This window comes from Rana temporaria, chromosome 3 (genome assembly GCF_905171775.1).
Source record: "Rana temporaria chromosome 3, aRanTem1.1, whole genome shotgun sequence".
Classification (NCBI taxonomy): domain Eukaryota; kingdom Metazoa; phylum Chordata; class Amphibia; order Anura; family Ranidae; genus Rana; species Rana temporaria.
Genome location: NC_053491.1, coordinates 438228930 through 438301018, shown reverse-complemented (window position 1 = coordinate 438301018; position 72089 = coordinate 438228930). Strand labels below are relative to the sequence as shown.

Genomic DNA, 72089 nt, shown 5'->3' with positions numbered 1-72089 from the left:
CTAAATGACGTCGCAAGGACGTCATTGGTTTCGACGTGAACGTAAATGGCGTCCAGCCCCATTCACGGACCACTTACGCAAACAACGTAAATTTTTAAATTTTGACGCGGGAACGACGGCCATACTTAACATTGGTTGCCCCTCATATAGCAGGGGCAACGTTACGCCGCGCAAATCTAATGTAAACGTCGTAACTTCACTGCGTCGACCGCGCGTACGTTCGGGAATTTGCGTATTTTGCTAATTTGCATACACGACGGGGAAAACGACAGGCGACACCTAGCGGCAAAAAAAAAATTGCATTTAAGATCCGACAGCGTAAGAGCCTTACGCGTGTCGGATCTAATGGATATCTATGCGTAACTGATTCTAATCAGTCGCATAGATACGACGGCCCAGATTAGGATTTACGACGGCGTACATTGCGTTGCGCCGTGGTAAGCCCTTTGAAAATCTGAGCCTATATTTTTTACTTTTTACTATAATAAAATTCCCCAAAAATGATATATAAAAAAACACATTTCTTTCTCAGTTTAGGCCGATATGTATTCTTCTACATATTTTTGGTTAAAAAAAATCCCAATAAGCGTATATTGATTGGTTTGCGCAAAAGTTATAGCGTCTACAAAATAGGGGATCGTTTTATGGCATTTCTATTATAATTTTTTTTATTAGTAATGGCGGCTATCAGCGATTTTTATCGTGACTGTGACATTATGGCGGACACATCGGACACTTTTGACACTATTTTGGGACCATTGTCATTTATACAGCGATCAGTGCTATAAAAATGCACTGATTACTGTGTAAATGACACTGGCAGGGAAGGGGTTAACCACTAGGGGGCGAGGAAGGGGTTAAAAAAGGGGTTGTAAAGGTTTGTTTTTTATTTTCTAAATAGGTTCCTTTAAGCTTGTGCATTTTTGGTTCACTTACCTTTTCCTTAGATTTCCTTTCTAAATGTTTTTTTTCTTTGTCTCAATTTCTCACTTCCTCCTCAGTAAGCTTGCCCCCATCATCCGAGCGGTGGTCAGTCAGCCAGAACAGCTTACTGAACAGCTTACTGAGGAGGAACAGGAAGTGTGAAATTCAGACAAAGAAAACAACATTTAGAAGGCAAATCAAAGGAAAAGGTAAGTGAACCAACAATGCACTAGCTTAACCACTTAATCACCAGGCCTATTTTGGCACTTCTCTCCTTCATGTAAAAATCACAATTTTTTTGCTAGAAAATTAATCAGAACCCCCAAACATTATATATACATTTTTTTTAGCAGACACCCTAGGGAATAAAATGGCGGTCATTGCAACTTTTTTTCTTGCACGGTATTTACGCAATCATTTTTCAAACGCCTTTTTTTAGGGGAAAAAAACAGTTTCATGAATTAAAAAATAACAAAACAGTAAAGTTAGCCCAATTTTTTTGTATAATATGAAAGACGATGTTACGCCGAGTAAATAGATACCTAACATGTCACTCTTTAAAATTGCGCACACTCATGAAATGGCGCCAAACTTCGGTACTTAAAAATCTCCATAGGTGACGCTTTAATTTTTTTTACAGGTTACTATTTTTGAGTTACAGAGGAGGTCTAGTGCTAGAATTGGTGCACACGCTCTAACGCACGCGATGATACCTCACATGTGGGGTTCGAACAGTGTTTACCTATGTGGGCGGGACTTGCATGCGTGTTCGCTTCTGCACGCAAGCGACCGGGACAGGGGCGTTTAAATTTTTTTTTATTATTATTATTATTTTTTACTTAATTTTTTTACTTTTACACTTTAAAAAAAAAATAAAAAATTTGGATCACTTTTATTCCTATTACTAGGAATGTAAACATGCCTTGTAATAGGAATCACTGTGACAGGTCCTCTTTATGGAGAGATGTGGGGTCAGTCAATAAGACCCCACATCTCTCCTCCAGGCTGGAAAGCATTAGATCGTGAAAAAAAATTCACCGATCTAATTCTTTCAGCCGCGATTGCGGCTGTGTTTACATTCCGGGTACCAGGCGTGACGTCATAATGTCGCGCCCGGTCCTCCGACGGTCATAGAGATGACTGTGACCATCTGGTCACTAGTCATCTCTATGGTTCTGCAGGGAACGCCGGCCGATTCGCTCACTGGGCCCCCGATGGCACGGGAGAGCCCGGAGAAGCACCAGATGGCGGCGGGAGGGGGGACGTCCCCTCCCGCCGCCTATAAGAACGATCAAGTGGCGGAACCGCTGCTTTGATCATTCTTATGGTGCACAGAATCTCCGGCTGAAGACGGCGATATCTGAATGATGCCTGTGGCTGCAGGCATCATCCAGATATCACTGCGCAAAGTCGAGGACGTCCTAAGGTGAGCAAGTGGTTAAAGGAACCTATTTAGAAAATAAAGAACAAACCTTTACAACCCCTTTAAGTGTGTCCTAGGGAGTGATTCTAACTGTAGGGGGGCTGGGCTACGAGTGACACGACAGTGATCACTGCTTACGATGACAGGTAGCAGTAGATCTCTGTCCTATCACTAGGCAGAACAAGGAAATTCCTTGTTTACATAGGCATCTCCCCGTTCTGCAGCTCCGTGACACAACCGCAGGACACTGGCGTACATCGAGTTTGTGTGTCCCGCGGGCACGGTCACAATACACGCAGCGGGTGCACCCGCATGGCAGAAAATTCAAAGCAATGTACAGGTACGTTGCTTTGTGCAGCTGAGCCATTCTGCTGACGTATATCGGCGTTAGCCAGTCTGCAAGTGGTTACGATATGATCCAGAATTTCAAAAGGGATGGACAGCCGCACTCCAAAGGAATGACTGAGCACTGAACTAGTGTGAAACGCATCGGCTGTCCCTTTCTTTGGCTGTATTCTGTGATGCATGTCCAGGGCAGGACTTAGGGTGGTGGGGGCCCCTGGGCTTGAGTGTTGAAGGGGCCCCCTGGAGCCGAGAATTGGGGGGGATCGAAGTTGTTGAGCGGGGGGGGGGGGGGGCGAATTGAAGTTGTTGAGCGGGGGGGAGCGCATTAAAGTTGTTAAGCGGGGGGGATTTTGCAGTTGTTGAGGGGGGGAGTGCCTCTCACCTGTGCCAACAGCCGGGGCCACAGACTGTCATTAGCCCGGCTGTCGGCTTTCTTCCCTTCAGCAGCCACAGTCCTCCACACACCACTCCGGTTCCTCCTGCTTCCGTGCTGCCTCCTCTTGCAGTGCGGGAAAATTAACCCTTTTTTCGGGACTGTGGGAAGAAGCTGTCTGTGCGGGAAAGTCCCGCAGAATCCGTGCGTGTTGGGAGGTATGCGCAGGGCCGCCATCAGGAATTTTGGGGCCCCTTGCACAGCTTAAGGCATGGGCCCCCTGAAGCAGAGAACCTAGGGGGGGTGGGGGTGCTGCCGCCTGAAATTGAGAAGCGTGGGGGCTGCCGCAAATTGAGAAGCGGGGGGCGCCTTTACAAAAAAAAGAAGAAATAAAGAAGAAAACAAATATATATAAATATATGTAGCCATCCGGGGCCCTGGGGACCTCTGGGCCTTTTAATAAAAAGAAAAAATAAACCTCTGGGCCCTTTAATAATAAAAAAAAAAAAACATTTATAAAAAATACATAAAAAAAGGGAGGTTGCCAAACCCGGGGGCCCTGGGGACCTCTGGGCCCCTGGGCCATTTAATAAAAAATAAACAAAAATAAAATAAAAAAAGGGGGGGTTGCCACATGGGGCCCTGGGGACCTCTGAGCCCTTTAATAAAAAAAAAAATATATATATATATATATATATAAAAAAAAATGTAATTTTTTTTATAAAAAAATAAAAAAGGTGGGTTGCCATCCAGGGGCCCTGGAGACCCCTGGGCCCTTTAATAATAATAATAATAATAATAAATATATATATATATATATATATATATTATATAATATATATATAAAAATAAAAAATATATAAAAAAAAACATTTTTTTACAAAAAATAAATAAAAAAAGGGGGGTTGCCGTCCGGGGCCCTGGGGGCCTCCGGGCCCCTGTGGACCTCCGGACCCCTAAAAAAAAAATAAAAAAAAAAAAATTTTTTTTTTTTTTTTTTTTTTTTTTTTTAAGGGGGCCCCCTATTGGGTGGGGCCCCTGGGCTTGAGCCCAGTCAAGGCCAATGGTAAGTCCGGCCCTGTGCATGTCCATTTTTACCAATAAACACAACTTTTTAAGTTCCTTTGGAGTGCAGCTATCCATCCCTTTTGAAATTCCACATTTGCCTAGTGCATTGCCAGCACCTTGGTTTCCTGAGAAGTTCCTAAATTGCTTACAAGACCCACCTGGAGCGGGTGACTCCCTTCCCCTATGATATAATCCAGCTGGCATCCAGCATAGAAACTGTGCAGATTGGCGCACGTGATGACGTCACTGCATTAGCCCTTGTCCCTACATGTTTTGTCAGAAACTGATGTCTGCCGATTTCCCCACTAAGCTATTATATTCTGACAGCAGGGAGACTTCCCCGCCGTCAGAATTCACTGATCAGTGCTGCCGACTGGAGCAGGGAAAATCTGACAGGGTGGTTGTACAGAAGTCGATGTTGTCACCCTAACGCTCCCAAGTGTAACCACGAGAAGCCATGCCGATGCGGTGTGATGACTTCTGGTGTTGTAGTCACTGCAGTAAAACTGTGATAATCAGCCACCACTGGAGTGCAAATACATTCACAAGAACGTTCCTGCAAAGAGGTTATTGAATATGCAAAAAAAATAACCCCCCCCCCCCCAAAAAATAATATATTGTCATCCCATAGTGTCCTACAAAACAAAGTACCCGTATTTATCGGCGTATACCGCGCACTTTTTTCCCCTTAAAATCGGGGGAAAATCGTGGGTGCGCGATATACGCCGATCCCCGCTGTCTCCGAGCCGCTAGCCTAGAGCCAAGCCGAGTGTACTGCGCACTCGGCTAGGCTCGGCCACGCACGGCTTCGCCCCGCCGCAGCCTAGGGTCGAGCCGAGTGTACTACGCACTCAGCTAGGCTCGGCCACTCGAGAGGAGCCGCAGCCACGCGAGAGGAGCCGAGACAAGCCAAGAGGAACCGAACACACAGGAAATCCGGCTCCTCGCGGCTCACGCCAAATCCAAAAAACAAACACTGCTGCAACCCCGGGCAAGGTGCGGATGGACTCGCAGACGGACACGCTGGACGGAGACGGACACCTGGATGGAGGCCGCAGACGGACACCTCCAAAGCCGCAGACGGACCCCGCGCAAGGAAGCCGCAGACGGACACCCACAAGGCTGGACGGACCCCGTGCAAGGCCGCAGACGGACGCCGGACAAGGCCGCCGATGGACGCAGGGCAAAAATGTAAGTTTTATTTTTTTTCCTTTTTTACCTTTCTAAGCTTGGGGTGCGCGTTATACGCCGGCGCGCGGTATACCCCGATAAATACGGTATTCTTTTGTAAAGTTTACTTTAAATTATCAGCACAAAACTGATAGAGAGAAGATGCAAGACGACAAGAGCATCACGTGACGCGCTATCTGGCTGAGAGATACATTTTCGTTGCAGCCGTGATGCACATAATAAAGCAGACATTGTGTAAAGATCTCACGGATAGGGACTGAGTAATAGATCTTCTGCACTAATCTAAGGAGAAAACATGTCCTTTCCAGCCGCATGTACAAAGTAATGACACCGCTGTCATTCCGGCAGTGCAATAAACACAATATAGGGTGATGGGTCATTTTCCTGCTTTTAAATGCAATCAGCTTAAGTGTAGAGAAAGAGGCTTACTCGGAAATGGAAAAGTCTGACAAAGAAGAATTCCGGCCTTATTAAAAAGCATGGTTTTTACTTAAAAATGAAGAGCTGCTCTAAATTTAAAGTATAACCCAATGCAGAGGCTGTAATTATGCCCCACTCACAAACAAAAGATGCCACTCCATCCTGCCCAGACAAAGAGTTCCCCGTTCCAACCTCACGTTATACTTGTCCTGCTCAGTGGCTCTGGTTCCTCTCCTCTCTTCCTCTAAATTCCAGGCAAAAATGATATTCTTAAAGGGGAGTTCCACCCACAATTTCACTTTTTAAATATAAATACCCCTGTAATACACAAGCTTAATGTATTCTAGTAAAGTTAGTCTGTAAACTAAGGTCCGTTTTGTTAGGTTGTTAGAGCATTTAGTTAGTTTATAATCTAGAAATAGACCGTGGCCATCTTAAGTGTGGGCATCATGAAGCCAGACTGTATGACTTCCTGGATTTCAGCCTTGCAGATCTCGAACATGCTCAGTGCTGCACAAGCGATGTAATAGGTTTCAGTCAGTTTTCCATAACAACGGGAGTGTCAGAGGAAGTTGCCGCCCCTTCTCTATGCAAATAGGCTATTTGCAAAGACTACTGGGATACATGATGCCTATCCCAGAAACCCTTGCGAATAGCCTTGTGACTTAATAGCCTAGGCTAATAAGGAGGAGGAAGTAATGAAGGACTACAAAATAAAGGTATTTACAAGCAACAAAATAAATACAAATTGTCCATTCTGAACACTATAAGATTAGGGCATGCAGCACAGACAAACATAAAAAAATGGGTGGAACTCCACTTTAATTTAAATATAGTCATCATCAATAGATACTGTAAGTGAACTACCAGAGTCGCAACGGTCCCACTTGCAACTGGGCCCTGGTGTTCTGCCACAATGGAGGGACCAGTGCGGGACCGTAAAGGCGGTTACCACTGCTGCAACCCCAAAGTCCTGCAACTTGCTTGCAATTTCCTTGCGACTTTTGTGATTTAACATTGCAGTTTATGCCACTCAAATTGTGCCAAAGTCACAGAAAAGTAGTACAGGAGCCTGCAACTTGAGTTGGTTGATTAACTGCTTGCCGACCAGCGCATGACTATTTACGTCGACAGCATGGCACGGACAAGCAGAAGGACGCATATATAAGTCCCCTTTAAGAAGCCGGCATTGTGGGAGCTCCGTGACTCCGACCGCGGCCTAAACTGAGGAAAAATATTTTTTTATATATTTTTTGGGGATATTTATTATAGCAAAAAGTTAAAAATATTGGGCCAGATCCAGAGAGAGAGTACGCCGGCGTATCTACTGATACGCCGGCGTACTTTCAAATTTCCCGTGTCGTATCTTTAGTTTGAATCCTCAAACCAAGATACGACGGCTTCTGGCTTCGATCCGACAGGCGTACGGCTTCGTACGCCTTCGGATCGTAGGTGCAATACTTCGGCGCCCGCTGGGTGGAGTTTGCGTTGTTTTCCGCGTCGGGTATGCAAATTAGCTTTTTACGACAATCCACGAAGGTACGCGCAGCCGTCGCATTCTCTTACGTCGTCGCTAGTCGGCTTTTCCCGGCGTATAGTTAAAGCTGGTATTATCCGGCGTATAGATAGACTTGCCATGTTAAGTATGGCCGTCGTTCCCGCGTCGAAATTTAAATTTTTTTTTTTTGCGTAAGTCGTCCGTGAATAGGGATGGACGTAACTCACGTCTAAGTTCAAAAAATGATGTTGTTGCGATGTCATTTCGTGCAAAGCGCAGCGGGAAATTTCTAAACGGAGCATGCGCAGTTCATTCGGCGTGGGGACACGCTTCATTTAAATTAATCACGCCCCCTACCCGCCGATTTGAATTACGCCGCCAGAAATACACTAAGCCGCCGTAACTTACGGCAAAATCTTCCTGGATTTGACTTAAAGCCAGGTAAGATACGGCGGCGTAGCGTATCTCTTGATACGCTGCGCCTATCCATTTGTATGTGGATCTGGCCCATTGTTTTTTTTTCAAAAATTTCGCTCTATTGTTGTTTATAGCGCAAAAAAAAAAAAAGGGAACAGAGGTGATAAAATACCACCAAAAGAAAGCTCTATTTGTGGGGGGGGAAAAGGATGTAAATTTTGTTTGGGAGCCACAACGCACGACCGCGCAATTGTCAGTTAAATCGACGCAGTGCTGGATCGCAAAAAGTGGCCTGGTCTTTGACCAGCAAAATGGTCCGGGGCTTAAGTGGTTACGACGGCACTTATTGAAATGAATGTGTTTTGACTTGTTATGCAACTTAATGTGTGTGTAGCGGGGTCAAACTATCACAGACTATTTGATAGTTATGCATACCTGGATTCCCCGGGATTTCCAGTCAAGTTGTACATATGTGTTTATTTTTCCTAAAGCGATGCATTGTGGGGTTTGAGAAATTAGGAGAGAAGGACTCCGTTGACATTAGTAGAAATAGACTACGGTACCCATAATGCATTGGCTTCCCAGAAAACATTGCACCCCCGCACAGCTTTATGGGGGAGGTTACTTAAAGGCGGGGAGGGTTTGAGCCTATTAGAGGGGTGAATAGGGGTGAGTAGACCCAAAACTAATCAGCAGCTCCTTCGGGGGTAGTGCTACATGTCACATTGTGAACCAGGGCTTATATAGGGCCGTGGGATCAGTGGTAAGGGCCCCGGGCCTGTAAGGACTGACAGAAAGGGTCTCAGCGGTCAGAGGAGCCCTTCGTGGTTTCTTGCACCGGGGACCTGAAGGTTAAAGTGGTTGTAAACCTCAGTCATGGAATTTCAGCAAATCACATCTTACAAAAGTGAGTACACCCCTCATATTTGTGTAAATATTTCATTCTATCTTTTCATGTGACAACACTGAAGAAATGACACTTTGCTACAATGTTGTGTAGTGAGTGTACAGCTTGCATAACAGTGTACATTTGCTGTCCCCCTCAAAATAACTCAACACACAGCCATTAATGTCTAAACCGCTGGCAACAAAAGTGAGTGCACCCCTAAGTTAAAATGTCCAAATTGGGCCCAAAGTGTTAAAGCGGGAGTTCACCCATTTATTTTTTTCTCTTTTCCCCTTAGATTCGTGCTCGTTTTGTCTAGGGGAATCGGCTAGTTGTTTTAAAATATGAGCTGTACTTACCCGTTTTCGAGATGCATCCTCTCCGTCGCTTCCGGGTATGGGTCTTCGGGAGCGGGCGTTCCTTCTTGATTGACAGTCTTCCGAGAGGCTTCCGACGGTCGCATCCATCGCGTCACTAGTAGCCGAAAGAAGCCGAACGTCGGTGCGGCTCTATACTGCGCCTGCGCACCGACGTTCGGCTTCTTTCGGAAAACCGTGACGCGATGGATGCGACCGTCGGAAGCCTCTCGGAAGCCTGTCAATCAAGAAGGAACGCCCAGTCCCGCAGCCCATACCCGGAAGCGACGGAGAGGATGCATCTCGTAAACCGTAAGTACAGCTCATATTTTAAAACAACTAGCAGATTCCCCTAGACAAAACGAGCAGGAATCTAAGGGGAAAAAGTATATTGTAGGGGTGAACCTCCGCTTTAATATTTGACCTTATATATTATGGGAGAAAGAGGGTTAGGGCCTTAGATAGTTGCAAACTCAATTGGCAGACTCAGAGACTTCAATAGGAGGACAGCCGTACAGGAAAAGCCCCAGCAAGGCGCCACTTCTGCACATGCAGGATTGCTGTCTCCTATGGTAACAGTCCTGTAACAGGTCCTAACTGAAACATATCGGTTCTTTCAGCTCCACTACAACTGCTCCTTCAATACTGAGCTCCCGATCTCTCACTAGACCCACTGACTATGAATCCCTTGAGCTCCTCTGAAGTTGGCGGTGGTATCCCCTCAAGAGTCACCCCTGCTTCTCTGCTGGGCACTCCAGATACTTCTCAAGCTTCACCCCTGCTAACCGGCTTGGTCCCTAGCTTGACACACAAGGCTGCTCTGCAACCGCCTCCTCCGCTGGTTGGTTCCCTGACTCAATCACCGCCTAAAGTTTGCCAATTCTCCACCGTGCCCGTTCGGTGAGAATATGATTCCGGTACTTGCTTCAGTTACTCACTGTGGTCCCTGGTAAAGGCGATTGAACCCTTTGTGGCAAAAGCTTCCCTTCTACCTCCAACCACTGACAGGTTCTCCGGCCGACAGTACCGTCACTTTTGGTTGGACTGCAAGCCACTTTCCCAACCCTGCACTGCCCTCTTACTTCTGGATAAGACCTCACACAGCCTGGCAGCCAGATGCCCCCGTGATAGACCCAATCTCCGGCCTAGCAGTTCAGGGCAGACGACACACGTCCACCCAGACGGCAGTCCGGTAGCACAGAACAAAGATCACCTGACCTCGTCCGAATATATAGGCTCTGCCTGCAGGCCAAGGGATTAAAGAAAACCCCTGCCTATTGGCTGGGACACCCACATACCCATAACCTGACCTTGGGTCAGAGGCGTTGCTAGGGGGGTGCGGTCCGCACCGGGTGACACCCGCTAGAGGGGTGACACCATCCCGTTTTTTTTTGGTTTTTTTTAGCTGACATGCCCAGCCTGCCCTGTGCAATCCCAGCCTGCCCTGTACCACCCCAGCCTGCTCTGTGCCACCCCAGCCTGCCCTGTACCACCCCAAACAGCCCTATACCACCCCAGCCTGCCCTGTACCACCCCAAACAGCCCTGTACCACCCCAGCCTGCCCTGTACCACCCCAAACTTTCCCATGCCACCCCAACTTGCCCTGTGCCACCCTAACTTGCCCTGTACCACCCCAATCTGCCCTATGCCACCATAACTTGCCCTATACCACCCCAACCTGCCCAATGCCACCCTAACTTGCCCTGTACCACCCCAACCTGCCCTGTACCACCCTAACTTGCCCTATACCACCCCAACCTGCCCTATGCAACCCTAACTTGCCCTATACCACCTTAACCTGTCCTATACCACCCCACTACACCAACCTGCCACTATACCACTATATACTACCCTAACCTGCCACTATACTGCCCTATACTATCATTTACAGGGGCTGGTTTGGGGTGCGCCCCGTGCCCATGCGCTGCCTGCTTGGTGCTGGGCAGCCTAGACAGAGGGGGGGGTGACACCATGTTTTACCGCACCGGTTGACACCAACCCTAGTGACGCCACTGCCTTGGGTTGCCCTTCTCATATCTAGTACCACCAAGTACCGGGCCACCTAGTGGTAGAAGATAAGAGTGCAACAAGGCCAAGCGTAGGGAGAAATCAATAGATCCCTATCAATCGACCAAGATAACTACTCTTGGCAAGTAAATTTGTGAGGAGCTCCCGGACTAAACTCCAGAGTGCTACATGTACACCAAATGCCAGTGGAAATCAGCTATTACCCTGGAAAAGTAGCAGTATTATAAGTAGGGTTGTCCAGATACCGATACCAGTATCGGTATCTGGACCGATACCGAGTATTTGCAGGAGTACTCGTACTCGCGCAAATACCCCCGATACCTAAATAGAATACTTCCCCCCCCCCCCTGCCGCCCCTGCCGCATCGTGCCGCCGCATCGAGGGACATGGCTAGAGGGACATTGCTGCATATGTGAGGGACATGGCTAGAGGGACATTGCTGCATATGTGAGGGACATTGCTGCATATGTGAGGGACATTGCTGCATATGTGAGGGACATGGCTGCATGTGTGAGGGACATGGCTAGAGGGACATTGCTGCATATGTGAGGGACATGGCTAGAGGGACATTGCTGCATATGTGAGGGACATGGCTAGAGGGACATGGCTGCATATGTGAGGGACATGGCTAGAGGGACATGGCTGCATATGTGGGGGACATGGCTGCATTTGGGGACACATTTAAAAAAAGTATCGGTATTCGGTATCGGCGACTACTTGAAAAAAAGTATCGGTACTTGTACTCGGTCCTAAAAAAGTGGTATCGGGACAACCCTAATTTATAAGCATAGCCCATGCAAAGAGCAAAACTGTGGGAGGGGCCCAGCAGGTCCACCCACTACAGACTGTATGAGAAAACTACAGGAGGGAACAGATACAAGACCAATCACCCTGCACAAAGAGAAAAGGAAACCGTGACTGGTCTTTGTTACACAAAGGACATCATGATTCAAGTAAGAATATAAATGGTTCTTATATTTGTTTACCTTTCAATTGGAACCCAAGCTAAACATGGCGTGTGCTATGTACAGAATGCAGGGTTTAGGGAATCATGCTGCATGCCAAAATAAAGCATGTGTAATTCTATTGGACTCATGACTCATACTCCTGCTACACTCCATAGCCAGTATGACATCACCACTCTTTGTTATAGTAGCCTGGATTTATCTGTTTGTTACATGGTGGGTGCAAAGGTCAAAACCCAGGAGGAGAGGTGGAAATGAGATGTTGCACACTGTGCATAGAGCACTCCTGAACCCTGCACAATGTACGTAGTTCACCCCTAAACCCTGCACTCTGTACGCAGCGCACCCCTAAACTCTGTATTCTGTACATAGCGCACCCTGAACTTTGCACTCTGTACGTAGCGCACCCCTAAACTCTGCATTCTGTACATAGCGCACCCTGAACTCTGCAATCTTTATGTAGCGCACCCCTGAACCCTGCACTCTGTATGTAGTCCACCCCTAAAAATTGCAATCTGTACGTAGCGCACCCCTAAACCCTGCACACTGTATGTAGTGCACCCCTGAACCCTGCACGCTGTACATAGCGCACACACTTAAATTCTGCACTCTGTACGAAACGCACTCCTGAACCCTGCACTCTGTATGTAGTCCACCCCTAAAAACTGCAATCTGTACGTAGCGCACCCCTAAACCTTGCACACTGTATGTAGTGCACCCCTGAACCCTGCACGCTGTAGATAGCGCACCCTTGAACTCTGTGTGTAGCGCACTCTTGATCTCTGCACTCTGTACATAGCCCACCCCTAAACACTGCACTCTGTATGTAGTGCACCCCCTGACCCTGCATTCTGTATGCAGAGAACCCTTGAACCCTGCACTCAGTAGCGCACCCGGAAACCCAGGACTCTGTAGCGCACCCCTGAACCCTGCACATAACACACTCCTGGTAGATTTAGGTTAATGACCTGGGACAATCATTCAATTGAAAAAAAAAATTCAATTGAAGTCATCTGATTTTCATACCTGATCTGGGTTGGCTACTTAGTAAGGCTTGATTTTAGAAAAGATCTGCATGACTGCCAGGCAAGTAAGTCAAAATGGCAGCCTGTTCCTGGCATTGATTTCCTTCCCAGGCTGCTGCATTGTTCAGACCATTTTTAGGAGCTCCACCATGCACATTGGGCTAGATTCAGAGAGAATTTACGCCGGCGTATCTAAAGATACGCCGCGTAAATTCAAATCTGCGCCGGCGTATTCAGAAAGCAAGATACGCCGACATTAGCCTAAGATACGACTGGCATAAGTCTCTTACGCCGTCGTATCTTAGGGTGCATTCTCACGCTGGCCGCTAGGTGGCGATCCCGTCGTTTTCGGCGTAGAGTATGCAAATTACCTAGTTACGCCGATTCACAAACGTACGTGCGCCCGGCGGTAGCTTTTTACGTCGTTTGCATAAGGCTTTTTCGGCGTATCGTTGCTCCTGCTATTAGGTGGCGCAGCCAATGTTAAGTATGGACGTCGTTCAAGCTTCGAAATTCAAATTTTTTGCGTTATTTGCGCGTTCGCGAATAGGGCTGGTCGTAATTTACGTTCACGTCGAAACCAATGACATCCTTGCGACGTCATTTGAAGCAATGCACACTGGGATATGTACACGGACGGCGCATGCGCCGTTCGTAAATCATGTCAACCACGTCAGGTCATCACATATTAGCATAAAACACGCCCCCCCTCCACATTTGAATTACGCGGGCTTACGCCGGCCCCATTTACGCTACGCCGACGCAACTTACGGAGCAAGTGCTTTGTGAATACAGCACTTGCTCCTGTAAGTTGCAGCGGCGTAGCGTAAATACGATACGCTGCGCCGCCGTAAGAAGGGGCGCAGCTACTAGCCCATTGCTTTTAATAATTGCACCTCTGAAAAGGAAAAGTGGTCACAGTGATAACAATTTCAATGACCAACTTGTACCTGAAAGCTGGACACCGAAGCTTCGTACACACAATCGGACTTCCAGCGGACTTTTTCGTGGATTTTGGTTCGAAGGGCGTTGGCCGTGAACTTGTTCTGCATACACACGGCACAACATTTTCAGCCAACATTCACCAAACCACGTGTTTTTTTAGCTCTTTACCGCCACCCTTTGGGCAACTTCTGCTATTGTTGTCTGATGTTTATTTTCTGCAGAAAAATGTATACTTTTTCTAAAACCATAACAGTACAACATGAGGAGTCCATAGGTGACACAAAGAGTGCTGTGTGGAGTTTTCCTTTAAGAATTTTCTATTGAAAAAGTCCAAGTCATACACATTGGCTATTCTTGCTAAAAGCAAAAGTCAGAATGCTTGACCTTTATGATTGCTATCAGCGGTCGGCACTCTAAATTTCCCATCAGGATAGATTATGATTACCCTGCAACCGCTGCGGAGAATGGAGGAGGCTATCCATTTTCTGTGTGGGGCCATCCGTGTTATCTGGCAAGGATACAAGTAGTTTGTCAGTATCTTCAGGAACACCTTGAACTCTCGCCGGTCAGCGTAATAGAAAGGTTTTGTCGGAAATGAAATTTTTCTGAAGTATTCAACAGCAATTTACCACAACAGCCATTCCTTCACACTGTTAATCGATGGCAAGCCCCACACCATAAATAACAAAGCCTAATGCTTATCGGCCAGGGTCAGGATTCATTTTTCTTCATTTGGCTTTTTCACAAATAAAAATAATATTTCCAATATGCAGCCAATTGCAAGCTAAACTTATTGTGATTTTAGAAGTTATTGTGATCTCATGCCTTTCGGACACAAATGCGCTGTAATAAGTATTGTTCTCTAAGATTTTTCCTCATACGCTCCTTGGTGGACGATTTATGATGTTTACCTAGCCGGCAGCCTTTCCCAGTCTTTTCGCCATGGAGGAACCCTTGAAATAATGTTCAGCTGTCAAGGAACGCCCACTGAAAATGATTTTATTTATAGCTTTGGTACATTAGCATGATCAATGGTTTATTCAAAGCGGGAGTTCACCCGAAAAAAAAAATTTAACATTAGATTGAGGCTCATTTTGTCAAGGGGAATCGGGTGTTTTTTTTTTTTAAATCGAAGCAGTACTTCGTTTTAGAGATAGATCTTCTCCGCCGATTCTGGGTATGGGTCTTCGGGACTGGGCGTTCCTATTTGATTGAAAAGGCTTCCGACAGGCTTCCGACAGTCGCATACATCGCGTCACGAGTAGCCGAATAAAGCCGAATGACGGTGCGGCTCTATACGGCGCCTGCGCACCGACGTTCGGCTACTTTCGGAAAATCGTGACGCGATGTATGCGACCGTCGGAAGCCTGTCAATCAAATAGGAACGCCCAGTCCCGCAGCCCATTCGGAGAAGATCTATCTCTAAAACGGTAAGTACTGCTTCGATTTTAAAAAAAACACCCGATTCCCCTTGACAAAATGAGCCTCAATCTAATGTTAAAAATTAACTTTTTGGGTGAACCTCCACTTTAAGTATACTAATAAATAAAAGGAAGAAAGTTATATGCCATACCTCCCAACTTTTTAAGCTGGGAATGAGGGACACCTATCAGCAAAGCAAAAGTAGGCAGGCATAGGACACACCCTTTACCACGCCCCCTTAACCACTAGCTTACCGCCCACCGTTAAATGACGGCGGGACGATAAGCCTCTCGTTCTGGGAGGACGTCATATGCACCCGCCACGTCACTGGGAACCCGATGCGCGTGCCCGGTGGCCGCGATTGCCCAGTAACTGAGAAGGACCGTGAATCTCTGTGTGTAAACAGAGATCCACGTCCTGTCAGGGAGAGAAGACCGATAGTGTGTCCCTTGTACATAGGGACACCAATCGGTCACCTTCCCCAGTCAGTCCCCTACAGTTAGAATCACTCACTAGGGTACACATTTAACCCCTTGATCGCCCCTAGTGTTAACCCCTTCCCTGCCAGTCACATTTACACAGTAATCAGTGCATATTTATAGCATTGTTCACTGTATAAATGTGAATGGTCCCAAAATAGTATCAAAAGGATCCGTCACAATATCGCAGTCACGATAAAAATCACTGATCGCCGCCATTACTAGTAATAAAAAAAAATATGCTAGAAATCTATCCCCTATTTTGTAGCTGCTATAACTTTTGCGCAAACCAATCAATAAATGCTTATTGCGATTTTTTTAAACAAAAATATGTAGAATACGTATCGGCCAAAACTGAGGTTTTTTTATACATTTTTGGGGGATATTTATTATAGCAAAAAGTTTAAAATATTGCATTTTTTTCCCCAAAATTTACGCTTTTGTTTATAGCGCAAAAAATAAAAACCGCAGAGGTGATCAAATACCACCAAAAGAAAGCTCTATTTGTGGGGGGGGGGAAATGATTAAAATGTTATTTGGGTACTGTTCTGCATGACCTGCGCAATTGTCATTAAAAGTGTGACAGCGCTGAAAACTGAAAAATGGCTTGGGCAGGAAGGGGGCGAAAGTGCCCAGTATTGAGGTGGTTAAGGGAGAATTGTACAAAAAAACAAGATTGGCTAAACCCACAAGTGTTTTTTTTTTGTTTTTTTTTCCTTTATATTGGCTTTTGGAATTTACAAATGCAACAAATTAGAAATCAGATAAAAGGTTGAACACTGGAAAACACTTTTTAAAAGATAAAAAGTGCATTTTATATACAACTATATAGATCAGACCAAAATGAGGGACAAATGAAGAGGAAAGAGGGACATTGCTTCAAATCAGGGACAGTTGGGAGCTATGGATATACCTAGCATATCTGAGACCTAGAGCACATCATTATTTAACACCACCCGCACTAGATGAAAAATTCATAATAGTATTAATTATGAAAGAACAAAAAATAAAAATTGTAATGTTCCCTTTCCTTAGTGGTCAGCGGAGATATTCCCCATAACACTGGTGGTCAGTGGAAGTATGCCCCTATATTATATTTTACATTAGTGGTCTGTGTAGTGTTCCATTACATTGGTGGTCATAGTAGAGCTACTTTACATTGGTGGTCAGAGGAGAGGCGCTCACTTGTATTGGTGGTGAGTGGAAGAAGAACCTCATACATAGGTGTTCAGTAGGAAGCTAGAAAGAATGTTCCTTACATTGGTAGACAGAGGAGAAGCGCTCACTTGCACTGCTGGTCAGTGGAAGAAGAACCTCCTACATACACTATATTGTCAAAAGTATTGGGACGTCTGCTTTTACACGCACATGAATGGCATCCCAGTCTTATTCCGTAGGGTTCAATATTGAGTTGGCCCACCCTTTGCAGCTATAACAGCTTCAACTCTTCTGGGAAGGCTGTCCACAAGGTTTAGGCTGCATTCACACCTGAGCGTTTTGTCGCCTGAAGCACGACGCTCAAAGACGTTAGAGGGGAAAAATAACATTATTCTCTATGGAGATGGTTCACATCTCCAACGCAAAACGCCGAACGAACGCCGAACGCCTGAATTTCAAACAACTCCCGGACCCTTTTTTGACGCGCGAATCGGGCGGCTTGGGCGTTTTCCATTGGTACCAATGACCTGTACAAAACCGCTGTAAAAAATGCTGCGTTTTGTCGCGGCAAATCGCGGTAAAAAACGCCAACGCAAATCGCCTACGCTAAGGTGTGAATGCAGCCTTAGGAGTGTGCCTATGGGAATGTTTGACCATTATTCCAGAAGCGCATTAGAGAGGTCAGGCACTGATGTTGGACTAGAAGGTCTAGGTTGCAGTCTCTGCTCTAATTTATCCCAAAGGTGTTCTATCGGGTTGAGGTCAGGACCAGTCAAGTTCCTCCACCCCAAACTTGCTTGTCCATGTCTTTATGGACCTTGCTTTGTGTACTGGTACAAATCATTTGATAGAGGGGGGATTATGGTGTGGGGTTGTTTTTCAGGGGTTGGGCTTGGCCCATTAGTTCCAGTGAAGAGAACTCTTAAGGCGTCACCATACCAAGACATTTTGGACAATTTCATGCTCCCAACATTGTGGGAACAGTTTGGGGATTGCCCCTTCTTGTTCCAACATGACTGCACACCAGTGCACAAAGCAAGGTCCATAAAGACATGGATGAGTGAGTTTAGGGTGGAGGAACTTGACTGGCCTGTACAGAGTCCTGACCTCATTCCCCCTTTGGGTGAAGTTCTGTTTTATGAGCCTTTTAAATACCATTTCACCCAGAAACCCAAAAAGAACACCATAGGTATGGTCAAAATGAAAAATCCTTAATTCCTATTTCCACGTTGTATTTCAATTATGTCTAGCCTGCTACTACTATTAATCAGAACAATCTTGAAGTTTGTAAACCTACTTTGTGAAGATCCCCACACATTTACTTCCCTTAATACTTCCCTAAAAAAGTATTTTGAATCTAAATTCTGTGACACATAGTCATTTCCTGTCAGTAGGCACTGCTGTGTCAAACATTTCACAGAGCCTGTGTTCTGTCGAAATAGCCAACCTGTCAAATCTCCAATTACGTAACTTCCGGAGACTCCTCAGCAGCACATTTCGGCGAGTTGGCTCTATTGCCCATGCACGCACATGGGTGCACTCAACAGAATACCAGAAACCCCTACTGATCTTTCAAACAAGTTTTCCAAAAAGGTTAGTGAGGTACCTTAACCACTTTTGTTGCTAAATGCCCAGGCCAGGTTTTGCGATTCGGCACTGCGTCGCTTTAACAGACAATTGCGCGGTCGTGCGACGTGGCTCCCAAACAAAATTGGCGTCCTTTTTTCCCCACAAATAGAGCTTTCTTTTGGTGGTATTTGATCACCTCTGCGGTTTTTATTTTTTGCGCTATAAACAAAAATAGAGCGACAATTTTGAAAAAAATGCAATATTTTTAACTTTTTGCTATAATAAATATCCCCCAAAAACATATATAAAAAATGTTTTCCTCAGTTTAGGCCGATACGTATTCTTCTACCTATTTTTGGTAAAAAAAAATTGCAATAAGCGTTTATCGATTGGTTTGCGCATAATTTATAGCGTTTACAAAATAGGGGATAGTTTTATTACATTTTTATTAATTTTTTTTTTTTTACTACTAATGGCGGCGATCAGCGATTTTTTTCGTGACTGCGACATTATGGCGGACACTTCGGACAATTTTGACAAATTTTTGGGACCATTGTCATTTTCACAGCAAAAAATGCATTTAAAGCGGTTCTCCACCCTAAAGTGGAGTCCCGCTGATCGGAACCCTCCCCCCCTCCGGTGTCACATTTGACACCTTTCAGGGGGGAGGGGGGTGCAGATACCTGTCTAAAGACAGGTATTTGCACCCACTTCCGGCCACACGCTACGGGCAAAAGACGGGTTTTTCTGACTTCCCGTCTGTCGCCCGTTGTGTGCTGGGAACACTCGGCTCCCAGCACACAGCGTGTGAGCCAATCGGCGGGCGCAGCGCGACTCGCGCATGCGCCGTAGGGAACCGGGCAGTGAAGCTGCAGCGCTTCACTTCCTGGTTCCCTCAGCGTGGATGGCGGGGGGAGCAGCAGAGAGACGAGCGATCGCTCGTCCTCTGCTGCGATCGGCGCTGGACTCCAGGACAGGTAAGTGTCCTAATATTAAAAGTCAGCAGCTGCAGTATTTGTAGCTGCTGGCTTTTAATATTTTTTTACCATGGCACATCCACTTTAAATTGCATTGTTTATTGTGAAAATGACAGTTGCAATTTGGGAGTTAACCACAGGGGGCGCTGAAGGAGTTAGGGTTCACCTAGTGTGTGTTTACAACTGTAGGGGGGTGTGGCTGTAGGACTGACGTCATCGATCGAGTCTCCCTATAAAAGGGATCACTCGATCGATGCAGCCGCCACAGTGAAGCACGGGGAAGCCGTGTTTACATACGGCTCTCCCCGTTCTTCAGCTCCAGGGAGCGATCGCGACGGAGCGGCTATAAACGAATAGCCGCGCCGTCGTCCCGGATCGCTCCCCGCGGGTATCCGACCGCCGCATGTAGCGGGGGGGGGGGGTCCCGATCGGACCCCCGACCCGTGGAAAAGCATGGACGTACATGTACGCCCATATGCCTGTACGTGCCATTCTGTGGACGTACATATACATGCGGCGGTCGGCAAGTGGTTAAGCAATGTGCATGCATACTGCGGCAACTGGAAGATCCAATGGGGTCTCTGTTATTCAATTGGAAAATCAGACGGGGGTTACTGTGATTCTGTCAGATGCACACACGTGCATGGGCAGTGTCAGGCTATGATCATATAACTATATATGATCAGGGGTGCTAACTTTGCAAACAATTCAAGAACAAGCACATACCTAGAGCAGGTCTGATGAGCAGGTCAGCTGGGACTTGTAGTTCACCGCTGCAGATGAAGGTGGGGTGTGCAGGTCAGCTGGGACTTGTAGTTCACCGCTGCAGATGAAGGTGGGGTGAGCAGGTCAGCTGGGACTTGTAGTTCACCGCTGCAGATGAAGGTGGGATGAACAGGTCAGATGGGACTTGTAGTTCACCGCTGCAGATGAGTGTTGCTACAGGAGAATCAGGTAAAGCATAGTCTAGGCAAGCTGGGTCATACACAGGTAGATCAGAGTTCAAACGGTACCAAATCAGAAGCGAACAAACAGGGTCAAACGAGCCGGGTCATACACGAATATACAGAGCAGAAAGTCAGGCTGGTGGCAAACAAGGTAACTCTATCACGAGCACCGATTGGATGATGACACAGGTGATTTAAAGGTGAGCCGGCCAATCACTGTTGTTTCCCAGGCAAAGGCTGTGTCAGGTGAGTTGTGCTGGGTCCTAAAGAGATCCTAGTACTGACAGGCAGTAGAGCCAACTTGTTAAAATCTGCTTCTGGAGAGTCACCGGAAGTGACGTAATTGGAGATTTCGAAGAGTTGGCTATTTCAACAGAACACCAGCCTTCTGCACTACATAGGTGCTGAGAGGAGGAGTTTCAGGAGGTGGAGACAGTACAGGAAGCTCTGCTTGTAGGCAGCAAGGTACCATGGGATATGTAGTCCTTGGAAATGGAAAGTAGACAGCAGAGGAGTAGCTGAAAAGCATGCAGGGAATCCAGGAAGATGTGGAAAAAAAGATGGTAGCAGACAAGCAGAACATGAAAGGAGATTTTTCCAGTAAGCATATGTAGCAAACCCCATAGGTAGCTGCTTTTGTTTGTTCCGTTCCGTTACTCTGCCTTTTTAACCCCAGTGAACTGTCCCAGCCTCGCTGGCACACATAGCAATGTGATTAATGGAACAACTCAGCAGGAATACACAACACAGTTCTTCTTGTAGTTTACTTGAAGAAAAGTAAAATTCAGGTTAACATTAGTCAGCCAGGACTGACTAATGTTAACCTGAATTTTACTTTTCTTCAAGTAAACTACAAGAAGAACTGTGTTGTGTAAGTACCCAGGACTTGGTTGAAACAGTTTAGAGAAAACAGTCAGGAACACTATGCAAACAACGAAAGCAATAGGTAACAATATGTACAGATTAAATAGACTCCCCAATAACTTTTGGTGTGTGTGGGATGCTGTGGCTAAAGGGGAACCCCAGGCGGGCCTACAATACCTCCAGTACTCACCCAGTGAAATTATATCAATACCTGTGGTGTGTCCCCTTTAAGAGCAACCGCAGTAATACCCTGGAGGCAAAGCTTTGCATTTTATTATCTTCACTGGCAATGTAGGAGCTCTGTGGACAATATTTGGATGTGGTATTCTATGAAAAGCATTAAAGGTTCCTGGCCAAAGCCCCCTCACCAAATCCTGTACACAGTCAGCGGTCCTCCCCTGAGTGATCTATCGATCTTAGATGCAGGTGTGTCGCGGTGGCATTCAGTCCTTGAGCTGTTGCAGGGTGTCCTTATTTAGCATGGACAGTCTGTTCCTCTGGGCTGGAGCTGCACGAACAATCTGTTCCTCTGGGCTGGAGTTGCAGGCTGTGTGCCCCTTGGTAGGCCGCGATTCCACACACACATAGAGTGCAGGAGATGCTCTCCTGATGGGGTGCAGGCAAAAAGAAGCTCATCACCCAGAAGAAAATGCTGGTGCTTGCTGGTACAAAGACCATTGACGGACAGGTCCATTTATCTCCACTAAAAGGTGCAAAGTGCACAAAAAAAGTGCATGTGAACACACAAAAAGTGCCCTTAGGATGTGTCAAATGGTCCCCTCCCAAAGAGGAAGAACCCCTTCCTGACCCCCTGAGGGCGAAAGACTCCTAACGAAGACAAGGCACTGTCAGGCCCATTTAGCTAAATGTCCCGGCGGACTCATGATGATCAGATGAAGCCAACCAACGATTACTACGTAAAGGAATCCCTCAAAGAGACTCCGATCTAAAGTATAACTAAAAACATCTCTGGATAGAGATTAGAACACTTGTCACTTTTTATTGCTGTCCCCATTAGGGAGATTCACCCTCTCTATTTATCCTGATTAGAATTATCACCAAAAAATGAAAGAAAATCCCAAATTTGGGGTTGTCACCAGAACAGGAATAGAGAGCAAATCTTTCAATGGGGACACTAGTTCCTGTGACAGTCTGCGATTCCTTTACTTTGCAGGGATTTCCTCTCACTTCCTGTTGTGGCTCAGAGACAGGAAGTGAAGGGAAATCCCCCCCACTAGGACACAAATGGCAATACAGAACATGACAGGGGTTATAATCCTCTCTGTCATAACACTCCCCTCATAAATCCAGAGATTGGATGGAGATAAAGATTAAACTCGTCCCTGCATCTCATTGTTATAGAATATATGGATACAGAACACAACGATATTGAATAAAGATAGATAGATATAACGTATAGCAACCTTTCCTAGGATAATAAGGGGAATTTACCAAGATAGAATTTAGAGCAGCTGTGCATAGTAGCCAGTCAGCTTCTAGCTTCAGCTTGTTCATTGAAACGTTAAAAAGGGAAATCTAGATTGGCTGCCATCCACATCTCCGATCTAGTAAGTTCTGCTCAATGAGGTGGAAGTTCTTGGAGACCACGCCTCTAGAGAACACCCCGCCCACACTAGATCATCACAGCCTCTCAAGCCACGCTCCACACTGACACTACCATGCCCACCTGTTCCGTCAGATATGGCGACTCGTCATAATGTGTAATGGAATGACGTTCTGTCGCCGCCATCTTGCTACACCCTGCACCCGTCCACAGTAATGATACACCTAGAAGGGGGCAAGGGGACATTTTGGTACACCCACCAGAGTTTTGCATTTCACAGTTATTTTTAAGAGGAAAACTGAGCTTATATGATTAAATACAGTGTTTGGAAATCTGACAAACTGTTTACATGTTTAATTTTACATGTTGTCAGATATGGTGACCCGTCAGAATGTGTAAAGGAAGTGACGTTCCGTCGCTGCCATCTTGCTACACCCCGCATGCCTCCATATTAACCACTTAACGCCCGCCGCACGTCTATTTACGTCCACAGAATTTTACGTACAGGCAGATGGGCGTATATATACGTCCCCGCCTTCTAGCGGGTCGGGGGTCCGATCGGGACCCCCTCCGCTGCGTGCGGCGGGTGGATTCCCGCGGGGAGCGATCCGGGACGACAGCGCGGCTATTCGTTTATAGCCGCTCCGTCGCGATCACTCCCCGGAGCTGAAGAACAGGGAGAGCCGTATGTAAACATGGCTTCCCCGTGCTTCACTGTGGCGGCTGCATCGATCGAGTGATCCCTTTTTATAGGGAGACTTGATCAATGACGTCAGTCCTACAGCCACACCCCCCTACAGTTGTAAACACACACTAGGTGAACCCTAACTCCTACAGCGCCCCCTGTGGTTAACTCCCAAACTGCAACTGTCATTGTCACAATAAACAATGCAATTTAAATGCATTTTTTGCTGTGAAAATGACAATGGTCCCAAAAATGTGTCAAAATTGTCCGAAGTGTCCGCCATAATGTCGCAGTCACGAAAAAAATCGCTGATCGCCGCCAATAGTAGTAAAAAAAAAACAATTTATAAAAATGCAAAAAAACTATCCCCTATTTTGTAAACGCTATAAATTTTGCGCAAACCAACTGATAAACACTTATTGCGATTTTTTTTACCAAAAATAGGTAGAAGAATATGTTTTGGCCTAAACTGAGGAAAAAACAATTTTTATATATGTTTTTGGTTGATATTTATTATAGCAAAAAGTAAAAAGTATTGCATTTTTTTCAAAATTTGTAGCTCTATTTTTGTTTATAGCGCAAAAAAAACAAAAAACGCAGAGGTGATCAAATACCACCAAAAGAAAGCTCTATTTGTGGGGAAAAAAGGACGCCAATTTTGTTTGGGAGCCACGTCGCACGACCGCGCAATTGTCTGTTAAAGCGACGCAGTGCCGAATCGCGAAACCTGGCCTGGGCATTTAGCAACAAAATGGTCCGGGGCTTAAGTGGTTAAAGATACAGTGAGAAGGGGGAATACGGACATCTTGTTACACCCACCAGAGTTTTCCATTTTACACGTATTTTTAACAGTAAAGTGAGTTTATATAGTGAAATAAAGTACTTAGAAGTCCGTATGAATGTTTAGATGTTGAATTATATAAGCAGTGAACTTCTGTCAGTTTAGAGAGATGACCAGGCTTGCCCCTGCTTTTAAATTCAACATCTAACCATTTAGATGGAGTTCTAAGTACTGTATTTCACTATATAAACTCACTGTTAAAAATAAGTGTATAATTCAAAACTCTGGTGGGTGTAACAAGATGTCCACTTTTCCCCTTCTCAGTGTATCTTTAGTATGGAGAAGTGTGGGGTGTAGCAAGATGGCTGCCACGAAACGTCACTTCCATTACACAATCTGACAGGTCGCAATTTCTGACGAAACAGGGGCAAGCGGACATCTTGTTACACCCACCAGAGTTTTGCATGCCACAGTTATTTTTAACAGAAAACAGAGCTTATAAGGTCAAATACAGTATTTAGAAATCGGACGGGCTGTTTAGATGTTGAATTTTAAAAGCAGCGGCAAACCTGCTGATCTCACAGGTTTGGTAATATGACAGAACAGCGCTGCTTTTATAATTCAACATGTAAACAGTCTGATGGATTTCCAAATCCTGTATGTCATGTTATAAGCTCTGTTTACTGTTAAAAATAATTGCGAAATGCAAAACTACGATGGGTGTAACAATATGTCCGCTTTCCACTTCTCGTGTATCGTTACTATGGAGGAGTGCAGGGTGTAGCAAGATGACGGCGACCGAACGTCACTTCCGTTAGCCAATTCTGGCGGGTCGCCATATCTGATGGTGTTTTGTCAGATATGGCGACCTGTCAGAATTGGAAACAAAAGTGACGTTCCGTCAACGCCATCTTGCTACACCCTGCACTCCCTCCATAGTAAGGATACTCTGAGAAGGGGAAAGCGGACATCTTGTTACGCCCACTGGAGTTTTCCATTTTACACTTAGTTTTAACAGGAAAGTGAGTTTATATAGTGAAATACAGTACTTAGAAGTCCGTCTGACTGGTTAGATATTGAATTTTAAAAGCAGTGAACTTCTGTCAGATTAGCAAACCTTTGAGAGGAGCAGGCTTGCCGCGGCTTTTAAAATTCAACATCGTAACTGTCAGACGGAGTTCTAAGTACTGGATTTCAGTATATAAACTCACTTTACTGTTAAATATAAATGTAAAATGTAAAACTTCGGTGGGTGTATCAAGGTGTCCGTTTTCCCCTTCTCTGAGTATCCTTACAATGGAGGAGTGCAGTGTGTAGCAAGGTGGCGGTGTAGTGTCACATTCCGCTCCCCATCACAGATTGCTCCGGAAGTGACGTTCTGTCGCCGCCATCTTGCTACACCCCACACTCCTGCACAGTAATGATAGAGTGAGAAGGGGGCAAGCGGACATCTTGTTACACCCACCGGAGTTTTAGATTTCACAGTTATTTTCAACACAAAACAGAGCTTATATGCTTAAATACAGTGTTTGGAAATCCGACGGACTGTTTACATGTTACATTTTAAAAGCAGCAGCAAACCTGCTTACTAATGTGACAGAACACCTCTGATTGTCACATTTAACATGTAAACAGTCCGTCGGATTTACAAACACTGTATTTAAGCAAATAAGCTCTGTTTTGTGTTGAAAAAAACTGTGAAATCAAAAACTTCGGTGGGTGTAACAAGATGTCCGCTTGGCCCCTTCTCACTATATCATTACTGTGCAATGGTGTGGGGTGTAGCAAGATGGCGGCGACGGAACGTCACTTCCGGAGCAATCTGTGATGGGGAGCGGAATGTGACACTACTGCGGCGATGAAACGTCACTTTCGTTATCAATTCTGACGGGTCGCCATATCTGATGATACAAAGACACGCCCCTTTCTCTTTTTGAACTGTATGCGAAAGAACGCGGAGCTTCGCCGAAACGCAGAGCTGGGGAAGTGACGACAGAGCAAGGCGCAGGCTGATGGGCTGAAGCTGGGAGGATTGAACGACGTCAGAGAGAGGGCAGGCTGACGGTCTGAAGCTGGCGGAAGTGACGTCAAGGAAAGGGCAGGGGGTGGCTAGAGAGTGCCAGAGCCTTCCAGAAAGCAGGGCCAGGCTACTAATTGCTGCTGCGTGAGGTATGTGTGTCGGGGGTGACTGGTGACGTTGTAGCCTTTGTGTTGAGCAGACGTTGTGCAGTGTAGGACTCTTCCAGCACATGTGTAGTTCTGTTTCCTGTAGCCAGGCATGCCCTGTATTTGGTGTCCCCTGTGGGGGGCTGATATTAGGGGGACACACCCTGGAGTCTCTCTGTAGTGAATGGACTTGTATGGGTAGTTGGCATTGTACAATGTATCCTGTGGCAGGTCACATGTGGGGTCCTCTGCTGCACCCCTTCCTTCCACCCTCAGTGTAAACTAGTGTGCTGGACCCCCCCCCCACCCCCAGGGAAAGGCTTCCTAAGGCTGGGTTCACACTATGGTTTTCCCGTCCGTCAGCCGCATACGATTTCAGTATTGAAAACGAACGGGCACGGACGGGAAAACGTATAGATAGAGAATGCATTGCAAATCGTATGCACTCAGATGCATCCGGGTGCGTACGATTTGCTGGCAAAACGTTTTTTAAACGTACGCAAAACCGTGTTCAACCACGGTTTTGCGGTCGTTTTTAAAACAGTATGGCAACCGCATACGTTTTCCTTTAACATTAATGTCAATGGAAAACGTACATATGTGCGGTTCCATACGTTCCCGTCCGTTTCAGCCGCATACGGTTTTACATATAAATCGTATGCGGCTGACGGACGGGAAAACCGTAGTGTGAACCCAGCCTAAGAGAGCCCAGACAGTGTGCCACTCCTCGCCTAGAGAACATTGCATTCCGGTTGTTATGATTGGGATGCAAATGATTTCTAAAACGTTAAAGCGCACCTTCACTTTCTCTGTGCGTATTTTACATATCTCCCCTCCCCCACGCCTGTTATACATTTAAAATAGAAATAAAGGCAATTGAATTTTTTTTTTTTTTTTTTTTTTGGATAGCCCCTTTTACCATCTCGTTGGGAAGATTTCCCTTCACTTCCTGCCCTGTAATTAAAACAGGAAGTGATCCCGGGGTGTCACCAGAACTAGTGTCCCCATAGGAAGATCTTCTCTCTATTCTTGTTTTAGTGACAACTCCAAAAATTGGAATCTTCTTTCACTTCCAGTGGTAAGGCTGGCCATACACGGTGCAAATTTCTTCCGTGGTTTGAGGAAAGAAATTTGCATGATCAATAAGGATGGGCTCAGGCGTTTTCGCAACTCCACACGCCTGAGCCCGCCAGGAAGCTGACACTGTGCAGCACTAATCACAGTCAGTGAGATATTTCCAGATTCGCGGACCAGGAAATGTCTCACTGCCTGTGATGAGCACTGCGCAGTGTCAGCTTCCTGGCGGGGTCGGGCAAGTGGAGCTGGGAACATGCCTAAGCTCATCCTTATGGCACGTACACACGATCCGACTATCGGACGAAAACTATCGTCCGAGGAAGAATGCTACAATTTTTGGATCGTGTGTACACTACCTTCACGACATTTTATCCGATATCATTCGATCGGACAATCACAAGATTTTCTTTGTACGATGCCAGATCGTACGATTTTCGATTAGTCAGTATAGTCGTCCAAAAATACAATACAAATGCATTACAACACATGACATGACCTCTGATTTTTTTTCTGTCGTACGAGAAGTTTCATGACTTTAGTAACCTATTCAATTTATACTTGCGACTATTAACCACTTAAGCCCCGGACCATTTTGTTGCTAAATGCCCAGGCCAGGTTTTGCGATTCGGCACTGCGTCGCTTTAACAGACAATTGCGCGGTCGTGCGGCGTGGCTCCCAAACAAAATTGGCGTCCTTTTTTCCCCACAAATAGAGCTTTCTTTTGGTGGTATTTGATCACCTCTGCGGTTTTTATTTTTTGCGCTATAAACAAAAATAGAGCGACAATTTTGAAAAAAATGCAATATTTTTTACTTTTTGCTGTAATAAATATCCCCCAAAAACATATATAACATTTTTTTTCCTCAGTTTAGGCCGATACGTATTCTTCTACCTATTTTTGGTAAAAAAATCGCAATAAGCGTTTATCGATTGGTTCGCGCAAAATTTATAGCATTTACAAAATAGGGGATATTTTTATTGCATTCATTTTTGTTAATCTTTTTTTTTTTTTTTTTACTACTAATGGCGGCGATCAGCGATTTTTTTCGTGACTGCGACATTATGGCGGACACTTCGGACAATTTTGACACATGTTGTACGATATTCGGGTCTTTTGTACGGGCTATTACTCATCAATAGAGATGGGCTCAGGTGTGTTCAGGATCCTAGTTCCAACCCACCTGCCTGATCCCGCCAGGAAGCTGACAATACACGCCGCTAATCACAGGCAGTGAGATATTTCCCAGTCTGCAGCTGCGGGCCTGGAAAATGTCTCGCTGCCTGTGATTAGCACTGCGCAGTTTCAGATTCCTGGTGGGATCGGGCCCATCCTTACTCATCAACACAGATAGAGATGGGCTCAGGTGTGTTTGGGATCCTAGTTCCAACCCACTTGCCAGGAAGCCGACATTGCACACCGCTTATCACAGGCAGTGAGATATATGCCAGTCTGCAGCTGCAGATGGGGAAATGTCTCACTGCCTGTAATAAGCGGTGTGCAGTGTCAGCTTCCTGGCAGGATCGGGCACGTGGAGTTGCGAACACGCCTGAGCCCATCCTTCCTCATCAACACAGATAGGAATGGACTCAGGCGTGTTCGGGATCCTAGTTGCAACCCACCTGCCCGATCCGGCCAAGAAGCAGACAATACACGCCGCTAATCACAGGCAGTGAGATATTTCCCAGTCTGCAGCTACGGGCCTGGAAAATGTCTCGCTGCCTGTGATTGGCACTGCGCAGTTTCAGATTCCTGGTGGGATCGGGCCCATCCTTACTCATCAACACAGATAGAGATGGGCTCAGGTGTGTTTGGGATCCTAGTTCCAACTAAGGATGAGCTCCAGCATGTTCGCATAGTACACGTGCAGAGCCCGCCAGGAAGTCTGCATGCGCTGCGCTAATCACAGCCAGGGAGACATTTCCCGATGCTCGGCTGCAGAGATCGGGAAATGTCTCCCTGGCTGTCATTAGCGCAGCACTGTGCAGACTTCCTGGCGGGCTCTGCACGTGTACTATGCGAACACGCTGGAGCTCATCCTTAGTTCCAACCCACCTGCCAGGAAGCCGACATTGCACACCGCTTATCACAGGCAGTGAGATATATGCCAGTCTGCAGCTGCAGATGGGGAAATGTCTCACTGCCTGTAATAAGCGGTGTGCAGTGTCAGCTTCCTGGCAGGTTCGGGCACGTGGAGTTGCGAACACACCTGAGCCCATCCTTCCTCATCAACACAGATAGTGATGGACTCAGGCGTGTTCAGGATCCTAGTTGCAACCCACCTGCCCGATCCGGCCAAGAAGCAGACAATGCACGCCGCTAATCACAGGCAGTGAGATATTTCCCAGTCTGCAGCTGCACAGATCAGGAAATGTCTCACTGCCTATGATAAGCAGTGTGCAGTGTCGGCTTCCTGGCGGGATCAGGCTGGTGGATTTCCTCACACACCAGAGCCCACTCCTAAACACACACAGTGCTGACAGGGGAATCGGCTGTTGTTTTCTGGGGGCGGAAAGCCCGCCAGGAGAAGAAAGTGATTATTGCTAGCAGCTACAGAGATAATTCAGTGCTATACTTGGTGGTATTTATACATGCAATAAAATTCATAATGTCCTATAAATCAATATGAATCTTGATAGTAGTGCTCCAGTGTTATTATCATATCACCGTCATTCTCAATAATTCTTATTGCTTGTGCACACCACCAACAACTATTTTATCTGCTCACCCCAAGGATGAGTCAGGAAGACGCAAACTTAGGGCTAGATTCAGCATTGATTTACGCCGGCGTATCTATGGATACGCTGCGTAAATTCAAAGCTGCGCCGGCGTATCTTCTTTCTGTATTCAGAAAGCAAGATACGCCGGAATTAGGCTAAGATCCGACTGGCGTAAGTCTCTTACACCGTCGTATCTTAGGGTGCATACTTACACTGGCCGCTAGGTGGCGCTTCTGTCGTTTTCGGCGTAGAATATGCAAATGACCTAGATACGCCGATTCACAAACGTACGTCGTTTGCGTAAGGCTATTCCGGCGTAACGTTGCTTCTGCTTCTATGAGGCGTACGCAATGTTAAGTATGGACGTCGTTCCCGCGTCAAATTTTTTACGTCGTTTGCGAATAGGGCTGGACGTAATTTACGTTCACGCCGAAACCAATATGTCCTTGCGGCATACTTTGGAGCAATGCACACTGGGATATGTACACGGACGGCGCATGCACCGTTCGTAAAAAACGTCAATCGCGTCGGGTCACCACCCATTTACATAAAACATGCCCCCCTCATACTCATTTGAATTAGGCGCGCTTACGCCGGCCCCATTTGCGCTACGCCTCCGTAACTTAGGAGGCAAGTGCTTTGTGAATACAGCACTTGCCTTTCTGATTTACGGCGGCATAGCGTAAATACGATACGCCGCACAAATGCGCCGCCCTACCTGAATCTAGCCTTTACTCTTTATTTTCACTCCCCAAACATCTTTTCTTTCTATCAGGACTCCGCTGTTGAAATTCTCCCTTTCACGATCTTCACTTTTTCTGTGAGGGACACATTGGGTGGAGTGGAGATCGGCACAGCCGAGTCCTTATAGAAAGAAAAGACGTTTGGGGAGTGAAAATAAAGAGTTCATTTGAGTCTTCCTTCATTTTTTTTTTTTTTTTTTTTAAGTGTAGTGATTTAACTTAAAAAAAGTGAAATAACCATTTCAGCCCCGGAAGAATTGGCTGCCCAATGACCGGGCCATTTTTTGCGATTTGGCACTGTGTCGCTTTAACTGACAATTGCGCGGTCGTGCAACGTTGTACCCAAACAACATTGATGTCCTTTTTTCTAACAAATAGAGGGTTCTTTTGCTATTTGATCACCTCTGCGTTTTTTTTTAACTATTATATATATATATATATATATATATAACAGGGATCAGTGATAAAGGAAGCTACTATAGGCAGTAATGGATTATACTCAGGATATTCAAAAAATATATACATTTTAATAAGTTATATAGAAAATCCCTAAATCAATAAAATCACAGCAAAAAAAGCTTCCAATAGCCAATCACAAAAACAGGCTGCTAAATGCCAGGCTATTGGAAGCTTTTTTTTGCTGTGATTTTATTGATATAGGGATTTTCTATATAACGTATTAAAATGTATATTTTCTATGAATATCCTGAGTATAATCCATTACTGCCTATAGTAGCTTCCTTTATCTTCAGGATCTCTCTGCTTCTTGGACTCTCCCTGTATGATGGTATTTGTTTTTTGGCATGTATGTTTTGGCTACGGCAGTAACCTTGTATAGGAGGAGTGACTACTTACAGGATCCCTAGGTCTATCCAGCAGTATATCTATCGGGGATACGTTAATTTTTTGTTGTTTTTTTAAGCAGTAGATCAGTGTCCTGTCACTAGGAAGAACAGGGAAATGTCTTGTTTACATCTCCCCGTTCTGCCGATTCGTGACACGATCGCGGGCCCGATCACGGAGCTCGCGTCAGTTTCAAAGCAATGTACCTGTACGTTGCTTTGCCTGCCTGTGCCATTCTGCCGACGTAAATGTACGTTGAGCAGTCGGCAAGTAGTTAAAGTGTATAGCGGCTGCAATTTTACACTTGATTAATTATTAGGGTGGTGCTGATTGTTTCACACATTTGTATTGCTACAGCAGCCGCTAGTGATAATCGCAAGAGAATCCGGCAAGCTTGTTGTACCCAAGTTGATGGACCCATTAGTCAACTTGGTACATTCAGCCTGCCCACTAATGGTTTGAATCTCATCTGGTTGAGATCGAACCAGCCAGTTTCGAACCGTGTATAAGCGGTCTAACGATCACCATAAATCAAAAAAACAAAACAAAAAAAAAACAGTAAGGGTGAATCTCCCTAATGGATACAGAGACAGCAGTAAATACCTGACAGAGAATCGAATCCTTCTTCACTCCATCCAAAAATGATAATGACGTCTCCCTCCTTTCTTCCCATCTGGAATACCACTGTCACCCTTCCCGGGAGGCTCTGGGGCAATCTCGGATGCAGTGTCACATCATCAGTGGGTTAGTTGCAAGAGACACCTGGCCCCATGATCACTTCATTGTGTTTGGCAGGAGGTGAAGAAGTGGTTGCAGTGCAGCCCCTTTCACTTGAATGTGTCAAGTTCGGGGGGTGGGTACTGCTGGCCCAACGATTGCAGCATTCAAGAAAAGGAAGGAAACATGCCATGAGTAGAGATGGGCTCAGGAGTGTTCGGGATCCCGCCAGGAAGCTGACACTGCACACTGATAATCACAGGCAGTGAGACATTTCCCGATCTGTGCAGCTACGGATTGGGAAATGTCTCGCTGCCTGTGATTATCAGTGTGCAGTGTCGGCTTCCTGGCAGGATCCCGAACACTCCCGAACCCGTTCCTAGTCGGGAGCAAAAGTAGGCCAACATCCCACAATGAACTGGAGTACAAAAGAACCCCCTAATGCCTCATACACACGGCTGGACTTTCTGAGAAAAAAGTCAGACAGGCTTTTTTTTCTCGGAAAGTCAGACCGTGTGTAGCCTCCGTCTGACTTTTTTGGTCGGAAGTCCGACCGGCTCACAGCAGACTTTTGCACGGTCAAAAGTCTGAGGTTCACCCTTCAAAAAAAAACAATGCATGAACATAATTTTGCAGATGAAATGAAGTGCCTCATGTATCCTTCTTTTTTTTTTTTTTTTTTTTTTTTTTTTTCCTTTTCATGCTCCTAGGGAAAAAAAAAAAAAAAGTGTTGCACCGGCAATCAGCAGATAACGGGTCCATTGTTGGACTCTAAAGCCTCATACACACGATCGGATATTCCGACAACAATGGTCCGGACGTATTTTATGGGACATTCCAACTGTCTGTATGATGCATCTGACAATTGTTGTCGGAATTTCCAACAACAGATGTTGGCTGTGCATGATCTCAAATTTTCAGACAAAACATGTGTTCCGTCGGACCATCTGATCGTGTGTACACAAATCCATCGGACTAAAATCCAAAGTACAAACACGCATGCTCCGAACCAATGGTAAACATCATACAACAATAGCAGAAGTTGCCCGAAGGGTGGCAGTAGAGAGCTGAAAAACCACGTGGTTTGGTGTATGTTGGCTGAAAATGTTCTGCCGTGTGTATGCAGAACAAGTTCACGGCCAACGCCCTTTCGGACAAAAATCCACAGAAAAGTCAGATGGAAGTTCGATTATGTGTACAATGCTTTATACAGTCTTCCAGTATTGTGCCCGTACTGCTGTATGGGCTTTCTGTTACGAAGAATATGTTAGTGTGCTGATCAGCGCGCTCAAGGGTCAATGAAACTGCAAGTCCATCTGCCTGACCTTGAAGTTTTTTTCATTCACGTCCCTCCGTGGACGTCCTTCCAGAACCACACGCCCCCTGGGGCGCCCATCCAGCACTCATTGTGATCGCTGTGACCTTCGGACACAACCGATCGTGGTAAAAGGCCAATCTCAGTGGCCCTTTACCATGTGATCAATGGTGTCCAATCACAACTGATCACATGGAAAAATAAAAATTTGCCGGTATTTTCATTCCTTTTTTTTTCAGCGCTGTCACAGCATGATGAAAGGAGATCCGGTAGCTGCCAATTCTGATAGGGCACATTTCCACTGCCAATCAGGGCACTGATCATCAGTGCAACCTGTCAGTGCCCATCAGTGTAGCCTCCTTAGCACACATCAGTGAAGGAGAAAAACTACTTATTTGAAAAACTATTACAAAAACTAAGAAAAAAAGGTTTGGTGTTTTTATTTATTTATTTATTCTACATTTTTGGTCTTTCTTTGTTTAGCAAAAAAAAAAAAAACAACATTTAATTTCATCTCATTTAGAAGGGGGTCAGCAAGTGCAGCCTCTGTGTTTAAAAGCCTACCCTTTTGGCGGCATGACGTGGTGCGCGTGAAGCACGCACGTCTGAGGGAGCGGCGGCCCATGTACGGATCTGACCCGGAGGAGGATGGAGGGACCTAGACCCGGCGGTGCTCCAGTGGCAGCGATCGCGCTGCAGTGAGGGAACTCACCGCGGGGCTAGCCCTCCTACAGCAGAAAAGACCAGCTTCCGCCGCCATCCGATAGCCCGCACTCTCCGGCCCCCCCGTGCCTCCCCGGGAGACAACAGATAAGGCACGGGACGGGTTGCATACAGAAAGCTTCCACTTGCAGCACTCCTGCCTGCTGCCCATCCCCCCCCCCCACTTGTCGGTAGTGAGTACAGATCACCCTATTGGACGGGAAACCAAAAGGTAATATGGATCCTGTTTTTTTCTATCTCTCCCCATAAGACCAGATCAGTGAAATCCATGGAGCAAGGACCAATGCCCTGAAGGCTGGGGACAGGTATTAACAACGCTGTGAATTAACTTTATTCCCAGTGCCCCTGTATCTGCATATTGCCAATGTGTGGAAGTAATTAATAATAAGGATGAACTGAGTAACTGCTTATATTTTGCATAGCATAACAGGGGCATTAGCAGGAACGTTGTACCGCACCAGTATTTTCACTGTTTTTTCACCTCATATTTAATTATACGTGAACTCAGGTATATATAGCCCATAGGCTTATGGGGCCTCAGCTTAAACATTGTGGATATCGATTTGGGTGGGAGTGCGGAAGAGTATATGTCATCCCAGAGACATTACCTAACCCCGCAAACCATAATTAATTTGGTAAGGGGAGTTGCCCTGGAGTATGGGTGCGAACATCAGGGGACTCTATGTAAACTGTCTCAACTATAAATAATAAGGCTGACTATTAACCAAAAAAAAAAAAAAAAAACACGCGGGTGCTAGGTGCAAACGTGTCAGTTTCTCAAGAGACTTCTGTTCCCACCCTTGTAAGGGGCTGCCAAAATACGGGGGGGCTGAACGGAGGCATCAGCAGAGGCACCTGCAAAGTTTTACCCCCCGGGTTCGGCCTGGCCCATTGGGCAGAAAAAAAAAAAAAAACCAACCTCTCTTACCCTTAGGAACTCATGCCTCAGTGAGCAACAAAAACTGCGCTGTTTTGAAAAAAAGGGAGGGTGGTGCTAGGCCCCTCACTTACTGCTCAAACTGGGGAAACGTATTAGAGCGACAAAGAAACATATAATGAATAAATCAACAAGGGGGGCTGCTTCGAAAGCCCCAAAGGATATCCCCTCCCTCACTACGATTAGACACTACATGACATCGGGCGGGAGCTCAAAGAGCCCAGGCCCAATTAAAAAAACAGAAAAAACGGGGGTAAACAAAAAGGGAGGAGGGGGGGAAACAACCCCAATAGCAGACACCTTAACAGAGTTGGAGCATGTAGTTAGCCAAGTGGAAGAACATAGCTTTGACTCTCACATTCCAACCACGGGTGAAATGGCGGCAATGTTAAAGGGATTGGAGAACGTTATAAAAGAGGAAATCAGTACATTGAGAACGGACTTATTTCACATTTTGGAACGGGTAGAGGAAGCCGAGAAAAAAATAGAACAACAGGACCGGGATTTAAATGAATTGAAAATTCAACATCTGGCCATGAAACAAAATCAGAGATGGCTGCAATATCGTCTCGAGGATCAAGAGAACCGCAATAGAAGGCAAAATCTAAGATTGCGCTCTGTTAAGGAGGAGAAGGGCGAAGACTTGAGGAAAATTCTCGATGATTTGTTCCTCCCCCTCCTTGATAATGCCTCGGAAGGTCCCCTCAAAATAGAACGGGTCCATCGTGTGGGGAGAAGGAAGGAGGGAGGAGGGAATTGGCACAGGGACATAATTGTGAGGTTTAGACATTTTGAAGACAAAGAGAGAATTTGGACAAAATTGAGAAGAAAACCTCCCTTATCCTATGATGGCAGGGAGATCCAGATCTTCACGGATCTGGCCTGGGAAACCCTGGCCAGAAGAAGACACCTAAAACCTCTCTTGGAACAGATGCGCCAACTTAACATAAACTACCAATGGGGCTTTCCGGCCTGCTTGATAGGTCACAAAGAGGGAGTGTCAGCTAAATTAATATTTCCTGAGGAACTTGCAGGATTCTGTCGTAAATTGGACATGCCGGTCATAGAACTACCAGGATGGGTTGAATAGTGGTTAGTTAACAGCCCGCCCATAGCGGCGGCTGTGAGCATGGCGACTCGACGGGATGGGGGGGGGAGGGAGGGAGGGTTGGGGGGTGAATAAAGAAGGGCAAAAGGAGGGCAGATCCGTAACCCCTCCCACATAAGATCTAGTCCTGTGAGAACAGGAGGGAGGGGCGTGGGGTGTCACACCTCATTCACAAGAACCGATGGGTAGGGGATACCAAGAATCCCTACGGTTCAGGGGCGATGATTTGGCCTGGGTAGGGGGGGGAGGGGGGTGGGAAGGGGATTATGGCTCCCAGGGATCATCCTGAAAAGTCTCATTTGTTCAAGGAGGGGACTTAGTTATTGGAAATGACAGATGTAAAATTTTTATCCTATAATGTAAAGGGATTAAACTCAGTAGGTAAAAGACTAAAGGTCTTAGCTGAGATTGAACAACTAAGAGCGGATGTAGTGTTTATTCAAGAATCTCACTTGACCCTGGATGCTAACATCAAGCTTTACTCCCCGGCATACCCTAATTGGTTCTACAGTGACTCCATCTCAAAACGCGCAAGGGGAGTTGCAATTGGGTTTACAAGAGGGTTCGGGTTTACCTTGGAGGCAAGGATGACTGACCCAGATGGGAGATTCTTGTTTCTCAAAATAAGGATTGAAAATATTATTTACACCTTAGCCAATATATACGCCCCTAATGCACACCCAACCCAATATCTAAATAAAACTCTGGGGAAATTGAACAACTTTGCCGAGGGATTTATAATCCTGATGGGCGATTTAAACTTTGTTTTGAATCCAACAGAAGATAGTACGTTCCGTGGGAGGGAGACAAAAAATGCACATCTACAGAGAATCAAACACAAGCTCCAGGAATGTCAACTAGTAGATATCTGGCGGATTAACCATCCAAATGAACATGACTACACATTTTTCTCCCCCCCCCACGGAACGTACTCCAGGATCGACTACATCCTGGCGGACCACAGGTTGATTGACGTTATTACGGAGACAGAAATTGGAATTATGACTGTATCGGACCATGCTCCTGTCTCTATGAAAATTTCATTAACCACACAAAGGAGACAGCGGCCGACGTGGCGCCTGGATGATAGCCTGATCCACGATGAAGGAGGGGGAAGTAGGGTGGAGGCTGAATTAAAACAATTCTTCCTCACGAATGACACAGAGGGGATTACCAGCGCAACCCTCTGGGAGACGCACAAAGCCTTTATTAGAGGGATCTTAATTGCTGAGGGCGCAAGAAAAAAAAAAGAGAGAAAAAGCAAAGCTATCACTCTGAGGAAAGAGATAGAGACTCTGGAACACGAACACAAAGCGCTGAGATCAAAAGTGACTTACCAAAATTTAGTTCTAAAAAGAGACGCACTCAAGGAGATCATGGAACAAGAAGCAAGGTATAAACTTAACTGCATTTCCAAAGAGAGGTACATATGGGGAAACAAACCAAGCAAACTTTTAGCTAAAATGGCTCAAAAAAAGAAAGCTAGGAATTATATTGAGAAAATTAAAGGTAAAGACGGGAAATTGGTTCACGCAACCTGCGAAATCGCGGACACATTCAAAAAATATTACGAGGACCTATATACAATAAAACACCCAGGTCGGCAGGTAGGGGAAAGGGAGGAGAAGACCCGAGAGTTTCTTGATAATGCAGGACTTCCCAGATTAGAGGAGGTGGAAAGCTTGACCATGGATCGCCCCATAACCGAGGAAGAAATAAAAAGGGCCATAAATTCCACCACTGGTGGAAAGAGCCCGGGTCCGGACGGGTTTTCCACCTTTTATTATAAGAGATTTAGTAACATCCTGATACCGAGGCTGTGTAAGTATTTTAATGGATTGGGATCGGAATTTGAAACGAGCAGCGGAGCTATAGCAGCTGTGGTTGCAATAATCTTGAAGGAAGGCAAGGATAGCTCTCTCTGTTCGGGATACAGGCCTATCTCTCTGTTAAACACAGACATCAAAATTTTTGCAAAAATTCTGGCGGGCCGCCTGAAAGGGGTCATGCACCTATTGGTGCACCCCGACCAGGTAGGCTTTGTGCCTAACAGAGAGGGCAAAGATAACAGCCTAAGGGCAATTCTTCTGCTCCAGACTATAAGGCAGAACGAGCCCCCAGGTCTATTCCTGTCAGTTGATGCTGAAAAAGCATTCGACAGGGTAGACTGGGGGCTCATGATGGAAACCCTCACTGCCATGGGAATAGGAAGCAGGATGTCCCGCTGGATTAAAACATTATACCACTTCCCTACTGCGCAAATAAAAATTAATGGCATATTATCGGAACCTTTCGAGATGAAAAACGGGACGAGACAGGGGTGCCCATTGTCTCCCCTCCTCTTTATTCTATCCCTAGAGCCGCTATTGGCTACTATTCGTAATGACCCAGACATCAATGGAGTGAGAGTAGAAGGGGAGGAACACAAACTATCGGCCTTTGCCGATGACATACTATTTTATGTAACTAACCCAGTCAAATCTATCCCCAAGCTTTCCAGAGTGCTGCAACAATACGGCGCCATCTCCAACTTTAAAATTAACGTAACCAAATCTGAAATTCTGAACATTAACTTAAATAAAAGGGAGGTACATTTAGTCAAGGAAGTATGCGAGTTCCCATGGACTAAAGAACTTAAGTATCTAGGTATAAAACTTGCCAACACAATACAGAAGATGTATAAAATAAACTATATTCCCCTATTAAACGAGATCAAGAGTGAACTAAAAAGAACGATCAATAAACCCATATCATGGATTGGACGCATTAACATGTTGAAGATGGTAGTAGTTCCTAAAATCCTCTATAAATTCTTATTAGTCCCAATTGCTCTCCCTCAGCAATTTTTGAGAATCCTTAATACCTTATTACTAAATTACGTTTGGAAAAATAAAAAGCATAGAATATCCCTCTCCATAATAAAACAGGGCAAGCCACTCGGCGGTCTGGCCGTACCGGATATCAAAAGTTATTATAAGGCGGCTGTCTTATCACGTGCGGTAGAGTGGGCTCGGGACAGGACAGATAAAAGGTGGGTGCAAATTGAGAAAGCGCTGACAAATAATTATTTGAATAACATCATCTGGATCCCTGCACAACACAGAGCACTAGATCACAAAACACACGATATAACACGGGACACTTTAAGAATGTGGGACAGGACGCAGGCACAATTAGAAGGTAAATTTAACTCCCCTTTAATGAATCTAAAAGAAAATCCTTATTTCCCACCTGGGGAAAAAAAGATAGGAGGAAACTGGATTAGGAGAGACACAGTGCACTTAGGGGATATTATTAAAAATGGTGAGATAATGACCTATGAAGATTTGAAGGCCAAAACGGACTATTGGAATCTGGATGGGTGGCATTATCTCCAGTTGACTCACTTTGTGCGGCACCTCCCCCGCCCTCTACGGACGGAGGGGGAGCTGACTTCACTCGAAAAAATTTGCAAATTTAAGAACTCTAAGGGCACAATCACCAAATTGTATGGGTTATTGGTTAGGTTAGGAACTCAGGGTGAAGCACCCTTTATAGATAAATGGGAAAGAGAGTTAGGGGTCACGAGGGGGACTAACACTGTTCAGAGGATCACTCAATTAACCCACTCATCTGCAATAGATATACGAACAGCCGAAGCAAATTATAAGTGCCTCTCGGGATGGTATATCACCCCGGACAAAGCAAATAAATTTAAAGCAGGTCAGACCGCAAACTGCTGGAGGGGCTGCCCAGAAAGAGGTACGATGGCCCATTTATGGTGGCTATGTCCTAAAATCCAAACGTATTGGGACACAATACTGAGCCAAATAAAGATTATCACGGGAGAGGAGATCAAGAAAGACCCGTGGGTCGTCCTCTTTCATGGCAGCCAAGAGGGTGTAAAAAAATACAAGCAGTCCCTACTCCCCCACCTTTTAAATGCAGCCAAGAGACTAATACCTAAGAAGTGGCAGGAGACGGAAAGCCCACATATCTGGAGTTGGATAGATGCGGTGGAGGAAACGTATAGATTAGAAGAGCTAAAGGATAGGTATTTAGAGAAAAATAGTGAACATAGGGAGAAATGGGGTAAATGGAAGGAATATAAAAAAACATGGAGCTACGCAGAAAGAGTTAGGGTTTGATTGATACTAGATATATGTAAGGGTCGTGCAAATATGGTCATCCCTCCCTCTGTCACTCTAAAGAGGGATACATATATCTTTTGCTCTCTTTGGCCGTTTCCTAACTTTATTATTCCTTTCCCTGGTTTATCTTCAGCCGAAAAGCTGAGGCTAAGTCCTCTTCCTGTTTCTTTCTTGTTCGGCTTGTTTTCTGTTTTTTTTTACTATGGGACAAACGGGTGATTCCTGGGAGCCATGAGGGGTAGGGAGGGTGGGCATAATTAAAAAAAAAAAAAAAAATATACATAAAAGTGTCTTCTTGTTATAGGCCAATCTAGTTTCGACCAGCCAATATGGGGCGCAGGGGGAAAAACAGCGGGGTCATGACCCGGACGCCCACACAGGTGGTCGGTATCTATATTGAGATGTACACAAATTTATATATTTAAGAAATATAAAAAAAAAAAAAAAAAAAAAAGAGAAAGACAATGTATAGAATACATACCACACATGATGCAAACCTCAGATAGAGACGTAAGAAGCATCAAATCATGAGCGGGTCTCTAGAAATTGGTAAAAAGCTGAGGTGGTATAAAGAGAAAAAAAAAAAAAAAAAGCCTACCCTTTTGATCTTATGTATTTTATTTCCGTAGCTTCCTGTGATCCATTGTTTAATCATTGTTTTCCTGTCTCTGCAGTTACCTCACATACTTGCACAATGGTTGACTACAGCGTGTGGGATCACATTGAAGTGTCCGACGATGAGGACGACACCCATCCCAACATTGATACAGCTAGCTTGTTCAGGTGGCGCCACCAGGTGAGAGAAAACATTGTAGATGTAGAAGCGGAACTGTTATGTGCAATTGTACATTGTAATTGTAAACTTTCAATACGAATAAAGAAAAGATTGAATGCATTGAAAAATTAATGTTACAAAGGTTTACTCTAAAGCCCCCCCACCCCTGCCTTTTATAGCCCTGAGAAGGCTCCAACTCTCAAGTCATACAGTGCCTTGAAAAAGTATTCATACTCCTTGAAATATTCCAAAAACATAAATGTATTTTATTGGGGTTTTATGTGATAGACCAACACAAAGTGGCTCATAATTGGGAAGTGAGAGGAAATTTCTAAATGGTTTTCCAAATTTTATACAAATAAATGTGAAAGTGGGGGGTAGATTTGTATTTAGCTCCCCTATATCAATATTTTGAGGAACCACCTTTCTCTACAATTACAGCTGCAAGTCTTTTTGGGGATGTCTCTACCAACTTTGCACATCTAGAGGGACATTTTTGCCCATTCTTCTTTGCAAAATAGCTTAATCTCTGTCAGATTGGATAGAGAGCGTCTGTGAACAGCAATTTTCAAGTCTTGCCACAGATTCTCAATTGGATTTAGGTCTGAACTTTGACTGGACCGTTCTAACACATGAATATGCTTTGATCTAAACCATTCCATTGTAGCTCTGGCTGTATGTTTAGAGTCGTTGACCTGCTGGAAGGAGAACCCCTGCCCCAGTTTTGAGTCTTTTGCCGACTCCAACAGGTTTTCTTCTAAGATTGCCCTGTATTTGGCTCCATCCATCTTCCCATCAAGTCTGACCAGCTTCCCTGTCCCTGCTGAAGAAAAGCATTCCCACAACATTATGCTGCCACCACCATGTTTCACAGTGGGGATGGTGTGTTCAGGGTGATGTGCAGTGTTAGTTTTCCGCCACATAGTGTTTTGCTTTTAGGCCAAAAAGTAAAATTTTGGTCTCATCTGACCAGAGCACCTTCTTCCACATGTTTGCTGTGTCCCCCACATGGCTCCTCGCAAACTGTGAACAGGACTTCTTATGGCTTTCTTCTTGCCACTCTTCCATAAAGGGCAGATTTATGGAGTGCATGACTAATAGTTGTCCTGTGGACAGATTCTCCCACCTGATCTGTGGATCTCTGCAGCTCCTCCAGAGTTTCCATGGGCCTCATGACTGCTTCTCTGATTACTGTTCTCCTTTCTCAGCCTGTCAGTTTAGGTGGACGGCCATGTCTTGGTAGGTTTGCAGTTGTGTCATACGCTTTCCATTTTCGGATGATGGATTGAACTCTGTGAGATGTATGTATATATATATATATATATATATATATATATATATATATATATATATATATATATATATATATATATATATATATATATATATATATATATATATATATATATTTTTTATATGATGTAACCCTGCTTTAAACTTCTCCAACTTTATCCCTGACCTGTGTGGTGTGTTCCTTGGCCGAGTGTTGTCTCGCAATACGAGCAGAATTCAAGCTAATGGGGTGCGCAGTACCGCATTTGGCCTGAGTTGCAGGGGGTGCCCTGGAGCAGAGCTGATTGGACCCGTTCGGAAATACTCTGTTTCTGAGGTCAGCCAAGCTATCCCCGATCATTTCTGAGGCTCTCCGGTGCCCCCCCCCCCCACCTCTGGTCACATGCGGTATTGCATGCCATTGAAGTCAATGCAGAACAAATTATTTTAGTTTCCATTGACTTTTGTGGGGAAACTCACTTTGATTTGCGAGTGCTTTGGATCACGAGAATTCTCCTGGAACGGATTATGCTTGTAATCCAAGGTTCCACTGTATTTATTTGTAAAAAAAATGGAAAACCATTTATAATTTTCTTTCCACTTCACATTTATGTATCACTTTGTGTTGGTCTATCACATAAAATCCCAATAAAATACATTTAGGTTTTTGGTTGTAACATGACAAAATGTGGAAAATTTCAAGGGGTATGAATACTTTTTTCAAGGCACTGTAGCTTACGCAGGGACGAAGAGTCTTCCTGATCTCATATGATAGTGCTGGGCTAATCACCAGCGTTGTCGCATACCTGAAAATTTTTTTTTTTTTTTTTTTTTTTTTTTTTTCAAATTGTTTATTGGTATGGAAGAGTCAGGGAGGTAACATACAAATAATGCAACCGATGTGAGACATAAAAGAACACGTAACAATACTTGGTACAATGTACATCTGACGTGTGAGAAGAACAGACCTGGGGTGTAACAGATCCCAAAAAACTTTTATCTTATTTTTTTTCCCTTCTTCTTTACATCCGGTGGCTGAACAGTTGAGTGGTGGAGCTGTACAGGAAAGTTACATAAATGCCCCTGGGGAGGGCAAGATTGTAGTATATGAATTATGCCTGGAAAGGTTCTGCAAGCTTGCCACGTTCTTTACTAAAGTTCCTAATATTTTTTAGGCCCGTGTGGAAAGGATGGAGCAGATTGACAAAGAGAAGGAAGATCTGGAGAAAGGGGCAAATGAATGCAAGAAAAAATTACTGGATTGTCAGAAGAAACTAAAGGAGATGGAGGTCCAAGAATCTGCAAAGTCTGAGGCAAAGAGACTGCAGCAGGAGCTGGATCAACTGAAGAAAGAGGAGAAGAAGTGGAAGAATAAGGAGGATGAGCTGAAGAAGAAGGAAAAGACTTTGCCATGGAATGTGGACACACTGAGCAAAGAAGGCTTTAGCAAGGTATGGTATTGCATCACCGATTTTACAGGGCACTGGGGACTCAAGAATGTATTTTTCTCTTTAAGGGCCAGTTCACACCATGCCCCGCACATGAACACGCTGTGCGTTCCTGTGAGATTCACATGTGGTTCAGTGCAGTGCCGTTTTGGCCCATTTATTTTGAATAGGCTAAAATCACACCACAACACAGTACAAATCATTAGTAAGACCTCATCTGGAATATGCCGTTCAGTTTTGGGCCCCATTTCTCAAAAAGGATATCGGGGAACTGGAGAAAGTGCAGAGAAGGGCAACCAAACTGATGAGAGGAATGGAGGAGCTCAGCTATGAGGAAAGATTGGAGGAACTGAGTTTATTCACTCTTGTAGAGGAGATTATAGCGGAGTTCCACCCAAAAATGCAACTTCTGCTTTTCGGAATCCTTTCCCCCTCCGGTGTCACATTCGGCACCTTTCAGGGGGCAGGTATTTTTCACCCACTTGCGGGAATACACTCTGCGGCAGTCACGCCCCTACCCGCACGCCCCGCTGTCTTCTGTTCCCAGGAGAGAGCGGGGACCAGTGACGGCGAACCGCGCCACTCGTGCATGCGCAGTAGGGAACCATGCAGTAAAGCCGCAGCGCTTCACTTCCCGATTCCCTCACCTAGGATGGCGGCGGGTGCAGCCGAGGGACTAGCGATTGCTCGGCCTTTGGCTGCCGACATCACGGGCACGCTGGACAGGTAAGTGTCCAGCTGCAGTATTTGTAGCTGCTGGCTTTTAAAAAATAATTGGCGGGACCCCCGCTTTAAGGGGGGATGTGAGCAATACATATGGGGTCCATATAGTGAACTTGGTGTTGTTGTTCACTTTACGGCCAACAAAAAGGACAAGTGTCTGTCCCTCGCTGGTTCTGCACTGAGAACTGAGCGATCAAACACAGCTGATCTCTCAGTTCTCACCACGACTGGCTTTCTGCTCTGTTCATCCAGCGCTTACTGGAACGCCAGACTGTAGAGGGGTCGGGAGGGGCTTACTCAGTCACCCAGCGGATCGCTTTGAAGCCGAGTCAGCTGCCTGTACAGGCATCTCGGTAGATCCCAACTGTAAAGTCGGGATCGATCCAGCGCCTGGGCCAGCTGTGTGATGTCGGCCAACAGCAGACTTTAGCACAGGGATGGCTGATAATGGGTACAGGAGTGCAGAACTAACTGTGATCCATAGACTAAGTAGGGCCAAAATGCCTTTTTTTTTTCGGTACTTCTCATTTTCATAGGAAAATGTAAAACTTCATAATGCCTCCCACACTGAGGAAATGCATAGCACAAATAGGAGAAACCCTTTGGCTAGAAAAATATGTCTTTCAGCAGAGGTGATTTTGGTAAATTTGACAAACTATGCGTCGGGACTGGTACCGGTTGATCTTATTCTGGATTGCTTACTGATTGGCCGGATTTGTGTAGTCATGGTTCTTTGAAAATGTTTAGGGACAGTAGAGGTGTTTTATATCTGACTTGGCATATACGTGTATATTTAACTTCTGAGAATGGGTCGTTCTACCCTGAATTCTTCTATGGTGTATGTCAATCTAAATAAATGATGTCATACTGGAGTGCACATGATCTCCTTCTTGTAATAACAACTATGCTTTGTTCAATAATTTTTTTTTTACTGTGTAGAAATTCAATCTGTGAGTGTCCCTCGCTCAACAGACATTCATTCAAAACAAGTCAGACCTGGTTAGAAAATGATTGGCTGAAAATGCAGTCAGTGGTGTTCAGCAGCTGATTGAGGGCATTGGGCTGCACCCTTCATTATATACCTTTTGGTTGGTCATGTGATTACTGTAGCAGCAAAAGTGGTCACGTTAAAGGGCATTAGAGCTAAACAGATGAAAAAATTGCAAGCCAGGCCTTAACTTCTCCAAAACCTGCATCCTATGTTTTAAGGTGAAAAAACTTCTGTCAGTTACTGACCCCCCCCCCTGTTTTATTTACCTGAGCCCTGGAATGTCCCACGCTGAGTCTCTCTGCCCGGGGTTCTCGGCTCTTGATTGGATAGATTGATGGCAGCGCAGCCATTGGCTCCCGCTAATGTCAATCAAATCCAATGACGTGGGCACTGGTGGGGCGGGGACGAGACCTGCATTCGGCGGCTATGGACACCGAATGCTGGACACGGGAGCGTGCCCGCAAGGTAACCCCCCTGGGAGATTGCTTCTCCTAAGGGGGGTTATATGACGTGCTGCACAGTGTAGGTAAGTATGACATGGTTGTTTTGTGTGTTGTTTTTTTTTTTTTATGTGAATCTTTAGTGTCACTTTAAAGCGGAACTACAGTTCTGCTGTTACATACTGTGAGCAAGCAGGCTTCTTATTGCAGAAGAGACATGCAATCTTCCTTCTGCAATAAACTACATCTCACTGCCTGCAATCCCCTTAATGTAAACTAAACTCTGCATGCACAGCTCTGCCTACAGCGGGCGACCCAATCCCTGTGTGCTGAAATGACTAGCTCCTGCGCATACATTGGAGTGACATCATCCCGTGTCGACCAATGAAGATGGCCACAAAAGAAGCACACAGGAGAAGATTCTGAGGTTTTGCATGGTAAATTTTCATACTAAGGTGAACTTACCAGGACATAGACCAGAAATTGGCTGGTTCAGCACGGACTGGCTGAATTTTAATCGGTGTGTAGCCATCCCCGTTTGACACAAGTCAGTCGTTTGATCGACTTGTGTTGAAGGGAAATACTGAAATATTTTTTGTCGCAGCTTTGACTGCAGCCGCTTATCAGTGTAATCAGACAAATGTAAGTCCTGCTGTCAGAATACAGTGTCTCGGCAGGGGATATCTGGCTGAACGAAAAATAAATGTCTGTCTATGGCCAGCATAGGACAGCCTACTTTAAACCCGCAGTTTTTTCTTTTCTTTATAAACATCTGTTTCTCTTTCTCTAGAGCGTGTTTAATACAAAACCAGAAAATAGCGAAGTGTCGGAAGAAGAGAAGGAGCAAAAACACAAAACCTTTGTGGAAAAGAATGTCAAGCAGTTGAAACATTTTGGTAAGTAGGACTTCCCTCTTGTCTTGTGTTCAGTGCTTGTGGCAGTGGAGAGGTTCATCTTCTACATGCCTAGCTTGTCAATCCAGTTGAGCTGAGGTTGCCTGGGACACCAAACTCCACATGACCTCCTTTTTGGAATTTTTCAAATCTTGTTTTAGTCATTCAATCTGATTATACTGAGAAACATTTTTTTTTTTTTGGTCCAGAATAATGTTTGTGTCCCTCATACTCTTCGACCCCATACACACTATTAGATTTTCTGCAGATTTTTGTCTTCAGATTTACCAAAAATATGTAGTGCAAGGGCCTACCTGATTTCATACAAATTGAAACTCTTAAAGCTGAGGTTCACCCGTATATATTACTTTTTCCCCTTAGATGGATGCTCGTTTTGTCTAGGGGAATCGGCTAGATGTTTTAAAATATGAGCCGTACTTACCGTTTACGAGATGCATCTTCTCCGTCGCTTCCGGGTATGGGCTGCGGGACTGGGCGTTCCTATGTTGATTGACAGTCTTCCGAGAGGCTTCCCACGGTCGCATCCATCACGTCACGATTTTCCGAAAAGAAGCCGAACGTCGGTGCGCAGTATAGAGCCGCACCGACATTCGGCTTCTTTCGGCTAATAGTGACGCGATGGATGCGACCGTCGGAAGCCTCTCGGAAGACTGTCAATCAAGAAGGAACGCCCGCTCCTGAAGACCCTTACCCGGAAGCCGACGGAGAAGATGCATCTCGAAAACGGTAAGTACGGATCATATTTTAAAACAATTAGCCGATTCCCCTAGACAAAACGAGCAGGAATCTAAGGGGAAAAGATCAAACAATAAATAAATGGGTGAACTCCCGCTTTAAGGTTTGACCTCCTATTACATGGTTTTGGTAAATCTGAAGACAAAAATCTGCAGATTGTATAGGGCCTAATGCTAATTTCTAGGGCAGGGGTCTCCAAACATTCTAAAAAAATGGCCAGTTTTATTGTCCTTCAGATTCTTGGAGGGCCAGACTTTGGCCAGCGGGAGTGGAAATTTTTCTGGTATCAGTGGGAGTAAACATCTGGTATTATGGGGAGGAATAGTGCCCCATCGTTTGTATCATAGGGAGGAATCGTGCCCCATTAGTGGTGTCAGTGGGAGAAATGGTGCTCCATTGTTGGTGTCAGATGGCAGAATAGGGTCTCGTATCGGTGGGAGGGATGAAGGCAAGCAAAGGGGCCGCAGTTTGGAGACCACTGTTCTAGGGGCACGCAATAAAATAAGCACTTTGGCTGTGAAGGATGCTGTGGGTGGTACTGATGCATTTTGCTCAATTTTATATTCTCTATTTTGGTCCAATAGGAATGCTGCGTCGCTGGGATGACAGCCAGAAATACTTATCTGATAATTCCCACTTGGTGTGTGAAGAAACAGCCAATTATCTGGTCATCTGGTGCATTGACCTGGAGGTGGAAGAGGTGAGGAATCTGCTGTAAGAGTAAACTCATCCCTACAGTGTTCCTTTAAAAGGGGAGCTCCAGTCTCCCCCCAAAAAACAAAGTCGGCAGCTACAAATACTTTAGCTGGCAACTTTTAATATAAGGGCACTTGCCTGTCCAGGGATCCAGTGATGTCCTCACCCAAGCCGATTCTTCAATTTGCTTTGGGTGCAGGTGTAGGCATTTGGGTGAGGAGAAACCTCTAGACAGCCGCACTCAAAATCAATGCCTTTAATAAAAAGAGGAAATAATCAATAAAAATGCAAGCCACAGCAAACAACGGAATACAGGAGCTGATGTGTTTCTCACTTTCAAAAGTGCTTATTCATAGCGAGAGAACCACAAGCAGGTGTGTAGGCATCTTGGGTAAGGGAAACGGGCAACTTGCATGTGCAAGTCGTGAATGGTCCTGCAGTCTTCTGGGACCTGTGATGTGTCCCAAAAGGCAGCGGGGAGGAGGGGGGGCTGAATGTTGCAACAGCGATCTGACCGGAAGTGGAAGCAGGTACCTGTAAACATTTTTTTATTCTAACACCCTAGAGAATAAAATGGCGGTTGTTGCAATACTTTCTGTCACACCGTATTTGAGCAGTGGTCTTACAAGCGCACTTTTTTTGAGAAAAAATATACTTTTTTTAAATAAAAAAATAATAAATAAAAAAAAAAAGAATTGGGTTAACTTTACGTTAGCCCAATTCTTTTTTTTATTTTATTTTTTAAATTGTGAACGATAATGCTACGCCGAGTAAATTGATACCCAACATGTCACGCTTCAAAATTGCGTCCGCTCGTGGAATGGTGACAAACTTTTACCCTTTAAAATCTCCATAGGCGACGTTTAAAAAATTCTACAGGTTGCATGTTTTTGAGTTACAGAGGAGGTCTAGGGTTAGAATTATTGCTCTCGCTCTACCAATCGCGGCGATGCCTCACGTGTGGTTTGAACACCCATTTTTATATGCTACTCACGTATGCGTTCGCTTCTGCACGCGAGCTTGCCGGGACGGGGCGCATTCCTGGATCCTAGATTCCAAGCAAATTTGTCAGTCCCTGCACTATATTGGACATCAAATTTGGAATTTCAACTTTAATATTTGGACTTTATTGCATTACTCATTTATGCTTCGTTTTTTTTTTTTTTGCTTTTTGAGGCAATTCACTATTTTTTTTAATATATATTATCACTGAAGCACAGATATACTGCTTTTTGGTGTAAGCAGCCTAGAAATTATTTTGCACAGCACCGATATTACTTTCTGCAAATCAGAGCCGTTGGTAGCAGATCCTTTAAGTCCTGTTGTGAGGTGGGGGCCTAATGGATTGGATTTAGTTTTTCCAGCACATCCTACAGATTTATAAATGGATAAAGATCTGGAGAATTTTTAGGCCAAGTCAACACCTTGAAGCTGCCTCCTTCTATTGCCCCATGTTTCAGTTCTTTTCACGTTCCCATTGGAGGTGTTTATGGCTGTGGACATGGTTAGCTTGGGCACCATGACCGGTCTGCGGCTACGTGGGCCCCATACACATCAAAGTGGGATGCACTGTGTGTTCTGACACCTTTCTATCAGAACCAGCATTAACTTTTTCAGAAATTTGAGCTACAAAAGCTCTTCTTTTGGATTGGACGACACAGACAAGCCTTCCCTCCCCACGTGCATCAATGAGCCTTGGCCTCTGTTGATCCTGTTGCCGGTTTTCCTTCCTTGGCCCACTTTTGTTGGGTCGTTGGAGATGCTTTTACCCAATCATCATGCCATTTACAATTTGGTCCTTGTCAATGTCAAGCAAATCTTTACACTTGCCAATTTTTTTCTGCTTTCGACTCATCAACTTCAGGGACATGTTCACTTGCTGATTTATTCCTCCCACTTTTGGGTTCCATTGTAATGAGATGATTGGGGTTTTTTCACCTTTTAGTGGCCATAATGTGATGGGTGATTGGTACACACATTTTTTTTTCTGTACTATAATATGGGCAGATCCCTGGTATATGTAGCGCTGAAGTTGCCATTTGATCTTGTAATTCAGGTAATCACACAGCTTTAATGAATAATTAAACGTTCCTAATTGTTCTTTTGTCAAATTGAGTCCCCTGTGGGATTTCTATCTTTATTTGACTGTGACTATACTTGATTGATGGGTAATTTCCATCTATTAGCTCTTCTATTATTCTGGCACTGTAATGAATACAAGGAGCCGATGTTCTCTACAGCGGCTAGCAACCTTTGGCCTGTGCCTCGTACACACTGATCTCGGGTTGTGCTCTCCTGGGCATAAGACAGCATGAAGAATTCTAGTTGTGTTTTACACCTTCTTCATTTTGGCTCGTTCTGATGCCAGAAGTAAAGTGGTAGTTGTTAGTTTGGTCTAGACTAAAACTGGCCATATGCATAAAGATTGTATGAAGGAGAGAAATCCATAGATTCCCCCATCCACATTAAACAGCGTGGATGGACAAATCTCTCCTGCCAGCTATTGAATGGACGTTCTGCCAACTTTTCTGCCCAGCTCCTTTGATTCATCTGAAGTTATGGAGTTTGGTGGTGTCACCAGGACCACCCATGACGCATTTTGGTAGATTCACATAAAGGAAGCGCTTTTTGGCCTCATTTACATGAGTATATTTATATCTTTGCCTTCACAGGGTACACAGGTGTTTCATGCATTTGTGTGCAGGTCGTCCCATTCATGTATATTTGAATGCGACAGCTGCTGGTTCCAGCTTGACATCTGTGCGGGTGCGTGTCCTTGAATGCACACTGTCAGTGCGCATAAGTATGCATGAGGCCTTGCAGTGTTGTACAACTTAGAGCTGTGAGGTTTACCAAATGCGCGCAGACTTTGACCTACCACGCATTTACCTGTTCTACTGCCACCAACTCCGACATGCTGTCCGTGTGCAATTTGGTTCTCTGGATAATCACATTGGAGTGCCTTCACTGGAGAAAATGTTAAGACAACCAGATCCCACTCCACTAAACTTATCTCCACATATTATGCTGCCCATACCACAGACTCCGGGTTGCCCAGTCAAAGTGGATCTCACTGGACATTATGCTCACGGAGGCTGACTGAACGAAATTCAGCAACACGTATAAATCTTCAGTAATGTCCTCCTAAGGACCGCATTATACAACTTAAAGAGGAAGTAAACTCTCCCACTCTGATGCTTATTTTCATTTAGTCCATTATATTAAGTAATTATCTATAGCCACTGTAATCCAGCCCAAATTGCATATTACTTACTGTTTAAAGAAACTTTAGTCCACATAGTGTATTTCCGCCCTTACATTGAGCACTTCCTGTACTGTTAACGAAGCCTCCTTCTCAATCCAACGTTTCTATGGCAACCCTGCTCATAGCCACTTTTCATAGTATTTACTTGTGCCGATTATCTAGTGTTTGCACAATGAGGCATGTAACAGTGGCACAGTCTGGCATGTAATGGCACAGTGAGGCGAGGCATGACTAGTAGGAAGGGGGTCGTCTTATACAGTGAGTATATCCCAAAAACCAACATTTTAGTTGGAAAATTAGGAGGTCGTCTTTTACGCCCAGTCTTATACGCCGGCAAATACGGTATTTCACTGATTCGAAATTCGGATACCTGTACAGCTCCTTGTAACTATACATTTAATAACCACAAGAGACGTGTGTGATGATAATCTATTGATTACTGTTTATTGCTTGCTTGAGTACATGGACCTTATAGGAACTTTGTATGCAAGTTTGCCTTTAAACTCAATAAATAAAAAAAAGAGCTGTGATGTTATCCATACACATTTTTAGTGGGTTGGAAGATTCTGATTTATACTAGCAAACAATTGATCAAGGGGTAATTTTCCTCCATATTTGAATTGATTTGAATAAAAATGTATTATCATTTTGTGGTTGAGCAAACCAATGGGTTAAAACACATCAGTTTACTGGCTTCTTTTCATTATCTTAAAGTGACCCTTTTAGTGCAGGCATCAATGTGTGAATGGCCAACATTGCCATCTTAAACCCCCAGTCACACTTAAGGCCGGGCTCACGTGTGTGGCTGTGGGTTTGTGTCTGTTCACTGGTTTGTGTGTGATTACAATTTTTGCTTGAATTTGCACCTGAACCGAACCCAAACACACACAGGACCCCTCTGCAATCTGCTCCCCGGCAGCCCTGGACCCGTGTGAACTGGCTCCATTGAGAGTCTTTCACACTCGCCTGTCATGCGAATTCGATGCAGGGAAACCCACATCCAATTTGCATATATGTGAACCCAGCCTTAAGATGTGTAATGTGGGTTGGATGTTTGGAAATACTGATGTATTGTAATTTAGACTATGTGTATATGATCTTCTGGTTATTACCATGATCTTGTGTGGGAATTTAAATGTATTTTTATTTTTTTCATTCCTGAGTGTGTTGGTTCTTTTTCTTGTAATACTAGAGCAGGTTTGAGCTTAGAAAGCATGCTTAACTGCCCTGCTGTGCACCATCACAAACCAGATGTTGGTGAATGGGGATCATGTGGGTCACAAGGAGGTAAAAAAGGGAACAGACACGGATGTCCCATTTATGATGTCTGTTTTTGTTCTGATCCAGTCCAGCAGGCATTAGTCTAGGATCCCCTTCTATAGATGGAACAGAGGGTGTCCATGTGAATGGGACCGAAGAGATTTTGCAGTGTTTGTCAGAAGCAAAGTGAGCATGTTCTGTGGCAGTACATCAGTTTGCCACATTATGATTAAAGTGATTGTAAAGGTTTTAATTTCTTTTTTTTTAAACAAAATGGTTATACTTGCCTGCTCTGTACTCAGAGTACATCCATAGTTAATCTTTTTGCTATGGGGTGCTCTTGTGGTCTCTAGGCTGTGTGTCTATAGACACATGTAGTGCGACTCCGCCTTGCCCTCGCTCCCTCCTCACAGGGAGCAGATTTTCTTCTGGACTGACAGCAGGAAGAGCCAGTGTCTCCTGCTGCTACCCAGTGTCCTGTGAGAAGAGAAATATGGGAGAAGAGCTGCTGCAGACAGGAACAGATCTGAATCGAGATTGGGCTTAGGTGAGTATTTAGGGGGGGCTGGAAGAAGCAACTTTTTGAAAGTGTTTTTTTTTTCCTTTAAAGTGTTTGTTAACCCAAAAAAAAAAAAAACGGATCCTGGTCCCTTAAAGCCGATTAAATGGCACAGTGCTTGTGCTGTGTAATATGCTCCCCTCTAAACTGTTAAAAAAAAAAAAAAACTCCCTGAACCTGTCACTTCCTGTGTCCTGTGTCTGTACTGACCACGAAAATCAGGGCTGCTTGGCCCTGACCACTGTGGTCGGAGTGCGTCCTTCAGTCATACGCAGCTATCCTCTCTGCTCTCCCCTCATCCTTGCCTGTCAGCTCTCTCTCTGTGTCTCTGTCTCCGCCCCTCGCTGCTATTATTAAAAAAAAAAAAACTAAAATGGTCACTGCCAGCCCCTCTATTGGAGCCTGTTATACCATGCTATGTAAGTCATTTCTCAAAACGCGGCCGCTTTACATCTCCAAGACACGGCTTCTGCGGGAGGCCACGTGATCTCCCCGGCTGACCTCAGAGGGCGCACTCGGCCTCTGCCGCAGAAGCCTTGTACCGGAGCTGTAAAGCGGCCGCGAGTCACGTGACCGACCTGAAGAGGTATTTACAACTCATTTTTAGAAATGACTTGCACAGTGTGATATGCCAGAGTGGCTGGCAGTTTTTTTTTTTTTTTTCTTTCTTTTTTTTTTTTAATTAGACTTAACACTTTAAGGTAGAGCGAATACATTGAGGCAAAAAATCTTTTACCTTTACAACCACTTTAATATTTGTGTGGATGATGGTACCTTCATATACTCTTGTTACACACTCTGTATATATTTACTTGTACATCTGACTTGTTTTTAATTGATGCTGTCAGGTCCTCTGTATGTGTTGAATGTGACTCTTCATGGCATAACAACTGTGTTTTTTTTTGCTGTAGAAACACAGCCTAATGGAACAAGTGGCTCACCAGACCATCGTCATGCAGTTCATTTTAGAACTGGCGAAGAGCCTGAAGGTGGATCCCAGAGCCTGCTTCCGCCAGTTCTTCACCAAGATTAAGGTTAGAGCGTGGATTATTAGATGTCTTGAGCCATGGGTACCTTGGTACAACAGAGAAAAAAAAGTCAGATGACCGCACACCACTATCAAATAAAATGCATCTTCTTTATTCAATCTGTTAAAAGCATTTAAAGTGGTAGTAAAGTCTTTTCTTTCTCGTACATCACGGGACACAGAGCAGCATATTCATTACTATGTGGGTTATATGGAGTACCTTCAGGTGATGGACACTGGCAATCTCAAACAGGAAGTGCCCCTCCCTATATAACCCCCTCCCATAGGAGGAGTACCTCAGTTTTTACGCCAGTGTCTTAGGTGTTGGTCATGGTTTAGCTTGCCTCCACATCCTTGGGATTAAGGTGGGCTAACCGGTTCTGTCCAAAGGCCTCAGTGCTAAAGTGGTCAGCAACCGGACCCCAAACCATTGGGGTATAGCCCATAATGCTTTCTGTCACAGAGAGCTGGACTCTGGGCCCAGAACTTAGAAACCTTTGGGGGCCTAATGTTTCTGTTGCCAGGGTGCTATATGGGCCCAGGACAGTGGATCCTTCATAGGAACCCAGGGCCTGAAGGTCTAGACGCCCCACGGAGATGGGGGAAGATTGGACCTCTTGCTGTGCAAAGTCCTGCGGCATGGAGCAGGTAAGTGAAGGGGGGCCTGCGGGACTTGGTTCGTCGGCAGGCTCTCTAGGGGGATCTTTGGGGGATGTGCCTGAGTATGCTCTTGCATTGGCAGTTTTGGGCCACTATGTCTATCAAAGAGACAGGATGGTCTATGTATGGGCTCCCATGTGTGATCTTCCTAAAATATGTGTTGCATTGTAATTGTCTGCTGGGCGCTGGGTTGGGAAAGGAGCTGTGTGTTGGCTATGCTTTCCCAGGACTGGGGGGTCAGTGACTCACCTGAGGCCTTACCTGTCTGGGTGCCGTGCGGTGCTCGTCCTCCAGCATGTCAGTAACGCTTCCGGCGTGGCCCCCATCCTCCGCAACACGGGCGCGCGCCCTGTAATATAGGCGCAGGGTGATGATTCGCGCCGTTATGGAGAAAGGGGGGCGGGACATCCCTTCTCATAAAAGGAAGGGGCGGCCCTTCCTCTATGCTGTGTAGCTCAGTTGCTTTCTGAGCTTGAAGGAGAAGGACGCAGAGCGGCTGCAGGGCGGCTGAGGGCACCCAGTGGCGCAAGGAAGTATTGCAGTTCTGGTGAACAGAACTAGCTGTGTGGTTACTAGCCTAAAAAATTCCTTATACAGCAGATGGATACTTGCAATTTTTTGAGGGAAGACAGCATGTTTTCATAAAAAAATAAATAAAAAAAAATAAGATTGGAAACATACTGGTCTTCCCGTTTTGGGTTTTGGACGTTAGTTGTTACTACCGTTCCCTAAACCGTACTATTCTTTCTCCTAGCTACAACAATCAAAGGTTGTAAGCAGGGGTACCTCGGTATTGTACCATGGCTTCCAAAGGTTCAGGATCAGGGGGTACAAAAGGAAGGGCTCCCCCTCAGATTCTGACGGTTCAGGTCGGCCTATGCCGGTACTCTCCCCACAGGTTAATACATCATTGGGCACCTTGGTTGAGCCATTAGGGAGATCTGGTGCTGAGGCTACATCAGATCCACCCAACCCTGTGTTTATCACAGAGAGTATGCTAGCCACCTCCTTGGAGGGGCTAGAGAAAAGATTGGCGGCTATGATAGCCAAATCTACACCGGGTAAAAAGCGGACTAGGTCTCCGTCGCCTGAGTGTGGACCCTCAGATGCTGAGGTTCTCTCCCCGGGGGGATTTGAGTTGCAGGAGGATCATTTGGACCGGGACCAAATTGGTTCAGAGGTTGAGGGTTCGGCTAATGAAGAGCCTTGCTCGGCCTCCCAATCGGAAAGCTTCTGGGTTCATTCCCTGACAGACATGGTCCACTTGGCGTTTAATTTGCCTTTGCCGGAACCTCAGGGTCCGGCCGTATCATCTTTAGGCTCTTTGAAAACGCCTCGGAGTAGCGCTGTTTTTCCAGTCCATCCTCTTTTAGAGGAAGTAATCTTCCAGGATTGGGCACGACCAGACAGAATCTTTTTACCACCTAAAAGATTTTCCGTCTATCCTATGGAAGAAAAATTTGCCAAAAAGTGGGCACTCCCAGTGGTGGATGCCGCCATCTCCTGTGTAAATAAGTCCTTGACTTGCCCGGTAGAAAACATACAGGGGTTTAAAGAACCGGTTGATAAGCGTTTGGAGACACTTTTAAAAGCATCCTTTACTACGGCAGGTGCAGTAATACAGCCAGCTGTGGCTGCTATTGGAGTTTGTCAGGCACTAACAGACCAGACAAGACAAATGCTTAAGGTTATTCCGGCCCAGCAGGCGGAAGAATTATCTGATATTCCTAGAGCCATGTGCTTCGCGGTGGATGCTATAAAGGATTCCATCCAGCAAGCGTCTCGTCTGTCACTATTTTTAGTACATATGAGAAGGCTCTTATGGTTAAAGAACTGGGAGGCTGAGCCCCCATGCAAAAAGCTTCTGGCAGGGTTTCCCTTCCATGGAGAACGACTCTTCGGAGAAGATCTGGATAAATACATTCAGACTATTTCAAGTGGCAAAAGTACCCTTCTACCAGTCAAAAAGAAGGTCCGGGGACCTGCGTTCAAACGGCAGCTTCCCCCTGCTCAGGGGCCCGCCAATTCCAGGCAGTATCGACGGCCTCCTGCGAGATCATACTTTAACAATAAGCCACAGGGACAAGCTTTTGGGGGCAAGAAGCAGTGGTATCATAAGCCAGCAAAGACAGCCCCTAAGTCTGCCTCATGAAGGGACGCCCCCACCCACGAAGGTGGGGGGAAGGCTGCGTCTTTTTTCGGAAATTTGGGAGACCGACATTCCCGACAAGTGGGTCCGGTCTTCCGTGGCCACAGGCTACAAATTAGAATTTCTAAGAATCCCTCCACCTCATTATCAGGAGTCGAGAGTGCCAGTCGAGCCGACAAAGAAGGCCGCCTTAATGGCGGCATTAAATCATTTGCTTTACCAAGGCGTGATAGTAGAAGTACCAGCCCAGGAACAGGGGCTAGGGTTCTACTCCAATCTGTTCATCATCCCAAAGCCCAACGGCGATGTCAGGCCAATCTTGGACTTAAAGGGATTAAATGCGTACTTAAAAGTACGCTCATTCCAGATGGAATCCGTACGATCGGCAGCCGCCGCACTCCAGAAAAACGACTTTCTGGCATCCATAGACATAAAGGATGCGTACCTTCATGTGCCAATTTTTCAGCCACATCAAAGGTTTCTACGCTTTATGGTGGCTCGGCGTCATTTTCAATTTGTGGCACTCCCTTTCGGGTTGGCTACGGCTCCTCGAGTGTTCACCAAGGTCCTAGCTCCAATTCTAGCCAACCTAAGAATCCAGGGGATCACTGTCCTAGCATACCTGGACGACCTTCTAATCATAGATCACTCGTCTCCTGGCCTGGAACGAGCAGTGGCTCTCACGGTTCGATACCTAGAAAGGTTCGGCTGGGTCCTAAACCGAGAAAAATCAGCCTTCCAACCCACAAAGAGGTTGGAATATCTCGGCATGTCATTAGACACGGAACAGCAAAGGGTGTTCCTGCCTCGAATAAAGGTCGAGGCTATCAAAGAATTGATACATTTGGTTCTAAGCAAGAGAGAACCAACGATTCGCCTATGCATGCGATTACTAGGCAAGCTAGTGGCCACCTTCGAAGCGGTACCATACGCTCAAAGCCACACTCGCGTCCTGCAGGCAGCCATTCTGTCAGCATGGAACAAAAGGCCACAGGCCTTGGAATTTCCTTTGCCACTCTCATCAAGAGTCCGGCAGAGTCTGTGTTGGTGGTTAGACCCTCAGAATCTACTGAAGGGAAAATCTTTCAGCCCCGTGACCTGGAAGATAGTGACCACAGATGCCAGCCTGAAGGGCTGGGGAGCGATCTTGGATGGTTGCACCCGCCAAGGTACTTGGGCACAGGAGGAGAGTCAATTGCCCATCAATATCTTGGAGCTCAGAGCTGCTCGGCTAGCCCTCAAGGCTTGGACCTCCAAATTACAGGGGTTCCCGGTGAGGATACAATCAGACAATGCCACGGCTGTGGCATATATAAATCACCAAGGGGGAACCAAGAGTCAAGCAGCTCAGAGAGAAGTGAGCTTAATTTTCCTATGGGCAGAGAATCATGTGCCCTGCATATCGGCAATATTCATTCCCGGGGTGGACAACCTGCAGGCGGACTTTTTGAGTCGTCAGACTCTGTCGCCAGGGGAATGGTCTCTGCATCCGCAAATATTTCAGATAATTTGCCAGAGGTGGGGAATGCCGGACGTGGATATCATGGCATCAAGGCTCAACAAGAAGCTAGACAGGTTCATGTCCCGGACTCGGGACCCTATGGCCTGCGGGACCGATGCGTTAGTTTGCCCTTGGCATCAGTTCAATCTTCTATATGCCTTCCCCCCCGCTTCAGTTACTACCCCGCCTGTTGCGCAGGATCAGGGTGGAGCACAAGCCAGTCATTCTGATAGCTCCAGCATGGCCCAGAAGGGCATGGTACTCACTAATCCTAAAGATGTCAGTGGGAAACCCTTGGACGCTTCCTCTACGACCAGACCTACTCTCACAGGGCCCGATCCTCCACCCTGCATTACGGCGTCTAAATTTGACGGCCTGGCGGCTGAATCCCTGATTCTTAGGGGTAGAGGTCTATCTAGACAAGTAATCTCTACCCTGATTAAGGCTAGAAAGCCAGTCTCCAGAGTAATTTATTACAGGGTTTGGAGGGCCTATGTAGGCTGGTGCGAGTCCAAGAAATGGCTTTCCCGCAAATATACCATTGATAGAGTATTAAGTTTTCTCCAGCTAGGAGTGGATAAAGGCCTGGCATTAAGCACAATCAAGGGACAGATTTCAGCTTTGTCAGTGTGGTTTCAGAGGCCGCTGGCCACCCACTCGCTGGTTAAGACCTTCATTCAGGGGGTCTTGCGTATTAATCCTCCGGTTAAGTCACCACTTTGTCCGTGGGACTTGAATCTTGTTCTGTCAACTCTACAGAAACAACCTTTTGAGCCGTTGGCTGAAGTTCCTTTGGTTTTACTAACAAGGAAGTTGGTATTTCTGGTCGCCATAGTTTCCGCCAGAAGAGTGTCAGAATTGGCAGCCTTATCTTGTAAGGAGCCATATCTTATTCTGCATAAGGACAGGGTGGTTCTCCGTCCTCATCCTTCCTTTTTACCAAAGGTTATATCCAGTTTTCACCTGAACCAGGATTTGGTATTGCCATCCTTTTTTCCGAAGCCCACTTCCAGAAAGGAAGGGTTGCTGCATACCTTGGATATTGTCCGGGCCATGAAGGCCTATCTTAAAGCTACAGAGAAGATTCGGAAAACAGATGTGTTGTTCATTTTGCCAGATGGGCCCAAGAAGGGGCAGGCAGCTGCAAAATCCACCATTTCGAGATGGATTAAACAGTTAATTATTCAGGCCTACGGCTTGAAGAGGTTGCCTCCTCCGTTGTCAGTAAAGGCCCATTCTACCAGGGCCATGGGCGCCTCCTGGGCAGCACACCATCAGATCTCTATGGCTCAAGTATGCAAGGCGGCAACCTGGTCTTCAGTCCACACGTTTACAAAATTTTACCAGGTGGACGTAAGAAGGAATACAGATACAGCCTTTGGGCAGGCAGTGCTGCGGGCTGCGATTTAAGACCCTCAGAATCGGGGGCAACCTTGAGTTAAAATTTAAATTTAATTTTCTCAACTAAGTTGGATTTATTATTATTTGAGAGTATCTCTGAATTAAATCCTTGTGTCTTGGGAAGATGTCTCCCTCCCCTCAGTAAAGCATTGCTTTAGGACATCCCACATAGTAATGAATATGCTGCTCTGTGTCCCGTGATGTACGAGAAAGAAAAAGGGATTTTTAATACAGCTTACCTGTAAAATCCTTTTCTTGGAGTACATCACGGGACACAGAGCTCCCACCCCTCTTATGGGGACCATTTTGGGAGGCATACTGCTTGCTACAAAACTGAGGTACTCCTCCTATGGGAGGGGGTTATATAGGGAGGGGCACTTCCTGTTTGAGATTGCCAGTGTCCATCACCTGAAGGTACTCCATATAACCCATATAGTAATGAATATGCCGCTCTGTGTCCCGTGATGTACTCCAAGAAAAGGATTTTACAGGTAAGCTGTATTAAAAATCCCTTTATTTGTAACTTGTACCTACAGGTAAGCTTAAAAGGCAGCATACCTGTATCTACAGTGAATATCTCCCAAACTGTGCTATTCACACTGCGCGCAGCGGGTGACGTCACGGGCACATGCGCTCTGCGCATTGTAAAATCGTTGCTCTGTTTCTGAGCTAAGCTGGCTGAATGATCTGCATTTCCTCTTCAAACCCCAACGTCACTGCAAGACACAATGGGGACACGAGGGTGTCGCATGTGAAGATCCTTCAGGCGGCTTTCCTTAGCATGGCTTGAAGTTTCTGCAAATTGGGACAAGTAAATATTAAAGTGGGAGCTTTTTTTCATTATTTTTTTTTTTTAGTGACAGGATCCATTTTTACATTTTGGCAAAGGGAAAAGTTTGAAAATTATAGCTAGCCAATGTAAACTTGTGCATGATTTTGGAAGTTCTTTTAAAAATCTTTTAATTTCTCAGACCGCAGATCAGCAATATATGGACGCGTTCAATGATGAGCTGGAATCCTTTAAGGGGAGAGTCCGGGAGAGAGCCAAGGTTCGGATAGAGAAAGCCTTGAAGGAATATGAGGAAGAGGAACGGAAGAAGAGGCTAGGCCCAGGAGGGTTGGATCCTGTAGAGGTTTATGAAACGCTTCCTCCTGTAAGTAGCAGTTTTCATACCCCAGCCATTAAAGAATATGTAAACCCCACATTTTCTATTCCTAAAATGTGCCTGGTCTGCCATATACTTGTATGGAAAAGTATCCTGTTCTCTTTGTATTGCTTCCTATGTGTGAAATCCCTGGTGTTCCTGCAAGTCCCTCTACTTTCCCATAATAAGAAAAACTAACCACAATAAACAGGAGAACACACCGTAATCAGTTTTCTAGCTGTGCTGAGAACTCTGCCTGCTCTCCTCCAATGATCAGTATTTTCCAGACCCCTCCCCTGCACAGCCATTCACTGGGAAGACTAGTATACTGCTGTTTCTCCTTCCCTAGCTGTCTGAGCTCCTTATTCAGCCAAGGATAAAGCATATGTAATTGGGGCTGCCACTAACGATTATTTTAATAATCGATTAGTTGGCCGATTATTGTTTTGATTAATCGGATAATAGCCTTAAAAAAAAAAAAAAATTGGCATTTAAAATTTTTTTGGGGCCAATTTGTTGTTGGGCAGATTACAAACCACAGATTGCTTCAAAAACACATTACATGCTTTTCTGCAGCTTCTCTATTGAAGTATATTGAACCCAAAAAAACAAACTGGCACCGTTTTGCGTTTAAAAAGTCCTTGCCCTTTCCAGATACGCAGTAGCTAAAAAAAAATCATGGATGTGATCATGGCCCATATGAAAACATGTAAATGAACTGTAGTGTGTTTCTGCAAAAAGCACCAAAAAACAGAGGTGTGACCCCGGCCTGAGATGTTTAGTAACATAATGGGGTTAAAAAATACAAAAATAAGTACAAAAAGAGCAAATAAATCGCTACTGTAAGGGGTTAATTTTTTTACTGTGGGACAGTGACTGTAATATTTACAGTAGCAATTTGCTTTTTTGTACTATAAAGGGCTAATTTTAGTTTTTTAACCCCATTATGTTACTGGCCGATTAATCGATTATGAAAATTGTAATCGATTAGTTGTCGATTAATCGATTAGTTGTCGATTAATCGATTAGTTGTTTCGGCCCTATATGTAATCATTGATAAAAATTTATTTTTTATTGTTTTATATATCCATACACAAATGTTTTGCCTTTTATTTCTATTTTAAACGGAATGGGTTGTTTTACAAGGAGAGAGTTTCCATATACATTAATCTCCACAGCCTTCATCCTTTCACATAAGACCATTGTATGGATGGAATAATCGTATTCCATAGAATAATTTTGATGACAAATAAGGAAATGTATCGTGTATGTACCAAAGCAAAGCAGTTGGCAGTAGAGTGGACAGCCAGTAATGAACACCCACTAGGGGGCTTTTGGGAGACTCCTTCGTGCCTTCCACTGAGAGGGCTGGGGGGGAAATTGAAAGTGTATTTCCACTGCTGCAGTCAAATTGGGATTACCCCTCATTAAATTTGTTACTTGTTCCTTGTTCCTTTTTCACATAACAACACTTGTGGCTCTTTTTTTTTTTTTTTTTCTGGCTTACCTTTTTTAGATGCTTTTTTTTCTGCAAACTTCAGGCCTACATAGGCCCCTTTCACACTGGAGACTGCAACGTTGCATGACAAGTTGTACTCCATGATTTCCAAGAGTACTGTTCATATCTGTGCGACTTCAAAGCAGTCCCTGTACTACTTTGGTCCCACTTTGATGCAAGGTGAGGTCCATAGACCTGAAGATTACACAGGCATTCCCTGAAATCGCAGAAAATGTGTGTGACTTTCAAATGGCAGCAGTGTGAAAGGGGCCTTAGTTCTCTTTTCTTTTATGAGGCTGTAAGTAGCGCTGAAACAACTAATCAGCTTAATCGATTATGAAAATAGTTGTCAACTGTATTCATAATCGAATAGTTGTTTAGCCAATTAGTTGGCCTCAGAATGCAATATTTGTTTACATATCTGGAAATACAGTGCAGCACACATACAGCCCTTTACACTGCCCATACAGGTCAGTAAGTGCCTGAGAATGTTGAAGGGGCACTCTATACTATACTTTTCAGCTTGCTATAGGGCTCTGTACAGGGAAGATCAGCTTCTGAGCCCGGTGAATATATATGTTAGAGGTCGACCGATATATCGGTCAGCCGATATATCGGCCGATATTTTGCCTTTTTAAAGATATCGGCCGATTATTATGAAAAATAGGCCCATTGTCTGGGATCTGAGGTAGGGGTGTGCTGGGTGGAATTCTTCCGCCTGCCCGCCCGCTCGTTCGTTCGCTTGCTGGTAGTTTAGGAAGTCGGCAGCCAACCAGCGGGCCGTTAACGGCCAATCGGCGTCCGCCGCTGCCGACATCCTCCACTGTAAAAATAAAAACGTCTCTGCCTACAAACCCCAGAATGCAGCGCGGGCCGGTAACATTACAATTGCACCGTCTTTGATACAAATCGCAATGCAGAATCGCACTGAACTCCAGCAATAATCTGCATGAGAATTGCACCCATTCGCATTGCATCAGTCTGAACCTAGACTGAAACCTAGAAGCTGATTGGATACTATGCACAGCTGTAGCAGATTCTGTGTGCACCAGTTTTATTATCCCCCCCCCCCCCCCGTCCTGTAATGTACTTAAATAAAAGGGGGGGTGGTTTACAGGTAAAGCAAAAATCCTAATTGATGACAGCATGTTTCCAACAATAAGGGTTCACTCAAAGGGGGTGAAAGTTTAAGATCTTCATGTCCGCTAATTAGCATCTGTCGGCACACCTTCTGTTCATCTGTCTGAACTAGTGGGCACAGTGCATGTTCGCATGTCACAAAATGTGCCCTGCTGCAGCCTCTGTCATAGCAATAAACACAAGGGACTTGACAACCACTGACAACTAAACAAAGTGAGTGCAGCTCTATGAATGTAAGGGTCTTCAAAACCTAAATCTGTGTAAGGTAATCGTAAGAAAACAGACTGCATGTGTGACAGAAGGGGAAAAATAACTAAAAAAGAGTTTGAAAGAGTTGTTAATGTGTGGAGTTGGCATAATCGATTTTAGGGTTGATAACCGCCATAATACAAGCTTTTATTTATTTTTTATTTTTTTCCAACAGGAATTGCAGAAATGTTTTGATTCAAAAGACATTGAGATGTTGAAAGAGACAATCAGTAAAATGGACCCCAAGGTAAGTTGGGGGTGTAATGGTAGCGCGGGGAGTGATAACAGGGGGAGATATATATATGTGTGTGTGTGTGTGTGTATATATATATATATATATATATATGTGTGTGTGTGTGTGTGTGTATATATATATATATATATATATATATATATATATATATATATATATATATATAATTTTTTTTTTTTTTTCTCTCTTTAGCAGTGGTGCCCCTACATTTTGTCCTTAAAGTTCATTTTTGCCTGGCCTATGGACATTAAATTCACAAAATCTTAACAAGCAGTAAAAGAGCTTTAAAACAAGCCCTTATTGACCTCCCTAGTTGCATATACTGTAAAGTAATTTAAACCTCAAAGACGCTAAGGCCACTTTTCACTGAGGCACTGGGCGCGTTGGCGGTAAAGTGGCACTTTACTGTTTTAGCGGTGCTTTTCGGTCGTTAGCGGGGCACTTTTGATCCCTGCTAGCAACTGAAAAAGGATTAAAAGCGCAGCTGACGAAACGCTTTGCAACACTTGCCATTGATTTCAATGGCAGGGGCGGTTTAGTAAACAAACAAAAAGCCGCGCCAAGCCAATATAAGTGATAAACCTCTCCTTTAAGGAATGGAAATTAGCATAAAGTCCAAACAGAGTCTTTATACTCATAGGAAAAAGCTACTGTTGTGATATTCAAAGAAAATGATTCCTTAGAAAGTTGCTAATGTTGAAATAATGGATCTTTCAATCACCCGGTGACATGTAAACAAATCGTGAGGTCCCTCCACCGAGAATAATGAGCCTCTTACCAGATGGCAAGTAACCAGAGCAGTTGGCTATAGCCCAGCCACGGCCTTTAGGTTCCCCAGAAGTCACAGGATAAAATCACCAGCGTCACGACCGTTTCTGACTGCTCCTGAGTGATCGCTGAGTGTCTCCAGGGATCGGGCGATGAGCACTGCACTGCTCATCGCCCGATCCCTGGAGACACTCAGCGATCACTCAGGAGCAGTCAGAAACGGTCGTGACGCTGGTGATTTTATCCTGTGACTTCTGGGGAACCTAAAGGCCGTGGCTGGGCTATAGCCAACTGCTCTGGTTACTTGCCATCTGGTAAGAGGCTCATTATTCTCGGTGGAGGGACCTCACGATTTGTTTACATGTCACCGGATGATTGAAAGATCCATTATTTCAACATTAGCAACTTTCTAAGGAATCATTTTCTTTGAATATCACAACAGTAGCTTTTTCCTATGAGTATAAAGACTCTGTTTGGACTTTATGCTAATTTCCATTCCTTAAAGGAGAGGTTTATCACTTATATTGGCTTGGCGCGGCTTTTTGTTTGTTTATTGTGTACTTCGCACGATAGCTGCTGCCTTGAGATCATTGTGTTGCAGCGCAGTTTTTTTTGTGTTTTTTCTGTAGGGGCGGTTTAGTAGTAGTGTGTACACCACTCCCGCACTGCCTCAAAGATGCTGTATGCAGGCCTTTATTTTTTCCTGTCCTGCAAGCGAACTCCAGTGTGAAAGCACTCAGGCTTTCACACTGGGGCTGCAGAAGAGGCAGTTTACAGATGTTTTTAAAGCACAAAAAATGCCTGTTTGAAAGTGGCCTAAAGTCAGTCTCAGTTCAAACAATCTAGAAACGCCCACTGTGTGTTTTTATATTAGAGCGCAAGGAGGATGCCAAGATTAAACAGCAATATAAAGTAAAAAATATAGAAGATTTATGTGCCTTTTATGTATTTAAAGATGAGTTTCTCCAAAATGCCTATAGCTACAAAGGTGAATGAGAACATATGTTTAAAGCGGAGGTTCACCCTAAAAAAAAATATCTACCATCCAGCAAACTTGTGTCAGCTACAGTATGCTTTTTTTTTTTTTTTTCGCTGTATTTACCGTTTAATCATTTGATTTTCTTTTCTTCTTCCCGCGGGGAATAGGCGTTCCTATGAAGGGGCGTAGATGATTGACGTGTGGCTACACCGCGTCACGCTTTCCGAAAATAGCCGACCTAGGACTCGGCTATATACGGTGCCTGTGCAGTCAGCTCCTAGTCTGTGCGCAGGCGTCGTATAGCGCCGTGAAGAGCCGAGTCCTAGTCCGGCTATTTTCGGAAAGCTTGACGTGCTGTAGCCACACGTCAATCATCTACGCCTCTTCATAGGAACGCCTATACACCCGCGGGAATAAGAAAAGAAAATCAACGGTTGAACGGTAAGTACAGCGAGAAGAAGAAAAAAAAATAAAGCATACTGTAGCTGACGCAAGTATGCTGGATGGGATGGTAGATAATTTTTTTAGGGTGAACCTCCGCTTTAAAATGTTTTTACGGCTGTGTGTGGGGCTGGCTGTTGGGTGCTGTGTATGTGGGTGTCTGTGTTCTGGGAACAGGTTAAATTTAAAGTGGTACCAAACCCAAAAACTAAAATGTATTAAATTCTAAGGTTTTAGTGAAGTTTAAATACTAGTAGCCTTCACTACTTACAGTATTACAGTTCCTGGGACAGGAACTTCCCATCTTGCTTCCAGGAATAAAGAGTTGGGTTGAGAGCTGCTCAGCCACTCACGGAGAGTTTGTATTCTATGAATTAATACAAAGTTTCCGCTTATTGGTTGAGACAGGTGGATGACATCACAATCTCCACCTCAGACAATCAGAGGAAGCTTTGTATTCATTCATAGAACACAAAGCTCTCTGTGAATGGCTGAGTAGCGTTCAGTCCAACTCGGTTTTGTTCTGGGGGTGAGATGGGAGGTTCCCACCCCACTGCTGGAACACAGCGTTGTAATCTGCTATAATTTGTGCCTTTTTATATTGGCCTCCAGAGCTCAGCTGTAATACAGGTGCTCTGTAACCACAACCAATGCATGATGTATGGCTATACATTGAAATATGTTTCTTTTTACACTGTGCAGGAAGCCAGCGTTTACATGAAGCAATGCGTTGACTCAGGACTCTGGGTTCCGAATGCCAAAGATGGCCTTGGTGCTGATGGCGCAGAAACAGAACCTGTATATGAAGAAGCCAAGACCGAAACAGGCGATGAGAGCACAGCGTCATAAAATTTCCAGTCTTGGAGTTGGGGGGAAACGAGAGCGTCCTCTCCAAAGCAGCAGTTCAATATGGTGCAATAGAATTAGCAAGATCTCTTGTGCAAGCTCTGGGGGGGGAAGATACAGCAAATACCATTAACCTGAAAGGGGAACAAAGCTCTGGTGATGTGGGCAACGCAGGATACACTTCAAGTGTAAAATGCCATATATTCCCAAGCTCCATGATTTATGGCAGTTAGTTAAATACATATTTGTTTATTTTTTTACCCAGGAGATTGTGATTTTTAAAATAATGTGGGTTAAGATCACCATCCTGGGAGTTGTTAATGAGCATCTGAACTCCTTAGAGCCAAGCATGCAGATTGGGGACAGATTACCTCCATATTTTGCTAGTTTGTTGCGTGTAAACTAGCCGTTGGGACACTTTTAATCCGGTTTCCCATGTGGCTGTGAATCCTTAGCCTGTCCCGCTTTTATGTTTATTGTTACAGCACTGAAAATAACATAAAGTTACTTTTTTCACTGTACTGTACTCCTGTGTATTTGTTTCATTTAACGTGTACTACAATAGCCACTGTTAAAGGGTAACTCTATATATATAATTATATACAGTAGATATAAAAAGTCTACACACCCCTGTTAAAATGTCAGGCTTCCATGATGTAAAAAAGATTAGACAAAGAGAAATCATTTCAGAACTTTTTCCATCTTTAGGTGTCTGTTTTTATGAAGCTGTGAAAAATATCCACTGCTCCATTCTTCGGCATTCACAGAGTTCTCTCTCATCTGAGTGCCAGTTTATGAAGTGGTGTAAATCACTTCTCCTTTTATGAAGAGAAGCAATCTACAAACGGTGGAGAACGTCCCCTGAGAGAGATAATAAATATATACACACCTTCTCATTCAAAGAGTTTTCTTTATTTTCATGACTATGAAAATTGTAGATTCACACTGAAGGCATCAAAACTATGAATTAACACATGTGGAATTATACATAACAAAAAAGTGTGAGACCTGGCGCAGCACCCCATCACTCTCCTTCTTGGTCAAATAGCCCTTACAAAGCCTGGTGGTGTGTTTGGGGTCATTGTCCTGTTGAAAAATAAATGATGGTCCAACTAAACGCAAACCGGATGGAATAGCATGCCACTGCAAGATGCTGTGGTAGCCATGCTGGTTCAGTATGCCTTCAATTTTGATTAAATCCCCAACAGTGTCACCAGCAAAGCACCCCCACACCATCACACCTCCTCCTCCATGCTTCACGGTAGGAACCAGGCATGTAGAGTCCATCCGTTCACCTTTTCTGCGTCGCACAAAGACACGGGGGAACCAAAGATCTCAAGTTTGGACTCATCAGACCAAAGAACAGATTTCCACTGGTCTAATGTCCATTCCTTGTGTTCTTTAGCCCAAACAAGTCTCTTCTGCTTGTTGCCTTTCTTTAGCAGTGGTTTCCTAGCAGATATTCTACCATGAAGGCCTGATTCACACAGTCTCCTCTTACCAGTTCTAGAGATGTGTCTGCTGCAAAAGGTGGCTACTTTGAAGAACCTAGAATATGAAATATATTTTCAGTTGTTTCACACTTTTTTGTTATGTATAATTCCACATGTGTTCATTCATAGTTTTGATGCGTTCAGTGTGAATCTACAATTTTCATAGTCATGAAAATAAAGAAAACTCTTTGAATGAGAAGGTGTGTCCAAACTTTTGGTCTGTACTGTATATAGAGAGAGAGATATATAACATGTGATGTGTATATGAGAGAGATATATATAGAAATCTCTCTCTCTCTCTCTCTCTCTCTCTCTCTCTCTCTCTCTCTCTCTCTCTCTGTCTCTCTCTGTCTCTCTGTCTCTCTGTCTCTCTGTCTCTCTGTCTCTCTGTCTCTCTGTCTCTCTGTCTCTGTCTCTCTCTCTCTCTCTCTCTCTCTCTCTCTCTCTCTCTCTCTCTCTCTCTCTCTCTCTCTCTCTTGTCCTGTTCGTAAGTAGGAGTTGTTTGAGAGTTCAAAAGTCGGGGACTCCCTGTACCGTGTATTGCCCCCTTTAACATCACTGGCGGCTTGAAGTCTTTTGTGGCTGAGGCTCCATCTTCTTAGATGATAGAGCTGCCTATTCCTCTTGGCAAAAAAGCCTCCAGTTCCTGTAAATTCTTGGGCTGTCTGGCATGAACTGACCGTTTTCTGATCTCCCCAGAGTGGCTCAATGATATTGAGGTCAGGAGGTAAAGGTAAAAAAACATGAACCATTACAAGCCCTTTAATGTGACACATAAACTGTACAACTCAATTGAACAACAAACTGAAATCTTTTAGGTTGGAGGGAAGTAAAAATAAAAATATGTTTGCGTAAGTGTGCACACCCATAAACTAATACGTTGTTGAAGCACCTTTTGATTTTATTACAGCACTCAGTCTTTTTGGGTATGAGATAAAAAATAAAATAAACAATGTAAAAAAAAGAAATAAAATGTATTCGCTCGCGCACAGAAGCGAACGCACAAGTACGTCCTGCCCACATATGTAAACGCCGTTCAAACTACACATGTAGGGTTTTGTCGCATGCATTGGCGCACAAGCAACAATTCTTGCACTAGACCGCCTCTGTAACTAAACCGGTAACATGTAAAAAAAAAAAATGAAAGCGCCGCCTATGGATATTTTTAAGTACCGAAGTTTGCGCCTTTCATAAGTGTTCGCAATTTTAAAGCGTGACATGTTGGGTATTTATTTACTTGGTGTAACGTCATCTTTCACATTATACAAACATTTTTTGCTAACTTTACTGTTTTGTTTTTTGTAATTCATGAAACTTTTTTTTTTTTCTCCCCAAAAAAAGGCATTTAAAAAATTGTTGCGCAAATAGCGCACGATGTAAAAAGTTACAATGACCGCCATTTAATTCCCTGGGGTGTCTGCTAAAACAATATCTAAAATGTTTGGGGGTTATGAGTAATTTAATTTTCTGGCAAAAAAATTATGATTTTTACATGTAGGAGAGGAGTGTCAGAATAGGCGCGGTATGGAAGTGGTTAATGTTATTATAAATTACCTTTTTTGGCTCAAAAATGTTCCCAGAAGACTGCACAAAAATACAAGTCAGATTTTAGGCATCCCCTGCAACAAAAGTAAAATTGTTGGTGAAATACTCTAAGGGTTAATTACTTCTAAAGGAATGCAGACCCTGCCAACTTTTCTCAATGGGACGCTGCAAATGTGTCTCCTGATTAAGGATGAGCTCCGGCGTGTTCGCATAGAACACGTGCAGAGCCCGCCAGGAAGTGTGCACGGCGCTCCGCTAATAACAGCCAGGGAGTCATTTCACGATCCCTGCCCGAGCATCCGGACAATGTCTCCCTGGCTGTGATTAGCACAGCGCCGTGCACACTTCCTGGCGGGCTCTGCACGTGTTCTATGCTAACACGCCGGAGCTCATCCTTGCTCCTGATTAATGATGACCGTCACTCCAACCCAGATTCACTTTCTAAAATGACATATTGTAATCAAATGGCTATTTCTTCAGAACCGAAACGGATAGGAATGTGCAACACAATTTTGTCAAAATCCTTGCAATGTACATTGATCACCCATAGAGGATTGTGCGTTTTTTTCTTTTCTCAATAAAAGTGAAGCTACTTTTTACAAAAAGAGCAGCATGTATTCTGATGTAACTAATACAACAGTGTGTGTTGGCCATGACAACCAACTAGGGATGGAATCCCTCAATGCGGAACACAACAAGTGGCTGGACGTTGTGCCACAAAAAAAAATTATTTCCTTCATTTGGGTTTAAAGGAACACTAAAGGTTTGTTTTTTATTAGATCAATTGATTGCTGTAAGCTAGAGCATTTAAATATCACTTACCTCGTTTTTCCTTTTGACCTCCAAAATACAGTAATCCAGGTTTGAAATTGCCATTTCCTGTCACTCCTCTTCTTGCTTTCCACCAGCATCTGAGCCGTTTTGCATGGTGGAAAGCAGAATGTGCTCACCCCCTCCCTATGACTACAGCCCTGCGTAAAGATGCTCTCTTATCCCTCACAGGCATGGAGGCTAAGCCTAATGGGAACTGTAGTTCCCATTAGGCCGTGATGTAGCAAGAATGAATGCGCACCGCAAACCAGGAAGTCAGTGAGAATAATGATTCAGGAGTGACGGAGGTGAATACA

The 72089-nt window shown here is 44.8% G+C and overlaps 1 protein-coding gene across 1 annotated transcript; it reads left to right on the top strand.

Moving 5' to 3' along the window:
• Positions 1-26363: 26363 nt before the first annotated feature.
• CDC37 (cell division cycle 37, HSP90 cochaperone) lies at positions 26364-68445 on the top strand. Its single transcript, XM_040346416.1, has 9 exons — positions 26364-26480; positions 41464-41585; positions 44012-44287; positions 47229-47334; positions 48672-48787; positions 54779-54901; positions 61577-61759; positions 64813-64884; positions 67781-68445. The coding sequence occupies exons 2-9, from the start codon at positions 41484-41486 to the stop codon at positions 67925-67927; spliced, it is 1125 nt and encodes a 374-aa protein (XP_040202350.1). The 5' UTR covers positions 26364-26480; positions 41464-41483; the 3' UTR covers positions 67928-68445.
• The last annotated feature ends 3644 nt before the right edge of the window (positions 68446-72089 follow it).

Excerpts from the sequence above, each read along its gene's own strand:
- CDC37 (XM_040346416.1), top strand. The coding sequence starts at position 41,484 with ATGGTTGACTACAGCGTGTGGGATCACATTGAAGTGTCCGACGATGAG. Across the intron at positions 44,288-47,228 it reads GCAAAGAAGGCTTTAGCAAG|AGCGTGTTTAATACAAAACC; the intron begins GTATGGTATTGC and ends CTCTTTCTCTAG. Across the intron at positions 64,885-67,780 it reads TCAGTAAAATGGACCCCAAG|GAAGCCAGCGTTTACATGAA; the intron begins GTAAGTTGGGGG and ends TACACTGTGCAG.